We start from the raw sequence: 72,089 nt of genomic DNA, 5'->3' as shown, positions 1-72,089 counted from the left end.
TGATATTATAGATCTTTTGTTCTTCTAGCTAAATTATTTTATTATTTTTTCTAGCCCTATAATTTTTTTTTGGTAATTTGATAGAGTAAATTCATTTTGGTGAAATTATCATTTTTATATTAGCTCAGCCTACCCATGAGCAACTGATATTTTCCAAGATATTTAGATATGACTTTATTCATGTGAAAAATGTTTTGTAATTATGTTCATATAGTTCCTGGGTTCATCTTCTCAGGTAGACTCCCACATATTTTATAATATCTACAGTAACTTGAAATGAAATTTCTCTGTTTCTTGTGATTGAACTTTGTTAGTAGTATGTAGAAATGCTAATGATTTATGTGGTTTTATTTTATATCCTGCAACTTTGCTAAACTTATTATTTCATATTGTTTTGTACTTGATTCTCTAGGATTCTCTAAGTTTATCAACATATCATTTGCAAAGAATGATAGCTTTGCCTGTTCTAATTCCTTCAATTTATTTTTCTTCTCTTATTAATAAAGCTAATGTTTTTAATACTGTATCAAATAACAGTGGTAATATTGGAAATCCTTGTTTCACTCCTCAACTTATTGAACTTCTAGCTTATCCTGATGACATATAATACTTGCTGGTTATTTTAGGTAGATGGTACTTATCATTTTAAGGAAGATTTCATTTTTCCTGTGCTCTTCAGTGTTTTTTAGTAGGCAGGGGTGCTGTAGTTTGTCAAAAGCTTTTTCCATATCTGTCGCGATAGTCATATGGTTTTTGTTAGTTTTGTTATTGATATGGTCAATTATGCTGATAGTTTTCCTAATATTGAACCAGATCTACATTCCTGGTGTAAATTCTACCTGGATATAGTGTCTTACTCTCATAATAAATTGCTGTAATCTTTATGCTAATATTTTGCTTAAAATATTTGCATCTATATTGATTATAGAAATTGGTCTATAATTTTCTTTCTCTGTTTTGGCTCTTTTTGCTTTAGGAAGCAATACCATATTTGTATCATGAAAAGAATTCAATAGGACTCCTTCTTTGCCTATTTTTCAAAATAGCCCATGTAATAATGGAGTTAACTGCTTTTTAAATATTTGATAGAATTCATTTGTAATTCCCTCTGGCTCTAGAGATTTTTTCCTAGGGAATTCATTGATGAATTGTTCAATTTCTTTTTCTGAAATGGAGTTATTTATGTTTATTATTTCCTCTTTTGTTAATTTAGGCAATTTATATTTTTGTAAATATTCATCCATTTCACTCAGACTGTCAGATTTATTGGCATACATTTGGGCAAAATAGCTCCTAGTTATTAATTTAATTTCCTCTTCTTTGGGAATGAATTCACCCTTTTCATTTTTGATACTGGTAATTTTGTTTTCTTCTTTCTTTTTTTAAATCAAATTAAGCCAAGGTTTGTCTATTTTTTCCACAAAACCAGCTCTTAGTTTTATTTATTAGTTCAAGAGTTTTCTTAATTTCAATTTTATTAATCTCTCCTTTGGTTTTCAGTATTTCTAATTCAGTATTTAATTGGGGATTTTCAGTTTGTTCTTTTTCTAGCTTTTCCAATTGCATGCCTAATTTACTAATTACCTCTTTCTCTATTTTATTCATGTCAACATTCAAAGATATAAAACTTCCCCTAAGAACCATTTTCACTGCAACCCATAATTTTTAATATGGTATTTCATTATTGTCGTTCTTTTTATGAAGTTATTGATTGTTTCTACAATTTGTTGTTTGACCCACTCATTCTTCAGAATTAGATTTTATAGTTTCCAATTAGTTTTAGTTTATCTGTTGATGTTTACTGCATGTAATTTTTATTGTATTATGATCTGTATAGGATGAATTTAATATTTCTACCTTTCTGCATTGGATTGTGAGGTCTTCATGCCCTAATAACTGGTCAGTTTTTTGTGTGGGTGCCATGTACTGTAGAGAAAAAGGTATATTCCTATCTATCCACATTCTATTATTTCCAGAGGTCTGCTATGTCTACCTTTTCTAATATTCTATTCACTTCTTTAACTTCTTCCTTGTCTTTTGTAGTAAGATTTATCTAGTTCTGAGAGGGGGAGGATGAGGTTCCTCACTACTATAGTTTTGCAGGCTATTTCATCCTGTAACTCCCTTAATTTCAATTCTAAGAATTTTGATTATACTACTTAGTGCATATATGTTTAGTAATGATATTACTTCATTGTCTATATTATCTTTAAGCAGGATAGTTTCTTTCCTTATCTCTTTTTATTTTTTTTATTAGATCTATGTTTGCTTTTGCTTTGTCTGAGCTCAGGATTGCTCCTTCTGATTTTTTTTTTTTTAATTTCAGTTGAAAGATAATATATTTTACTCCAGGCTTTTACCTTCAGTATGTGTATCCTACATTTCAAATATGCTTCTTATACACAATATATTGTAGGATTATGGTTTTTAATCCATTCTGCTATCTGCCTCCATGTTATGGGAGAGTTCATTCCATTCAGATTCACAGTCATGATTACTATCTTTGTCTTTCTTTCCATTCTATCTCCCCCTGCCCCATTTTTTGTTTTTTTTCTCCTTTCTCCCTTTTCCTTCTCACTACAGTTTTCCTTTTGACCACTGTCTCCCTCAGTCTGCCCTACCTTCTATCAGTCCCCTCTCTTTTCTTTCCATTTCCCTTACTACTTCTTCCCTCCCTTCTAACCACCCCTCCTGTATATGGATAGAGGAGAGGAAAGGAGAAGAGAGAAGAAGAAAGAAGAGGAGACATAATAAAATGACAGTTGTAAAGCATATTTATTTAGTTTGGAGAATGTTAGCCAAGAAAAGTTTCAGTTCTCAACAAAATAATAAACGGGTCACACTCTGTATAGCATATTTCCATCAAGCAAATATATATATCATTGTTTAATATCTCTGTCAAACAGAGAAAAATTTGAATGTCGTAATCATATTGGTTATAAATCTATACAGAATTCTATTTTTGATAGCTTATCTAGTTCAACAGATAAAAAACATTAATGAAGGTTTTATTTCTGTTTAGATGTTGAAAATATGCCCTTACTGTTTCAACGAAATTACTGAGTATTTTTTTTTCTGTTTTAAAGGATAATTAAATCCAGATAACTTAATTATTTCCCTATTCCTGTAGAACAGGAATGATCAATCTAATTCAGATCATATCGAATTTAGAATGAGTGAATATGAAATCACTACCCCCAACCTCCTCTAATTATTTCCAAATGGTTATTGAAACTTTCTTTGTATGTACATTGATTCAGATGTCACATATTTGTGTCATAAGTACTCCAAGTGTGACCAGTTTAGGAATAAAAAACCAGAAGGTCTTAGTGGTTACCTTACTAGTTCTTATCCTTATGACCTTTTCTTACTCATTCAATCAGAGGTAAGAGTAACAATTATGCTAATTTGGATAAAATTTAATGAGTAACTTTAAGCATTTGCTATATGCTGCACAATTGTCCCTAGCTGCTTCCTTGCTGCCTACAAATATTGACATATCTTGTTTATCATTAAAACGAACAAACAAGCAAACCAAAACAAAAAACAAAATCTGCACTTGATCCAACCATCCCTGCTAGCTAACGTCCTATAACTCCTAACCTTTTCATGGCTAAACTTCTTGAGAAATCATGCTTTTAACTTTCTTCTGACTTTATTTTAAATTCTTTGCAGTCTGACTTTCTACCTTTTAATTCAAATAAAATTATTTCTCCAAAGTGAAGTGGTTTCTTAATAGCAAGGTCATGGTCTTCTCTCAGTCCTAATCCTTTATTTGTTTTCATTCAGTCTTTGTGTTCAATAATCACTCTGTGCTCCTGGATGCTCTCTCTTATCTAAATTCCATGAGATGTTTCATTTCTGGTTCCTATTGGACCTGTTTGACTGTTACTTCTCAGCCTGCTTTGTTTGATTTTCCTATAGGTGTTCAATTTTCTCTTTTCCCTCTATAATATAACGTGGTAATCTTATCAGCCTCCTATGGTTCCACATATCATCTTTATGCAGAGAAATTTCCAATTTATTTTTCCATACTTGTTATCTGAACTTCAGCCTTAGATGATTAGCTGCCTATTGAACATCATAAAGTGAATTCTGATAGTTTGACCTCAGTATTTTTTTTAAAGATTCATTATCTTTTCTCCCAAACTCTTCTCTCTTCCCAGCTTTCATTCTATTGTCTAGAACACTACCATCCTCCAAGTCATGGAGGCATGTAACTTTCGTATTATCCTAATGAGCTTACTTTCATTCATCTCATATATCAAATCAACAATTCTCGTAATTTCTACATTCGTTCAATTGGCAATTTTGTAGCAGTTTAAAAAAATTCTATATACTAGGAATTTGAATTGTAGTTAAATATTTGAACTTTTGTTGATGGACAATGAATTCACTTGTTTTGCTTCTCTCCAGAGGTTCAAGGAAACAACGAGTAGAATTTACAGAATAGATATTTCTCCCTAAAACACAAATAAAATCAAGCATATCTTAATCTTAGATCTATTCCAAAGTGAAATTGACTGTCCCAAGAGGTAATGGAATCATCTTCTACTAGAGGATTTAGTAAATGATCACTTGTTGGGTATGGCATAGAATGAACTATTGTTGGGACTACATGGCATCTTTAGTTCCCTGTAGTTCTGCATTCTGTGATGCTCTGGACATGATCAAGTTCTTGGTTTGATTCCTTGATAGAAAGGAGAATATAAAATATGAGAGCAGTAAATGCCTCAGGAAATAGAATTAGAAAGTTTATTACATAAAGACTTTCTTCTTTCTCTAGAATTCTATTTTCAAGAAAATGATAGGCAATGGGAGTTTTTCAGAGGAGATTAAATAACTGATAACACCAATAAAATGGTCAAGAATGATGAGAGGCACACAAAAGCACATTATAGCCTTACCTACTAATTATTGTATAGCTTCTAACAGTAACTATATAATAATAATAACAATGTATATACACACAAAAATATACAGTATGGCATATTGTATAACAATTATATGAAAATAGAAAATATTTCAGTTAGTAGAAGTATTTATCTATCAAGCACTTCAAGAAGACTTTATTAAGCATGCCTAGTACAGAGACTGTGCTAAGCAAGTGCTAGAGATTCAAAGAAATGAAAAAGACAGTCTCTTCTCTCAAATCACTCACAATATAATGGAGTAGACAACATGCAAACAACTGTGCACAAATAAGATATAAACCAGAAGGTTAGCGATAATTAATAGAGGAAAGATACTAGTCACAATATTTACTGTAGTTTGGAAATATTAGGGGAAAAATTAATATGGTCCTGGTTCCTAAGGAGCCTGTGATAAAACTTTAAGGAAGCACAGCCTATGGATAAAGTGTAGTATCATATGAGAAGACTATAGCCAAAGTAATTTAAAAATATAGTGTAGATAAGAAGAAATTCAGAGAGGCCATGTATATTAAAAATGTTTTAAAAATTTTTCTCATGATATATCTCTTATATTCAGAGAGGGGAGTAAACCAGTTGCTTTATTAATTCATAAATACAACTGAGACTGTTGTGATTTTTATCTGTGAATTAAATCAAAAGCAATTTATTAAGTGCCTACTATGTTTCAGTCAATAGAGTAAGTCCTGGAGGTACAAAGACAAAAGCAAAGTAATCCCCTGCCTTCAAGTAGCTATATTTTAATGGAGAAAGCAAAATATACTTTCTATCTATCTATCTGTCTATCTATCTATCTTATCTATCTATGTATTTATCTATCTATCTATTTATCTGTCTGTCTGTCTATCTCTCTATTTGCATATGTGTATATATATAGGTATGCATGTATATATATATATATGCATATATATTTGTGTATATGTATATATGCATGCATACATATATGCAAATGTGTGTATACATTCAAGAAATCTATATATCATATAAAAGGTAAACTTGAGCTACTACATTTTATAAGCCTTTGGCATGATTATGCATCTTCCATATGCTACCAAAAAGTCTAATTGATGACATGGAACATTTTCATTCCATTTCATTGTAACATTCATTAAATTTATAGGATGCATGTGAAAAATAATGTAGGGGTACTGGGGCCATATAAAGTTTTTAAAAAAGAGTTCTTTTCCTCAAGGCATTTGTTTTTATTAGGAGTAATTTCTATCAAAGTAAACTTAGAAAGCTGAATGTTTTCCTTTTACTATTTTCTGGTTAGTATTGTTAACATTCATTGGTCTTGTTAATTGACCTAGTTTCCTTGGAGAGGTCATGGAAAAATAATTTAATATAATGAAAAATATCTGCAGTTTCCCTGCAATATTACTGGCATTTGATTTTGTTACTTATTATCTTCTCTTATAATTTGGTCAATCCTATTAAAAAGATTACTCATAAATCCTTGAACCAAACTACTGTCTGGAGCAGTGGACCTCAAGTTATTTTTAAGTATGTTTTCTCTTCTTGATTCCTTCTTTGTGACAAATATTACTAAGAACCATCTTGAACATAATTCACAGAAGTAGTTCCCAGAGAGATCTGAAGTTTAAAATGTTGAATGCATTTTCCCCTTTTCCTCTGAATGAAACATAGTGAAAGAGACACCTTTGGATGATGGCAATGATATTTAAAACTTTTTCTCTAAGGGAAATCAAAAAGTGCTTTTCCTAGTATATTCTGGTAATTTTTGAATAAGTCACTTGCATGTTTGTGTGTAAGAGGGGGAAAGAGGAGGAAGGGATGAAGCTGGAGAGAGAGACAGAGACAAAGAAACAGAGACAGAGAGAGAATCTGTGGTAGATGCCAATATTTCTAGAAATTCAGTGGAATATTTGATATTTCACCAGATACTTAGAAGTTTAATGTATACTCTCCATAGTGTGAGATATTTCCTAACTTAACAATACATTTTGAGAGAAGTGTTGAAATTTTCATCAGACCTTTTCTTTTAATGTAATTCAGTGAGAAGCATTAGATTTACATATCTTCTGAGAACAACGTTTTACTCAAAAAAACTGCATGAAACATCCCCACCTTAAAATACAGGTGCTCTTCACTGTTATTCATCCTTTAAGGCAAGAAACCTTACAGGTAAAAATGAAACTAAGAGTAACTTCCTTCTTTGATAGGAGTGTGAATGAGATTTAAGAACATCAAAAGAGTATAGTGATTGCTCAATTACAGTGAACTCATATAGAAAAGCTATATATACCTTTGGCAATTAAATCAAATAGTTTCAGGTGAAGAGAAATGTCCTTATTTATTCTTTTCCTGTCTATGGATGTTTATTAATGAATGTTGTTTTAGAGTCTTACAACCTAATAGTAGTACATAATCACAAAATAGTACTTCTATTAGTATTTTCATCCACATACAAAAAGTAGGGGACTTGAGGTGTGAAAAATCCTTCTTCTGATACAGAACAGCTAGTTAACACATTATAATTTTATAAAGTAACATGGAAGCACTGAAGGGTTGAGCGATTGTTCTCTGAGTTTATTGGAGAGAATTGAACCCATGTCTTCCTTGTTCTAAAACCTTAACTAAGACCTTTACATTGTATGCCAAGAGAGATAGCCTAAGACCCAGAGTCCATGAGCTCCAGAAATTTCAATACCTTTAAAACCATCAGACTGACTCCCAGTCTGGTACCCAAAGATACCATCAAGGGGAATAGTCCTCATAAAGAGGAGCTTTTTTTGCGATTCCCAAAAGCTACCACTGACCAACTTCTACAGATGGGCTGATTCTATTGATTTTCAATATCTATGAGAGTAGTAGGTTTCCAGGATTGCTCCATTTCCTACCAGGTTAGCTACTACTACCATCATAAAATATTTTGGAATAAATGAGAAGATATAGACATTTCAATCTACAAAAAATAAAAAGGAATATTGATCAAGACTTTAAAAAAATCTTTCATTTTTAAACCAGCAATTTTGAGTAACCAATATGGTTTGATTATAAAATGCATTTGCAACTCGTAAAACAATTATTTTCAGAATATTGGAAGCAGAGGACATTTCTGCTTTTGGCTACTAAGTCAGTATATTCTTACTGAAGTGATGGAGACATCAGATTATATAGCTGCAACATAGAATTCTTGATATAGTTACTATAATATTGCAGAGAAAGCAAAGTGCAATTCTATCAGATGATTAGCGTAACCTATTGTTCAAATAGGCTATAATTTAATACATATCAGCTAAACCATAACTTTAAGGTTCAGGGAAGGGAAGAAGCACTATATACTACCTACCATATGCCAGTTCTAAGAACTTTATAAATATTATCTCATTTGAATTGAAAGTAAGCATTATAACAGCCTATAAGGGAGTATTTTTATTAACAACATGAGTTTATTATCACTTTGTTGACTCTTCTCTTTTCAACTTAATGATCCAGATAGTTTTATATTATGGAATCATAGAATATCCAAAGATTCTTAGCAAATAAATACACAAGCCTCCATGAATGAATGGATGAATGACTAAATGAATGAAAGTATCAGTTTACAACTAATGACTTTTTTAATGTCATCCAAGATGTCAAAATCTCTTATGGCACAAAGCATTGTAATAGGGTGGTGCTTTCCTCTCCTTTAATATTTGGCTGCAGAACACTACAACTTATCATATATCTAGAGTACTCTATGCACATGTGGGTCTCACATATAAGGAGAGATATCAACAAAGAAGTAAAAAGGAGCACTTCAAGACAATGATGTGCCTAAGTGCAAGATTTTACACTCTTTCCTATTGTATTTTGACTTAGATTTGACTCATTGTTACAGCCTATTAAGCTAATTTTTCATCTTGATTCCACCACGCCTTCTATTAGCTATGCTCACTAGTTTTATGTTATTATTATATTTGGCAAACATAGCTTCATTATGTTCATCTTAGTCACTGATAAAAGTTTTCCTATAGGACAAGATAAAGAATAGATACAGTATGTCTCTCTGTGTAACATGAAATCATTAAATAACATTTGAATTGATTCCATAATCCTCTCTGATGCCATTTATCTACACTAGCATTTCACCTATATTTTCCTTTTTTCCGTTGAGGATGCCATGAGAGCCTATGTCAAACCCCTTGCTAAAATTCAAATGCACTATTCATTTCTATTCAGATCTTATCTTAGAATACCTCTAAATGGATTTTTTCTACCTCTGAATGTTCAAACATTTAGTTAGTGGTCATCTGATTATTTACTTAAATCTTTTCATCAAACTAGATTTGGACAGCAAGGCTGCAACTAAGATGATGGCATTGCAAATAATTATCCCTGATTCTTTGGGGTAATATTCAGGCACATTCCAATTTTGTTTGCAGTGAGTAGTTAATAGAGAAAATAAGCTCTCATGTTGACAACTGTGGGAAAATAAGCAGGAAAAGTAAAATCTTGAGGCATAAAAGACTATACTGCATTAAATTGACCAGTAAAAAGATTTAGGTTTTATTATGAAAACATCTACTGCTGCCTCAGCTAAGCACACAGGTACAATGAAAGAGGCTATGAAGATGTTGATTTGTTGTAGTGCTCATAAAGTATAATACAAACCAGAGGGAGAGATTTTTCATGAGTTACTGAAGCACTATATTATAACTCAAAGAACAGTAAAACAAGAGAAAATGGTACAATTATGGGTATTATGTGGACATGGTCCATTATTGAAAGTCAGCCAATTTGCATGAGCATATCAGACTTTTGATTAAATACAAATGATTAAAGATGACCTGTAACTACTAATTTCTCAACACATCTGAAAATAATGTCCCTTCACAAGTAAAAATGACTGAGAAGTTTTATGTGGTCAATTGCAAAGGATATAAACATTCTTTCAAACTTTTTGTGGGTTGTGGATATTAACAATGATAAGAAGTCGGTGTCTCTAGAGGATTCTCTCTCCACTACCGTTTTCATGCTTAGCTGTTACAGCTGTGAATTCAAAGTTGCTGGAATTGCCTCTCCATAAGGAATACAACACAAATAGAATAATATTGCCAGAAAAAAGCTTTACATATGCTTTTAACTCAATCTATCTATTCTGGAAAGATAAAGATTGCAAGAGGAGATAAAGATGAAACAAAAATGACAGAAGGATTAGCCATGGACTTGGTCACAAAAACCCAGAAAATTCTTATTTAATTGAGAGGGAATTTCTTAAAGGTTGAAAGAAGTCAACTTAGATAATATACAATGAAGTTTAATTTAAATAGAAAAGAAAAATATAGAGAAGCACTCTAAGAGGTGTTCAAGCATGAAACACAGGGATTTAATTAATTATATAGACATGAAATTAGATAAAATAGATTTAGATGAAACTCCCAGCATCCAGGTTACTAATGGGACTTATGGAAATTGACTGCATGAGTTCAGTTTCAATGAACCAATTGGGCCTTTCACAACACAGAACTTAGTGACAATATCAAAAAGCCAGTTAGAAAAGTGTTGATGCCTGACTTCCTTTTGGGCTTCTTTATCATTCTTTTTATTCCTTGCTAATCTTTAGATATTTTTAAATACAATAGAGTCTATAGGTACCAAGACTCTATTCCATCTATTACTGATAGCAAATTATTGTGTTTATTTTATCCAAGATAAAATAGATATTTTATCTATTACACTAGATGGTAATGGTGGGTATATAACTCTCATTAAAATGGTTCTTTATTGATATTTCTATTTAGGTGATTTTATCTTTGAACCAGCTGGTTCTCTAATGATCAGATCTTTAAGTAGTGGATTAGTTCTCTGAAAACTTGTAACCAAATTTCTACTATAAAACAATGAACCCTCTCTAATGATGACTTATATAGTCACCAGTTAGGACAAAAACAAATAAAGTTAAACAAAACAAAATGAAATGTCAGTTAGAGTTGGCTTTTGGTAATTATTGAAAAGTAATGTTTCTTCTATATAATTCATATTCCTAATGTAGTACTTAACCCTGCAACCTCAGTGGTCATAAATGTCCTAACTGGAGATTTGCTTGTATGAAGAACCTGTTCTATACTAAAGATAATAATTATAAAAATAATATTTTTTATTTAATAGCATGTTTAATTGATGTATACTTTTCACATTCTACTTTTTATTGGGATGGTAGCATATGGAAATTTTGCATACATACTCATATATGTATATCTAATCAATAAACATTTATTAAGCACCTATTTTATGTCAGGCATCATACTAGGTGCTAAAGATACAATAAAAAGAAAAAAAATTCAGACTCACAAAGAGCTTGCATTCTAATGGAGAAAACAAGCATATAAAGGAGCATATATAGAAAAAATGAAATAAACCCACATAATTAAGTAAATGTTTGGAAAGAAAACCACTGGCCTAGTTTTGCTCTACCACAGAGAACAGGAGAGGAGTCATGTTAAATGAGGTTGGAAAGATATATTGGGAAGTAAGTTTAAAGGAATTTGCAACACCATACAGAGTTTGTATAATATCCTAGAATCAATAGATACTGTAATTATGTGTTTCCAAATGTGTACATATATGTGTGTGTTCACATAAATGTAAATAATTATATTTCATGTACATGGACATATACATACATACATATTGACAAATAGCAAAATAATGTAGTAGACAAATGGCTGGCTTTGGAGTCACAAATACCTAGGTTCAAATCCTGCAGGATTTGAAGCAAAAGCTATCTACTTCATGCCTAAAAACACATTCCAGCTATGGAAAAGTCTCTCAACGTTCTTAGGTAATTCCCCAAGACTATACATTAAAGATTAGTTGGTGGAGAGAGTGTTCATACTGGGATTTCCCCATAGGGGAAAGGACAGAGGTCTGACTCCTTCCTCCCTTCACTCCCATTGTATTCTATCCACTGAGCTATTTGATTGCCTCAACTGGATAAAGCCAATCAGATGTCTACACTAATTTTGGCAACAGTAAAATCAGTCCTTGGGAGTGGAGGGCCATCAAACTGCATAAGGAAAAGCAAACCAATCCAGGTTGGAAAAAATGGAGTTGGTAAAAGCTCCCATGTCAATTAATGTTGGAATTAGACCCATGAGTGGTCATTGAATTTCTATCTTTGGCAAAATAGAGAGACATAGTCTCAAGAAATAAATGAATGAATAATTGGAGTAAGAGAGTGATACGGACATAGATAATGAAGCTGAGAGTCACAGAGAGACAGAAATAAATGGAGCAAAAGACAGAAATAAACACAGAGATAGAGGAAGATACACAGAGAAAATGATTTTTCAGGATTGATGCCCATTTTATACTCTGAAAATAATACTATTCTTATCTAACAAAATGAATAGAAAAGATAGGGGGGTGGAGCCAAGATGGCGAAGTAGAGAGATGAACATACACATAGCTCCGAACCCACAAAACACAGAATGGCTAGAGGGGACCAACCCAGGGAGAGGTGGAGGAAAGACTGGGAAGGGAAATGAGAGGGATGAGGGAGAAGCATGAAAAGCAGAACAGCTTCCTGCTAAAGGAGAACCAAAAAAATCTTGAAGAAATTGGCACCTTGAGAACTAGCCTAACTCAGTTGGCAAGGGAGGTGCAAGGGGCCAATGAGGAGAAGAATGCTTTCAAAAGCAGAATCAACCAAATGGAAAAGGAGATTCAAAAGCTCACTGAAGAAAATAGATTTTTCAAAACTGGAATGGTACAGATGGACGCTAAGGACTTTATGAGAAAGACAGATATCTCAGAACATACCGCGCAGATTCAAAAAATGGAAGATAATGTGAAATATCTTATTGGAAAAACAACTGACCTGGAAAATAGAATCAGGAGAGACAATGTAAAAATTCTGGGACTACCTGAAAACCATGATCAAGAGAAGAGCCTAGACATCATCTTCCATGAAATTATCAAGGAAAACTGCCCTGAGATTCTAGAACCAGAAGGCAAAATATATATTCAAGGAATCCGCAGAACACCACATGAAAGAGATCCAAAAAGAGAAACTCCTAGGAGCATTGTGGCCAAATTCCAGAATTCCCAGGTGAAAGAGAAAATATTGCAAGCAGCTACAAAGAAACAATTCAAGTATTGTGGAAATACAATCAGGATAGCACAAGATCGGGCACCCTCTACATTGAGGGATAGAAGGGAATGGAATAGGATATTCCAGAAGTCAAAGGAACTAGGACTGAAGCCAAGAATCACCTACCCAGCAAAACTGAGTATAATACTTCAGGAGAAAAAATGGTCTTTCAATGAAATAGAGGACTTTCAAATTTTCCTGATGAAAAGACCAGAGCTGGAAAGAAAATTTGACTTTCTAACACAAGAATGAAGAGAACCATGAAAAGGTGAACAGCAAAGAGAAGTCATAAGGGACTTACTAAAGTTGAACTGTTTACATTCCTACATGGAAAGACAATATTTGTAACTCTTGAAACATTTCAGTATCTGGGTACTGGGTGGGAGTACACACACACACACATGCACACACGCACACATACATAGAGACAGAGTGCACAGAGTGAATTGAAGAGGATGGGATCATATCTTAAAAAAAAATTAAATCAAGCATTGAGAGAGAAATATTGGGAGGAGAAAGGGAGAAGTTATATGGGGCAAATTATCTCTCATAAAAGAGGCAAGCAAAAGACTTATCAGTGGTTGGATAAAGAGGGGAGGCAAGAGAAAAACATGAGGTCTACTCTCATCACATTCCACTAAAGGAAAAATATAATGCACACTCATTTTGATAGGAAAACCTATCTCATAATACAGGAGAGTGGGGGACAGGGGCACAAGCAGGGTGGGGGGGAGGATAGAAGGGAGGGCATGGGGAGGAGAATGCAATATGAGGTCGACACTCATGGCGAGGGAAAGGACCATAAGAAAATAGAAGTAATGGGGGACAGGATAGGATGGAGGGAAATATAGTTAGTTCTATACAACACAACTAGTATGGAAATCATTTGCAAAACTAAACAGATATGGCCTATATTGAATTGCCTGTCTTCCAAGGGGAAGGGGTGGAGAGGGAGGGAGCTAAAGAAGTTGGAACTCAAAGTGTTAGGATCAAATGTAATGTTCTTACCACTGGGAAATAAGAAATACAGGTTAAGGGGTCAAGAAAGCTATCTGGCCCTACAGGACAAAAGAGAAGACGGAGACAAGGGCAGGGAGGGAGGATAGAGGAGAGAGCAGATAGGTCACAGGGGCAATTAGAAAGCTTGGGTCTGGGGAGGGGAGGGGATAAAAGGGGAGAAAATTTGTAACCCAAAATTGTGTGAAAATAAATGTTAAAAGTTAAATTAAAAAAAAAAAGAAAAGATAGTTATTCAGAATTATGAAAGTAGCTTCTCTTCAGATTATTAGCTACGGGTCTGCGATCCACCTGTATATTTTTCTTTTCTGCTAGAAAATTAAAGGAAGCCAGAGGTGTATTTACTCCACACCTGAAAATGTAAACTCGTGTCATGCTATGAAGTATTTTACTTAATGGACAGTTTTATTTTGTGTATGTTTTTTTTTAAATATTCTAAATGCTAATATTTGGCAACAACAAATCCTTAAATTCATCATGAAGTGCTAATTAAGTGGAATTTTTCTCATCGTTTTTCATTATTGTTGGAGTCTTAATTGCCACAATAGTAATTGACATAGTGTTTTTAAGTACTTTTAATATAGCAATAGTATTGTGCTTTACAGTTTCCAAAGTGTTTGTATCAAAACAATTCTATGAAATATTTATTATTAGAAAAAAAGCTTTTTTTCCTTTAGATGGATTACAAGATTCATGAGAGAAAATGATGAGATATGATATCCAAAAGAGGTAACATAAATTTAGACTGAATTAAGATACACATAACATCTAGGACATTGCAGATAAAGGTCTTACTGTATTCCACTCAGGGTGCAGTATGTTGTGGTTAAGTCATTTCAGTGGTGTCCAACTATTTGTGATCCCATTTGGAGTTTTCTAGGCAAAGATGGTTTGCCATTTCCTTCTCCATCTCATTTTACAGATAAGGAAACTGAGGTAAATAGAGTTAAATAACAGCGAAGGATGACACAGCTTGATTTGGACTCAAGAAGATGAGTCTGACTCCAGGCCTGGTGCTCTATCCACTGTGCCACCTACCTGCAGTATGTTAGAATTCAGCTATAGTATTAGAGTTTAGGAAGGACATTGATGAAACAGAGACCATCCAGTGAAAGGCAATCAGGAAGATGAAGGACCTTGAAATGATTACTTCTGAAGTTCTGCTGAAAGAGGACTTATTTGATCCAAAGGAAAAAAATACACAGAGAGGCATTCAAGAAGTTGAGGACCTCTAAGAAGGGTTAGAATTGTCCTACTTTTTCCTAACAGGCAAAACAGAGCAAAAGTGGAAGTAACAAAAAGGGCAAATTTAGAAGAAAAAAAAGAAAACAAAACACCAACACCCCCCCCCCATTTTTCATAAGTCTCTGGAAGTAAGATTAACTCCCTCAGGTGGTGTGTAGTAGCAATAAGTTCTCCTTTGTTACAGATCTTCAAGCCAAAACTCTATGATCATTTTTCATTCTTTCCCGAATAAATTTGAGACTAGTTTCCTTCTGAGGTAACTTCCAGTTCTGGCTTTCTTGTTCCATTATTATATAAATTTTTAGAGATGAAGATCTTGAGCCTTGGAAAGGTTAAGTTTATATGGTCCCAAAGCTAGTAATGTGGGAGTGATTTTTTTTTATTTTCTTTCCAGTTGTGAGGCACTATGAATATTGTGTGCCTATAAATTGTTTCAGGAAGAATGTGCTGAGTAAAAATATACTAATTGAACTCAGTAGTAAATGGCAGTAGTAGAAAATGGCATAAACTAATGGAATTGGCTACTGCCTTGCAGCATTTGGAAATCACTTATAGACTTATTTAAAGTAATGATCAAGATCATTTTCCTATAAAGATTTCTGACCATTGGGATCATTTCCTCGCATATGTATGTCCCTATTTAGAGTACTCCATTTCCTGAAGTTGAGTGTAAAAACTGATGATGATAAAAAGAAAGGAATGATTTCTTCTATTTTTTTTTTTTTTTTACTTTACATGGAATGGTCTTTTTGAAGAACTAGATATTTCTGGTCTCTTTCTCCTCTCAGTGACACTTCTTTTACAAATGTGAATTGATTTTAACATCACTAATTATCCATTTGCAAGGCATGGATTGGCCACTGAAAAAGGATGCAGAACACTAAAGCAAACTTTTTTTAGGCATGCAAAAAAGTAGAAATCTTTAAAAGATATTGGCTGTTCTGAGAGAAATGTTAATCAATTATACTTGAACAGTTGCCTACTTTTAAGGGCAAAAGCAAGAGCAGAAAAATAGAGATGTTAAAAAAACATTTCTTTTTTTTAGAGAGAAAAATGGCTGAAGAAGGATGAGCAACAAGAACTCATTTTTGGAATATTGAAACATTGCTGAGATATGCCACTTATTTTTCTATTGTTCAGTGAAGTGTTTCTTACCTTCCTACTGAGAACATTGTGTTCAACCCGTAATGCAAATAGATTCAGTTCCAATTCATTTCATCCCCATGTTTTACTTATTTGTATCCCACTGAGTCATTTTTAATGCCAGCTATCTATTCACTTTCTTTCATACTTTATTTTAGGATTTTTCCACTTATTCTTCCCCCATTGCAGTTGTATTAGATATTATATCTGTGAATACAGTATATGGAAAACAATATCATTTTAAAAAAAAATCTTATGGGCAGTAATCATAAAGCCTGTAAGATGAATATCTTTCAAGATTTCCATGACAGAATTATGGAAAAGGCTAATTAATTCTGACCTTTTAATGGGGCCAGCTATATCAAATCTGGTTTTCTAATTAAAAAACAATCCCTCTTAAAACTCTGTATGCAGATTTCCATCCATAAGCAAATGCAGGACTGTTTATGAACACTTCAATATAATTGTCAGTAATTAACATAATATCTGGCTTTATTCACAGAGGGATGAGATAATTTTCAAGGATCTTTGTATCACTTTAATTGTTGAATTTGTTTCATGCAACAATTAAAGGGATACAAATATTTTATCTCACCAAGTGTACAATAATGGACGTTTGCCACATGAGTTTAGTAAGTCTGTATCTGTTATTTCTCACTACTATGATACTATGTCCTAAATAAAGAGCTGTCAGACAGGCATCTATTGTCCCAGTTGGAATCTCTTAGAAAGTAGAAAGGAGAAAGAACTGTAGTGAAAGCAAAATGACACTGAAACACAAAACAAAACAGGAAAAGAAACTGCAAGAGTTTTAATGAAGACAGGATATTATGTTTCATATAATGGGAAAAATAAGTTCATGATTTGTTCAATAGAGACAAAAGAAATTCATTTTATATTTCATTATTATTCATTAGAAGTGACTGGGAGCATTTGATGCAAAATGGTATTTGGCCACTTAGTCCTGCCAATTTCTTTACCCAGAGTCAATACATTATGCCCTTTTCATCTCATTTATTCTATTCTTCAGAGTAGACTCATAGATTTATAAAATATTAGAGGTCAGCTAATGTTATGTCTTCATTTAACACATGAAGAAATTGTGGTTAAAGAGATCAAATGATTTGCCCAAACTTCCAAAATGTGTACGTGGCAGAATTAGAATTAAAGTCAAGACCTCCTAACTGTAAGTTAAAATGGTCTTTTCCCAATGTTTTGCCATCTTTGAGTACTTGGCCCTTCTACTTTTGGCCTATTTTCTTTTAGATATAGGGCTGGAAGAGACCTGAAAAGGTCAATAAGTAAGATCACTCCATTATCATTCCAGGGTAGATAACAATCCATAACTATTTATCTTCCTTATTTTTTTATCCATATAAAACTTTAAGAGAATATTTATCCTAATTCTGGAGAACTTTCTCTACGTCTTTCAACATTCCAAAGGCATTTGGGTACCACTTTGGACAGCTATTTAACAGCTCTTATTCTTATTACATAGATGCTAACCCCATTATCCATTTATCCATTTCCTAGACTGTTTTCTATGCAACTTTTAGTATGCATATTTTCGTGACTGGTGATATGCTTCAACATAAATATTTCCACCATACTTCCGATGCACACAGAGGTGGTGGGTTGCCCAGTGTCACTCAGTTACTAGGAGACTGTGGGAGGGATTTGTTTCCAGTCCTTTTGATTCCAAGTGCACTTCCCTTTGCCCTATCCAATATATTATGATGTCAAATAATGAAAAATAGAATATACATCAAATAAATCCTAGAGTTTTTCAAAGGAGTATTCAGAAAATACATCTACTAAAATAAAAAAGCTTTAATATATTTTCAGATTCTAATGGTAATAAAATGTTCCTCCTTGTCAAATGATAAGGTTTCATGCTAATGTTTATATCTGTAGAGCTCAAATATTTGCTCTGCTGCCATTTCTGGTCTTGATCTTTAGGTAAGATGAATTATTTAAATATTAAGATTTATTTATTTACATTATGTGAGGATTTTATCATTTATTTAAATAGTTCTAAGAAAAATTAGTCAGAACCAGAGAATATTGTACACAGTAACAACCATATTTTGTGATGATGAACTATGAATGAAAGCCCTTCTCAGCAATACAATGATCCAAAACAATTACAAAGAGCTTATCATAGAAAAAGCTATTCACATCCAGAGAAAGAATTAATGGATTCTGAATGCAGATCTAATCATACTATTTTCACTTTATTTTTTCATATTATTTTCCTTTTGGTCTGTTTTTGTTTCACAAAATGACTAATATGGAAATATGTTTTGCATGATTGCACATGTGTAACCTACATCAAATTGCTTGCCATTTTAGGAAGGGGGAAAGAAAAATTTGGATCACAAAATTTTGTAAAAATTACTGTTAAGATTGTCTTTACATATATAATTGGGAAAAATAAAATAGTATAAAAATTTGATATATTACTGTCATAGTCTAGATTTATTTAATTCCTTTATTCCATTTTTATCTCTTTTTTATTGGAGGTAGAATAGAGCTCAGATCTCTGATTACTCTTGTTTAGAAAATTAGCAATGAAACAAATCCTCTACATGAATCAGAATATATCTGTAATTTATAACTGATGTTCAATGACTTGCCTATAATCGCACAGTCAGTATATGTCAGAGGTAGAACTTATGCCCAGATGTTTCTGAATGTAAGACTGGTTCCCTGATCACAATGTGATTCTACTTCTCACTAAGATGGTTAGAATCAAGATTAATTATAGGTGATATATTTACTTAAGCCAATACCATCTTCAATGATACGTTTTTCTCTAGATTCACATTCTAGTCAAGACATTAGGTCTATTACTGGGTCAATGCTGGCATAGCTTTCAAGAACCTAAGATCATACCAATTTTGATAAGAATAAACATTGGACATGTGATTTCCTTGGTGTGGGAAATTCTTAGATGAAGAAATTGTCTCTACCAAATCATATCAATCCATAGTCTTAAAGAGGTAGTTAGAATACTGTGAGGACCAAGTGATTGCACAAAGTCATGCAGCCAGAATGTGTCAGAGATTAGTTCTGAATCAAGTTCCCAGGCTCCACAGTCACCAATCCTTGGATATCCTTGGATGGTACACTGCCTCTCATTATTCTTTAAGTTTTAATAAGTGAGATTCATGTGTGTGAAACACATAGTAAACTATATACTTAGAAGACTCTGATTTAGTAAATTTAGACCTCCCATCTAAACAATAAAGCATCATTTATATTCAAGCTATGGGAAAACCTGTTCGGTTTAGTGGTACGGAAAGAGCATGGGTTTGGAGTTAGATGAGATGAATCCAAATCTAGACTCTGCTATGAATGTACTGTGTGACCTCAGCCAGGCCGTTTAGCATTGGAGTTTCCGTATAGAGATTAGTAATACTTCACATACTAGCTACATCAGAAGGAGTGGGAAATGTGTTTTGTAAATTGCAAAATGCTATCATAATTTATTACACTTATTAGTGTTTTTGATACTTATTTTAGAACAAATTCCTGAAGAGGTACCCCGTAAATATTTATTGTCTTTAAAATGTAAGAGCTTTGTTGGCCCATTTGACTCCTGGTAATTACTCCTTTTCAAATTTCTCTTCCTGACTTTTACCTTTTTAATCAGGGCAAAGAACTGAAAATAGAATTTTATGTTTTTAAAAATATTTTTAGCATTTTCAATAAGTTTGTTCAAGAATTTTATTTAAGATAATCTCCTGCTTAATCTAAGAAGTTGATATGCAATATGATTTGAAGCAAAACTTCTGGTCAAGTCAACAAAACGTTGTCTGCTCAGTTGTTTTCAGTCCGGTCTGAATCTTTGTGACTGCTTTTGGGATTTTCTTGGCAAAGATACTGGAGTGGTTTGTCATTTACTTCTTCAGCTCATTTTAGAGATGAAGAAGCTGAGACAAAATGGTTAGTTTACTCACCCAGGATCACACAGCTAATATGTTTCCAAAGCTAGATTTGTGCTCATGAAGATGAGTCATTCCGATTCAAAGTCCATTACTCTGTCCAACTCAGCACCAACTTACCTCGATATTCTGTTTCCCTATTTGTAAGAGGTTGTTTAGTTGGTTCAGTCATATTTGACTCCTCAGGACCTCATGGGGTTGGACACAGTTGAAAAAAAGTTAAATACCAAAAACTGGCTGAAATGCTAGAATGGTTTGCCATTTCCTTCTCCAGCTTATTTTACAGATGAGAAAACTGAGGTAAACAGGGTAAAATGACTTACCGTGGTCGCACAGCTAATAAGTGTTGGAAGCCAGATTTGAACTCCGGAAAATAACTCCAGTCCTTGCATGCTTTCCACTACACCACCCAACTGTTCTACAAAATATTGTAGCTTCCTATTCTTCTTTGAAAATATCAAAATGCCAGTGACTCTATGATTTCACAGACAGAGGAATATTCCTTTCAATAATGATGTAGCACCTAGTCCTTGCTTATTTATCTTCCACGACTTTTGTCCATGTTCTCTCATAAATTCATGCAGGATTGAAGTCCTTCCTTTCCTTCTCTTAACATTGAAGTGGTATCAGTGGAACACACAGGCTTTCCATCTGTTGTTTCTTGATTTTACTGTTTGATACTTTAAGCTTTTTAATTTTGGTTTGTTTGCTATTTATACTATTCCCCATTGATGTGTTTTGAACTTGTTTATTGAATAAGAATATTTAATTAGCAGATAGCATTATTGTTGATGTATTGTATACTTTCATGTGGTTCCTATGTTAGTATCTGATTTCTCTAGGATGTTGCACTATAGATCCTCACTGGCTACCCTCTCACCAAGGTAGAGAGTTCAAAATTTTATAAACATATGCTGGAGATTTGCTAGTATATTGGACTTTGCTAAAAGAACACACAGAAGTCTACGTTCAGATGAAAACCAATAGTAAATAAAAAATATTTTATATTTATTGAAACTGGAATGAGGAAATTAAAATGGAAGGAAGCAATTTTTCACATTGAGATTCAATTGTCATATTTTAACAAACCTTTATCTTTGATAAAAAGCACTACAGTACCTTTAAAAATCCAGAGTAATTGAGATTTTGGCATTTTCTTTCATCAAAGGTTAGTTTCCCATAAATGGAACTCAACAAAGTTAGAAGGAAAGGAAATGCTCCGAACTGTTTGCACATCATGTTGATGTATCCCTGGTAAGCTTTAGATTCATTATCTCATAAGAGCTGGGGGTGATCCAATGCTGCTGTGTTATGGCACTGAGAACTACAGTGGAAAGGACAGCTCACTCTACATTTAAAATACTTTTGTGGTACAAACAAGTAGAGATCAAAAAAGAGGCTTCTCAAAAAAGATACGTAAGCAACGTCCCCATAAAAATCAATGTTTATTTTCCACAATAAATGTCATATAGAGTTAATCTCTGCATCTTTTTCTAAGTGATTATTTGAAAAGTTTTCCTTCTTTTTAAGTGAAGACTTCTTTGCCTTAGGAATTCTTTCCTTCCTCCTTTATACTTTGGATGGGAAATATGATTTAACTTAACCCTTTATTCTCTTCTATTTTTTCCTCAATTACATTTTAAAAATTGACATTTCTTTTTTAAAGTTTTGAATCCCAAATTTTCTTTCTCTCTTTCCTCCCTCCTGCTTCCTTGAGAAAGTAAGACAATGAATACAGATTATACATATACAATCAGGCAAAACATATTTCCTGCTTAGATGTATTGTTAAAGAAAATAAAAACAAAACCCCCCAAAATCAATAAAATTAAAAAAATAAACTACTCCAATCAGAATTCATCAGATCTTTCTCAGGAGGTGGATAGCATTTTTCATCATAAATCTTTTGGAATTGTCTTGAAATATTTTATTGCTGAGAATGGCTGTCGTTCACAGTTCATGATCATACAATGTTGCTGTTACCATATACAATGTTCTCCTAGTCCTGCTCACTTCACTTTCCATCAGTACTCAATCTGTTTCGAAATGGAGTTCATTTCTTTAGCTAGCTTTCTATTTTGAAAGTTTGTAATTCCACTTAACTTGAAGATTAATAGTATCTTGCACCATCAAATAATCTTTCCTGATCAGTAAGTACTGCATTCTCAATGATAACCTTTTGTTGACCATACCTTTCTACTCTCTGAAATCTCTGAGAGAAAAAGAAGAGAGAGAGAGAGAGAGAGAGAGAGAGAGAGAGAGAGAGAGAGAGAGAGAGAGAGAGAGAGAGAGAGAGAGAGAGAGAGAGAGAGAAGAAAAGAAGGAAAGGAAGAAATGAAGGAAAAAACCCTCCATGCCTCAGTGTGGTGCTTCTTGGGCAATGCATTGTTTCTACATAAGTTTTTTTCTGTTTTTCTTTATGCATAGATTAGGCTGTTTATGCTTAAAAGGGCTCTTTGATTCTCTCTTTGACTTTTTTGCTTCATCTCTAAGTAAACCACTTCCTGCTACATTTAACCTTTAATATGCCTGTTAACATTTTAATATCACTTAGTTAAATAATGTATCTTTTTGAAGATTAAAGTATCTCAGTAGTATAGTGGATTGAACAGTGGGTCTGGAAGCAGGAAGACCTGAGTTCAAATCTTGTCTCAGACACTTACTAGATATGTGACCCGGGTCAATATGCTTAACCTCTGTCTGCCTCATTTTCCTCAACTATAAAATGAGCACAATAACAGCACCTATCCCAGAGGTGTAGTAAGTTTCAGAGGCACTATATGTAAAATGCTTCTCCCAGTACCTGGCACAATAGTAGGTGTGTGATAAATGTTTCTTTACTTTCCTTCAAAATTATGTGTATTGGCATGTTATTTGAAACTGTTGATCAATCTGTTTTTCTCCTTTTTGGTGAGGAAATGTTGATATTTCAAAAGATGCCTTTTGTTTTGTTAACTTTATGGAAGGTTTTGATTGTTAATATCGTTTTCATTTGTTTTTGTTAGACTTCTGCAGTAATCATTTTTTCATTCATAAAATGTGCAATAAGACGTGTATCACTCATTTTTAATTGATGTAAATGTGTTTTCCCATTAAAATTTGATTTTCATACTCCAAGAAGTTTGTTTTCTTTTTTTTAACACATTTGGTTGTATCTTTCTTCTTGACATCTTCACATGTAGTTTGTTCTGCTTGGAGGAATCCAAGATTTTTTTTAGGTGTAACTTTAATCCAATGGTTAATTTAACTTAAGAATTAAACATTGAAATCTTCCCTTTATATCTTTATTTGGCATATATGAAGAATCTGACATTTATCAAGTCCAAATTACACATTAATATCATTGGAGAAAATTTCAAAAGACAATGGAACTATTTAATGTGTTTTTAGAGGAGCCATACAGCTTGATGTCATCTGTGTTCATTAAGTGATTAAAATGCATTTTGAGTTGACTCTATTTTAAAAATGACATTTCATTCAATTAGAAAAATGAAAATTATTTTAATAGTAAGCATCAACTTAATTAACTCAAATGTGTCCATGAAAAAGTTTTTCAGTTATAAGTATTGTTTTTCACATTATTATGGTTTCAGTAGAAATTATTCATATGGGGAATACTTCAGCATTCTCGCTATATTTTGGTCTACTTAACCTATTTGTCACAAATAGGCCATGAGTGAGGAACATTGTTATAGTCTTTGCAATAATCAATGAAAGTGGTTTAAGATAGATTGATCAGAAATTAATCAGTAAAACATTGGACTTAATACTCCTGAGATTTTTTAGCAAATACTTTTTTTTTTTACTCTCTCAACGATGTATTTTTACCTGTGTTTATTCTTTTAGTGATATTCTTTGTTGAAATTATATAAATATATGCACTCATCTGTTGGCAGTAGATATGCAATGGTTTCTCTAAAGTAAAATGCATTCAGATTTAGGCCTGAGGAGAAACTGGTAAACTTTTATTATCATTTCATGGGTCATTGTGAAGTATTTGGACCTGTTATTGTGTATCTAAATCAAAAACCATGACTTCTTCTTTTGTTGAAAAGACTGGAGTTTAGGTCACCTACCTCACCATAATTGTTCAGTTTCTGTTTCATGTTTTTCAAATCTTTTCATTATATTTTATATTCATTATATTATATTTTCATTATATTCAAATAACCAGAAAATCTCCAAATTGTCTTTCTTTGGGGCTTCCTAATCTTCTCTCATTTCTTTTCTTCTCAGGTCTCTGTAGTAACATTTATTTTTTTATTGTTGCTTATTTACATCCCTTGACTTTTTTCTATCACCTTAATTTCATGCCTTTTGCTTTTAATTATTAAATAAAATTTGAATCAATGCATACTTTTATTTTCCATATTCCATTCCATATATTTCTTTTATGTTATTTTTAATAGCACAATATAGTGCTCATGTTTTCTACAATATATAAAACTTATGAATTATTGCAATCTTCTGGTGCCATTCTAAATTTTTAGTGGCTCTCTCAACTCCGTTCTGTCATTGAGGGCCTTTACTGTTGTTCAAAGAGGTATTCTGTAATCATCCTGTGGTTCTTAACATGAAAATGCTTGTTTCATATATTGCTATAAGAAGACCCGTAAATGTTCTTACAATTTCTATTCAATGTTGCTGGAGAATGCATTAATTCATGATGGTTATATCCAATGACAGCTTTTTGAATAATTGTCTTTTCATATAATTCTTAGATCTATGTCAATATACATTTTTCATTCAGAATTCCAACTCATTTTTCCATCTTTTTAAAAATCATTTTAGATACTGATATTTTCATCATATTTAGATTTTTTGGTATAAATTTCATAATTCATGTTAAATGAAAATATTCAATGATCTCTGGTTTCTCTACTTTTTCCTCATCAAATTCTGGGAATTTTTTTTTATTCTATCTATTTTATGCTGTATAGGTTTAGAGATAAAACTATTGCTTATGATTTCTACATACATTGACAATAGCATGGAGGGGAGAATGGGAATGGGTGGAGTCTTACTACAAGGATAGTAAGTAGATAGCCATTATAATAATCCATTTAAGTCATAATGAAGGTCTGAACTAAGTTGGTGGCTATGCGATGAGAGAGAAGGTCAAATGTGAGATAAGTTGTTGAGACAGAAGGGTTAAGATTTAACAAATAATTTTATATGCAGGGTGAAGGAGAGTGACGATTGGAAGAGAATACTGAGCAAACAAATTCAGGAGACTAGAATAGTGGTAGTGTCTTCAACAGAGATAAGGGATTTTAGAATAGGGTTCGGTTTGGGGGAAAATCTGATGAATTCAGTTTTAGATTTTTTGCATTTCAACTAACTCTGGAGGATTCATTCTTTTGTTTTCTGCTGTGCACCTTAAAAGATTTTTCACTCTCCCTCCCTACCTTGCCCTGGTAAAGGAGAAGGCTACATTACACATAAATATGTGTATATATGTTTATGTGTGTATGTATGTGTGGTGTATATATTCAATTTGGGTATTTATAATACTCAGTATGACTTAGTTGTTCAAAGCTGTTCTTAGAACAATATTCCTGTTACTGTGTACAATGTTCTTTAGGTTCTGCTCATTTCACTATTCATTGTTTCTTTTCATATTGTTTTTTTCTTAATCAATTAATCAATGTATTTAAGCATCTTTTATGTCAGATACTGTGTTAAGTAAGTGCTGGAAATACAAAGAAAGACAAAAGTCAATCCCTGCTCTCAAGGAGCTTCTCGTGTAATATGGGAGACAAGAAGCAAACAGATATGTACAAACAATTGAATTCAATAAGCATTTATTAAGTACCTAACATGTCCTAGGCATTTCTAGGGATCCAAGTAGACAGATCTCCAGTCTTGGAATCAGGAAGACTCATCTTCTTGAGTTCAAATCTGGCTTCAGACACTCACTAGCCACGTGACCCTGGGCAAGTCACTTAATGCTGTTTGCCCCAATTTTCTTATCTGTAAAATGATCAGGAGAAGAAAATGGCCAATTGCCCTAGTATCCTTGCCAAGAAAGCCCCAAATGGGAATATAAAAGGTTGAATAAGATTGAAGAACAACAGATGTGACCAGCACTTTGCAAAATGTGCAAAAAGATGCAAAAGAGAGGGCCTGCCCTTAAGGAACTTGCAATCAGATTCAGATCGGCTAAATTGGAAATAATCAACAGAGGGAAATTACTAGAATTATGAGGGATCAGGTAAGTCTTGTGAAAGATAAGGTTTTTGCTGGGACTTGAAGGAATTCAGGGAGGATGTGAAGAGACAAGGAATTCCAGGTTAAGCATGGCATTAGTTGCTAGGAACACAAATTCAATGCATTTATCTTCTAATAAAGAGACCCTACTGATCTTGGGAAGCTGTGGCCAGAGGAAGTCTTTTTGTTTTAGGAAGTCACAGAAATGATGAGCTACAAAATACCTCCAAATTGTGCCACATAAATCATTGATAGTAGCTTAGCACAGGCCAGGATGTGGTGCAGAGAGTGGGTTGTGGAGTCAGAGGGTCTAGGTTCCTATCAAGGCTCATTCACTGAGCCACTGAACTCAGACAACTCTGGGAGAGAAAGTGAGGCTGGTGACTTTGCGTAGCTGTGTCTCACTTAAATCCAATTCACTTGTGTGGTAAGAGAGCACCTCCCTGATGACACAGTCCTCTTCCAGAAGGACAAATAGCAGCCCTTGGGAAAGCACATTCTGTCTTTGTGCTTTAGTGGCCACCCACACAAATCCTGGGATTAAGGACAATTCCAACAAGAGTGAGTGTCCCAAGTTTTCCATATCCCCTCCAAAATTTTTGCTTTCCCTGTCAAACATTTTATTCAATTTAATACATGTAACAAAATGTCTTTAATTCACATTTCTGTCACCATTACTGATTTAGAGTATTTTTTCATGTAATTAATAAATAGTTATGGTTTCTTCATCAAAAGAAAAATACTGCCTTTTTCTTTCCTGTGACCATTCATCAATTGGGGAATGACTCATAGTCTAATAAATTAGACAACTTTATTTATATATTTATGAGATCTTTACTTGAGAAATTGTTTACAATTTTTTCTCTCAATTTTGTTTTCTTTCTAATCTTGACTATATTTTTGTATAAAACATTTTTAAATTAATGAAAGTGAAATGATTCATTTTATACCTCATAATGCTCTCTTTTTTACTCATAAATTGTTTCCCTATCAATAAGTCAGATATGTCCCATATTCTTCTAGCTTTCATATGCTATCTCCTTTGTTGTCTAAGGTATATATTTATTTTGACTTTTCTTGCTAAATGGTGTAAGGTGTTGTTCTATGCCCATTTTCTACCAGAATGCTTTCCAGTTTTCCTGACTTTTTTAATGAAATGATGAATACTTATCCCAAAAGTTTTCAACTTTACATTTGTCAAACACAAGTTTACTGTAATAATTTGCTACTGTATATTGTATGTCTGCTCTGTTCCATTGATCTTCCTTTCTGTTTCTTAGCTAGTATCACAAAGTTTTGATAATTACTGCCTTATTATATAGATACAGATCTGATACTGCTAAACCTCTTTCCTTTATTATCTTTTTTATTAATTCCTTTCATATTCTAGACTTTTTATTGTTCGAAATGAATTTTATTTTTTTCTAGTTCAGTAAAAGTTGTTTTATGTTTGTTTTTGTAATTTTATTTGGCATGACATTAAATAAGTAGATTAGTTTGAATAAAACTGCCATTGGTATTTTATTGGCTCCACTTGACCATGAACAATTAATATTTCTAAAATTATTTAAATTTGACTTTTTTGTATAAAAAATATTTTATAATCATATTCATGTAGTTCCTGGGTTTGTTTTGGTAAGTATACTTCATGATATTTTATATTGTCTACTACTATTTTAAATTTGCCATCTCTTACCATCTTTTCATGCATGGTTTTACTGTTGATATATGTGGCTTTATTTTATATCCTAATACTTTGCTAAAATTATTAAAAGTGTCAACTAACTTTTTGGTTAAATTTTCAGAATTATCCAAGTATATCATCTTAGTGTCTTCAAAAAGAGGTAGTTTTAATATCTCATTGACATTCTGATTTCATCAATTTATTTTTCTCCTCTTACTGCTAGCATTTCTAACGCACTATTGAATAACATTAGTGTCAGTAACCATCTTTGTTTTATTCCTGGTCTTACTGGGAAAGCTTTTAGTTTATCCCCATTTCAAATAATGCTTGCTTATTGCTTTAGAGAGATGTTTTGCATTGTTTTAAGGAAAAATCCATTTATACCTATGATTTCAAATGTTTTATTTTAATAAAAATAAGTGTTGTATTTAATCTAAAACTGTTTCAGCATCTATTGGTATATGTTGGTTTTTTTTTTTTGTTACTTTTGGTTTTGATATAATCAATTATGTTATTAGTTTTTATTATGCTAAACTCTTCCTGCATTCCTGGTATAAATTTCAGTTGGTCACAATGTATCATCTTTGTAATACATTACTGTAGTCTCCTAGCTAGTGTTTTATTTAGGAGTTTTGCATTTATATTCATTAATGAAATTAGTGTATAATTTTCTTTCTCTGATTTTTCTCTTTCTGGTATAAGTACCATATGTGTTTCATAAAAGGAGTTTAGTAGGATTTCTTCTTTGTCTATTATTCCAAATAATTTATTTAATATCAGAATTAATTCATCTTAAGTGTTTGATAGAATTTAAATTGTAAATCTATCTGCTCTAGATGTTTTTTTTTTCTTCCTTAGGAGCTCATATATGACCTGTTAATTTCTTTTTCTGAAATAGATTCATCTGGTTATTTTATTTCCTCTTATCTTAATCTAGGCAGTTTTTTTAATATTCTTTCATTTCACTTAAGCTGTAAAATGTATTGACATATAATTGGAAAAAATAAGTCCTTTAATTGCTTTAATTTCATCTTCTTTAGTGGTATATTTATCCATTTTCATTTTTAATACTAGTGATTTTTCTTCTCTATTTCCAAAGAAATAATATTAACCAATAGTTCATTTATTTTACTTTTTTTTCATAAAGCCAACTCAAAGTTTTATTTATTAATTTAATATTTTTCTTACACTCAATTTTAATAATTAATAAAATTTAATAATTTAACAATAAATTTTAATTTAATAATAATACATTTTGACCACTACCTACTTAATCTGAACCTTTTAAACAATCCCTCTCTTATCTTCACCCTTGTGAGGATTCCTCCCTTATCCTCTGCTCCCACCCTGCTGCTTTTTGGTGTACATCCCATTTTAAAAATCCCTCCCTTATCCTGTCTCCTTGATGTATTTAGAAGACTTTTATATCCTTCTAGATATATGTTCTTTAAACCTAGTTTTGATGAGGAGAAAGTTCCAGCACTACTAGCTTTTTCCCCACACTGGAATAAAGTGTAACAGTTCTTCCACTCATGTCTTACTTTTAGGAGATAATTGCTCCATTTTTACTCTCCATATCCAATTTTATTTTTTAAATCATCCCATCATGCTCATCCCAATCCCAAGCTTCCTATATATGTGTGCTCTTTCAAACTAAGTAAAGATAACATTATTAAGAGTATAGATAGCATTTTCCCATATAAGAAGTCATCAGTTTGACCTTATTGAGTTCCTTATCATTCATTTTTAATATTTACATTTTTTCTCTTGGATCTTACATGACAAATTTTCCATTGAGTTCTGGTCTTTTTAACACAAATGCCTGGAAGTCTTTCAATTCATTTAATGTCCTTTTTCTTTTCATTCAGAATGATACTCACCTTTACTGTGTAAGTTATTTTTGGTTGCAAACCCAAAGTCTTTCTTTTTTTTAAATAAAATGTTCCAAGCCATGCAAGCTTTTAATGTACAATCTGCTACATCAAGTATTTTCCTGACTATAGCTCCACATTATTTAAATTGTTTTTATATACTGGTTATTTGTAGTATATTTTCTTTAACCTGGGAGTTTTGAAACTTATCTGTGATGTTTCTATGAGTTTTCTTCTTGGCATTCCTTTTAGGTGATGATTGATGGATTTTTTTCTCTTTCTATTTTACACTCTTATTCTAGAACTTCAAGGCAATTCTCTTTAATTATTTCTTTGAATACCATACCTAGACCTTTTAAAAATCATAACTTACAGATAATCAGACAATTCTTATATTATTTCTCCTCAGGCTGTTCTCTAGAAGTTTTTCTGATAGGATGATTATTTGAAAAGAAATATAGGTATATTTCTTATTTGTAAAAAAAAATGTTTATCTCTTGTTCAAGTTTGCTAATTTATTGATTCACTCTTTTCTTTCAATTTGCATGTTCAGTTCCATAGGCTTCCCTTTTTCTGTTGTGTTGATGCATTCTTTTTAAATATTCAAACACGTATGTATGTGCATATGTGTGTATGGACTGCTTCATCTCTGTTTTACAAATGTTGATATTTCTTCATCTTGTGCATTTTATTTCAGTTATTGTTCCTGTGATTTGCTATTTGACCCACTTACCTTTATCTTTGTCATCTTTCTATTTTTTGTCTCCCTCTTTGGATTTATCAGTTTTCCCACTGAGATAATTGTTAGATTCACTTTTGTCTCAGGGTTATGAAAGATAATGTGGCAATAGAAAAGGCAAGAGGTGGAAATTCATTAAATATGTGGTGAGAGGAAGAATGAGGAGACTAGACACTGTTAAAAAGCTGGCTGACTAAAAAATGGAAGTGAACTTGAAAGAAACATTTTTTTAAAGTGTGGGTTTGAGAGAAAGACAGTGGTTTCTTTTAGACATGAAAATTTTATATGTCTATGTATCATCCTAGTTTATAATGTCTAATAGACAATTGGTGATAGAAGACTAAAATTCACTGGAAAGATTAGAGATGGAACTCTTAGTCCTCTACACAGGGATGATAATAAAGCTTATAATTGTTAATAATCTTTATTTAAGAAAATATACAGAGAAATGAGAAGGCCAAGAGTAGTGCCTCAGTGTACACCCACAGTTAAGGAAAAGAAAATAGGAGACAGAAAATAAGATATGCATGTTTTTACTTATTTTTGGTCAGTATTCATTGAGGAAGACCATCAGTACTGAACAATAGAATTAAAATTTTCATGCTTGCTATTTCTAGTTTTGTACAAATGACTGGTAATGATATCATGGTATTATAGATTTACATAAAGAAGGAAACTTGAGATCATTTTGTTCAACCCCCTAATTTTATAGATAAGGAAACTGATGTTGAGAGGAGGTCAGTGACTTACCGATGTTTACAAACTGTAAATGGCAGAGATGACAATTGTACCCAGGTGTTCTTGACTCAGTGTCCAACTTTCTCTCTTATTTCATTACATATCTCTAGACCATTGGATCTTTCTAAGGATTTTGGACTGCCTGGCTAGATGTTTGTGATTCCATGGGATTCAGTTTGTTAGAGGTCTGCACTGGGAAATGCATGTTTGCTATGTTCTCCTATCTATATTATCTGGATACCATTTTTTGAAGTTTGGTTGACTCTACACATATCACACATATACATGACTACCTTCTGTGGAATTCCTCATTTTGCATTTGTCTTTATTGGAAGATTTTGCAAATTGTTCTTTCCTTTGTGTGTTTTGCCTATCCAAGCTATGCTTCTTTGTCTATCACAGACTTTTCAATATGTATTTCATTATGGATAGATGTATTTCATCCTTTGGATGTTTCTGCCCTCATTTGTATAAACTTTTTTCACCAGAATTGTACATGTGCACTAAAATCACTCTGATTGACTTTGTGTCTTCTGCATTTATGTATGTTTTATTTTAAATGTTATTTTGCCCACAAGAATATGAAAGATTCTTTCCCCAGAAATTGCAGATATATAGAATGATACATGTCCTTTTAAGTGCCCATTTATTTGAAAAGTTTAGTAGTTACCACAGGCAGATTATTTAGAGTAGAGTTATATCAGTAAAAAAAGGAAAAAAAATTATCTTATTTGGTTAAAAAATGGTTGCAATTTTAATATATACAAGGACTAAATTTGGATAAACAAATCCAAATCTAAGAGAAAAAATATATAGCTATTTACTCTCTAATCATGAAAGGTGAATTTTCTATGATGAAAATTTTAGAATTTTATGTGTCAATCTCATGTTAAGATTTCCTTCAATATGTCTTTCTATATTGAATTGTCTTCTATAGCTTTGATTGTGAAAAGTTACCTTTAGAGAAAGGCTGAGAAAATGAGTTTAGAAACTTATAAAATTGCATATTTTCTCATATTATACTATGATTTCTGATGGGCTTAAGGAGCCTGGTGAATCTGGCACCCCATGTGCTTCAACTTGAAAGGGCAAGTCCAGAGAGGGAGCTTAAGGACTAAAACAATACGAATGTTTCCATGAATCTTATGTAATTTATCTTTTCATTTTTTAAAACTCTATAAAAAGAGGTTACAGTAGTAGAACAAACTTTCAGTAAGCTAAAACAAAGCTGGTACCAATCCATAGAAATATATTCCAACATGAATGATAACACTTCCATAATGGGAATGGTACCATCTTTGAAGTCAAGACATTGTTGGTTTCAATGTTAGCTATGTTATTTGCTAGTTATGTTGCTTACACTCTTACTTCACTGAGAAAGAGAAGTGAACGTGGATTCAGAGGATTTAGGAATCAAAACACACTTAGAACTTTTACCTACTGCATGACCTTGGGCAAGTAGTTTAAATTCCTTAGACTTCAGTTTCCTTATTTGTAAAACAATTGAGATTGACTACATCAACACCAAAATACCTTTCATGCTTCAATATATGACCTTATACTCCTGTGAGCTCTCTATATCAGTTTCTTCATATTTAAAAAGGACTAACTAATCTCCAAATTCCAATTCCTAAGGTCCTTTGGTAATAGGAATTCTATAGTTTGGGATGTGCCTAAGTCCTTTTGTTCACACACTTAAACTATTGTCATTAGGAGTCATTTCAACCTCTTCTTCATTGACATTGATGAGGATTGTTGCTCATCTCCTGCAAAGTTGCATGACTTTTAAATCATTTTGCTTTTCTTTCAGGGAAAATTGGTTTTCTTTCCCCCACACAATTCAGAACTACGGATGTCTGTGGTCAAGAATTGAAATCAGGGGGCCATAGCAGCTTGAACTTTCTCCATAGTGTATTGCTCAATCAGGGTTGCCACGGGAAAAAACTGACATCATCCTAAAGTAATCTACATAGTGAAAAAAACATCATGCTGTTATACTACAATTGAATTTTCAAAATAAATGGTGAATAGAAAATGGAATTGTGATGCTACAAAACAGTAAATTACTGAGATTACTCCTTCCCCTTTCCCAGAAAAGCCTTCTACTGGGGCAATAGAATTACTGAAAGTTACTAACTTTATTCATCATTGATGAAGGTTCATGTTCAAAATGTAATAAAATGAGTATCTTGTCAGATCAGTTCTTAAATACAGAAGCAGATGCTGGCAGGGACAATAACAGGAAAAACCTGGTTTGGGGTTTGGAAAGTATCTTTTGTTTTCTTTTCATGGTAAAAAATTCAAGTGTAGAACCAAGCTATTTTATCTTCAGCATAATTTACATTGTATTTTTAAATGCATTTTACCTCTCTCTTTTCTGTTTAAGCTCTGCCAGCCTGGCACTCATGTAGGCATGCTAGCATCCCCAGAAGGAGCATACCATATTCCTTCAGTTAGATGATTGACCAAAGACAGATGTGCTTTTATCTGTGCTTCCATTTCTCAAACCAGCCCTTGACACTTATTAAAAACCAACCTTCCATTAATAACAGCTTCAGGTTCATGCCACTGAACATTTCTGGGATGTGCTGGCACTGAACTGAGTATTAGGTTTTCTGGGGATTCTTTAAGGCATTCATAAAACCTGTCTGAAACATGTGCCATTTTGGGAAGGCAGACTCTTCCTTCCAAAAAGGGAGTGTTACAAACAGAAAGTTGAACTATTCCCCTGAATTTCTAATCAAAGTCAGGTGCAGGATTGCAGTAGATGAGGGAAGAGAATGAAGCCAAGAGCTCTGCAAGCTCAATCAGCTCTTTGGAACTGGTGGTTTTAAAGTTGAAACAAGACAGAGAGTATGAAGAAATGCCAGTGAGTTCAGGTGAAGGAAGTTTGGCTGGGAATAGGGGTCTGCTGGATATGCCATGCTTCAGAAGTAAGCGTTTATGTGGATGGAGAAGGTAATACAAAATGAGATGCAGGATTTGGGGGTATCTAGAGAATCCCACTGTGGTAGGTAGAATGGTTTTAGTGTTTTGGTACTTATCAGTACAACTATAATACAACTTAATTGCTGAGATGCTGGCACTAGAGCAAGAAGATGCAAAGAGAAGAATGCAAATTTAGGAAATGACTTTATTTAAAAAAAATGAAGGATGGAGTGACAACAGAAGTAACTATTGTGGAAAGTCAAGCTCGGTCAGTGTGCCTATGGAGAGTCACTACACTGACTCCATCAAAAACAGTATGATTCAAAGCAGACCATGCCTGAAGGACTCTCAGTATCTTAGATAGTGAACAAAAACAGTAGAAACAAGAATTCAAGAACACAAAGGACAAGATCATCCATCCCATAGGGAACTGAATTGAAAATCTATAGTCCTTCACAAAACCAAAAACATTAAAGTGACTCCCTTGGAACGTTTTCTAAAAAATATTATGGGTGATTTTTTGATTCATCTCTCTTTTTGCTATGGTGAAGCCAACCTCCCCTCTCTGGCCAATAAGACACTCCTCCTATGAAATATAAATGGAAAGGTAGATGATAATGGGAAACACTGAGTATTTCCTTCACTAAACAACTGCTTAACAAATTTAATGGGTAAGTGATTGTGGGTGGAAGTTTGATTTAATAAATGAATTTCTATCTTTTTTGTGACATCAAGTGGGCATAAATAAAAGCCAAAATACCATGAGTATAAAACAGTTTGACATGGCAGAGAGAGGCCTGTCCCAGGGGTCAGGAGGCCCTATGTCCAATTACTGCCTCTCATATATTCTAGGTGTGCCACACAAACTAGCACCACTCCAGATAACACTCTAAACCTGGAAGTTTATATACATATGTGGAAGAAGTTTCTGTAGTTCCCTACATTTATGAAATCAGCTGGAATATTACATATTAGAAACTCTGCTGAACTTAAAGACAGGATGATCTGAAGTCAAATCTTTTCCCTGACATTTACTAGTTGTATGAGTAAGAGCAAATCAGTTAACCTGAATCTTAGTTCCCCCATCTGTCAAATGAAGATGTGTTATCATTAGATGGCCCTGAAGGTCACCTCAAGCTCTACATCAGCGATCCTAAGTAAGAAATCCATATCTTTTTCTCCTTACCTTAAAAAAAAAATGAGTTTATAAACTCAATATGCTTACTGATTTAGGGGCCTTTTATTATCTTGAAATACAATGATAATCACATTTGCCATAGCAACCCAAAGGTAAAAATATGTGCTCATTGTTAAACAGAACAAAACAACAGTAAGTCTAGAGTACAATGACTCTTTAAGTAACATTATCTTTGATGCCCTTGATGCCAATCATTGGGGTGGCCAAGACTTTGGCCATTACTATTATAATTTTAGAATTAAGAAAATAAAATCTTGGGATCTATTCATTACCTATTCACTCTATTGAAAATTGAATAAATTAAGTGAAATGACAAAAATAATTTAAAAGACTTTATAGCGAATTTACTATATTAAGATAGTAAGATAAGAATAATAGAATAATAAGAATAAAAGAGAATGAAAGTTAATTGTCATGAAAAAGGAATTTACTTGAAGTTCAAAAGTAAAGAGTTTCTTTTTTGAGGAAATTTGGTGAGTTAATAGTCATTTTTCAAGGAGACATTTTTAAGAGAATTTCACATGTTTTAGAGAATTAAGTTTAATTCTGTGTAGAAGATATTTCATGGTGAAGATATCCTAAAGATAATTTTGGGGGGAGATTTTAACTTTCATCCTGAGAGATTGACTGGTAGTACTAGCAACTATAGTAGGATTAGTTTTGTTTTTGTTTTTTCCTATATTTTGGAGGAGTAAGTAACTGTTGAGACATGATTCCATTACCCTTCTTCAGAGCTGACATTTTATTATAGTATTAGTTTATAACTTTGCGTAGCTTGTTACTCCTAATATGATACATAGCCAATCCTACTGGGACTTTTTCTAAACCTGTGAGATTTGAGTTTTTAGTTTTATGGAGAGAAATCTTATGGCAAACAATGTTTCTTTCATTTTATTTTTTGTGTAATAATATTGGTATGTTCTTGTAAATGAATTTAAGTCATATTTTGAAGTTTAATAATTTGGAAGAAAATATCAGAATATATCTTTTGAATTGTTTTGAACCTCAAATAAGAAAAAAATTAAAATGTACCAAGTCAAGTAGTAGCCTGAAAGTCGGAGTTCTGGTGTTTGTGCCTGAGAGCACTTAAGAGTTGCTGTTCTTATCCTGGAATTTTGATTCTATCCTGGAACACATAACTTCAACAAAGAATTTGTTACCTGAAAAAATCTTGTCTCCTCTAGGAAGCACAGAGGTCTCCTTCAGGAAATTACACACCCTGGGTGGAACTGGGAACTCCAGTTCATATCTAGCCCAAATTATTGCATCATTGGAATTCCTTCAATTCCAGTGCCTAGATGTGGTCTGCTTAAAAAGCAGAGAAATGATTGTACAGATAAAATTATTAAGAAAATCATGCTGTAATTATTGAAACTTTCTTGCTAAGATATTTAATAAGTGGAATTGATGGGAATTCCCCAGGACTTATTTTGATTCTTTGGATTCAATGCGTTGCAACAACTAGAGACTGTGGAGCTTTCTGCAGTTGGTGAAGTTAAGACTTTTCTTTTTCCCTGAATTTACAAAATGGATTGGCTTTGGTCAAACCTTGAGTGAAAGGGAAAATCACATTTGAATGGAGACTTAGTTCTCCCTTCTGGGGTCAAGAATATTAAATTAATTCTTCTTCTATATTGCATATCTTCATGCACTTGAAGGCAGCTATTTCACCTCCTCTTAATCTTCACTTTTGTAGACCAAACATTCCCAGGGCCTTTGTATGAGCCCCATGTGCTATAAATTAGTCTTCTACTGTGATTATCATACGTGGGAATGGTCCCATCTAGTCAATACTCTTCTAAAAGTACCCTGATCATTGGAATAAACAAAACAGTCCAATGTGTCTTAATCAGGGCCAGAATATAGTGAGAATATTACCTCCCCAGGTTATGGTATTTGTCTATGAAAAAAAATCTAAGCTCAAATTTGAGAAAAAATTGAAAATTCAGCAAGTATTTTATTTTTATTTTTTCCACATAATAATATTTTATTTTTTCAATTACATGTAAATATAATTTTCAACATATATATTTATAAGATTTTGAGCTCCAAACTTTTCTCCCTCCCTCCCTCCCACCTCAAGCCAGCAAACCATCTGATATAGGTTATACATGTACAATCATGTCAAACATATTTCTGCCTCAGTCATGCTGTGAACAAAGAATCAGAACAAAAGGAAAAACCAAAGAAATTTACAAAAAACACAAAAAAATAAGAAATTTGAAGAATAGCACACTTGATGTGCATTCAGATTCCATGTTGTTGTTGTTGTTTTCTGGATATGGATAGCATTTTCCATCACAAATCTTTGCAACTGTCGTGGATCATTGCATTGCTGAAAAGAGATGAGACTGTCATAGTTGATCATTGCACAGTGTTGCTGTTACTATAAAGAATGTCCTCCTGTTTCTGCTCACAGTATCAGTTCATGTAAGTCTTTCCAGGTTTTCCTGAAATCTGCCTACTCACTATTTTTTATAGTACAATAGCATTCCACTACATTTATATAACACAACTTGTTCAGCCATTCCCCAATTGATGGACATCCCCTCAATTTCTAATTCTTTGACTCCACAAGAAAAGCTGCTGTAAATATGTTTTGTACCTGTAGGCCTTTTCCCCCTTTTTATGATCTCTTTGGGATATAGACCTAGTAGAGGTATTTCAGTAAGTATTTTACCGGTGTCTTGTAGCATCCAACACTCCTACCCCAGTGAAAATAATATCTGCTGTCAGATTATCTCCAAGATATCAGTCTCTAAAGAGAAGTATATGTCTTTTCATAAGCATAGATAGTAATCTGTAAAATTTTATTAAAAAATAAAGATGATAGAAGCAGTTTTTTGAATTCAGTATTCTCAAGAGATATTTCCAAGTAGATAATAACTCTGAAGAATTAAACATTAAGATGAGTCTCTTCTTCTTCTTTTCCTTCTGAGAGAGAGAGAGAGAGAGAGAGAGAGACAGAGAGAGAGAGAGAGAGAGAGAGAGAGAGAGAGAGAGAGAGAGAGAGAGAGAGAGAGAGAGAATTGAATTTGATACTAGGAACAAAAATGGCTGAAGAGAGCAACTTTTTTTTATCAATTCGAGAAATGACACAGAACTGCTATCTGATTTGTCAGGCTTGATGAAGCCAAGATTAAGAGAAAAAACAGAAAATTTATTTGACTTGTAACTTCCTCTTTCAACTAAGGACCTAACATATTTAGTTTGGGCAGGACAAATTAAATGGATGACTAGAATTCAGTGAATTTGTGTGAATTGCCTGCAAAATCCAAAGTGTTCCTCCTTTCTTATGTGCAAATGAATCAGGGAACCCAAAACAAATGGATTTCGAAGAGCTCTGAAAAGCTAGACCAGATCACTGAAGGATTTTTAAAGCAGCCAAAGAAACTCTGTTAAATGAAGTCCCATAGGTCAGGCTTCAGTGTTACATTGCATGTACTATGACAGTGTCATATCTCATGAGCTCTGTCTGGAATGGAAAGAAAAAAAGAGGAGACTGAAATCAGTACAATCAGCTTAAGATAATACCTGTTATATAGAAGTCATTTATCTTTACTATACAAGACCCAGATCTAGCTGGAAACTACATCTACCTCCCTGTTTTTCCATTCCCATTGCTCATGCCTTAGCTCAGCCCTTTATTATTTATTCACTAGGTTATCAGAATAGCCTCTTAATTGCTTCTAGATCCTCTTCTTTCCAACTCATTCTGTATAAAATGCAGGATTATGATATGAAATTATGACATAGTTCAAATTATGTTGCTGTAATGTTACAACACCTTCAAGGGAACATATACTCTTCCTCTGCCATATGGCTTATCTGTTTTCTCATCATTTCTATGAAAATCATACTTGTTTAGATCATTATTTCTTCTCATCTAATGTATCATGCTAGCTTTCAGGCTGAGCTTCCTGAACCAAGTCTCTCCATCCCTCACACCAATATTCAACATTCCTAATGTACCATTCTGATTACTCCTTGACTTGAAAATATTACATTAGTGCAAGTTTAATCCATTTTAATGCAAATCATGTCACTCATTTCAAGGAACAGACTGTGGAAACCCCTGGGCTAAGATCATAAGCATCACAGATACATGTGAAATCAACATGTAGATTAAATGAAAATATATTTTATCTCTGCATGTTGATCCTAACTTGAGAAACTTCCTAATCCTCCAGAGATCTCATGGCATTTTAATTACATCATTTTCACCTATTTCCTTAATATCTGTAAGTGGATTCTAGACAAAAGTCTGTAATATTTTTCTCCTTCAAAATATAAGCATAAATTCTTTCTAAGGTACACATTATCAACTATTTAATGAGTGCAATAGAAAGACTATGGAAGGAGAGTATCTTTCTACTGAGACCCTAGGTTTCTATATTAAATAAAGGGTAAGATGATTTCCCTTCTGAAAATTTTGCATGTCAGGTAGAATTTACATTTGTCAAATTTGTAAGTTGAGAATATAGATGTACAAACATTGTATATCTTACAAATGCAGATTTTAATGGTTTTGACCTTATATACTCATGAGTTCACTTGGAAATTGTTTAGGGGGCACTAGAAATGTGATGTTTTGAATGAATAAAATTATGTAGTTATAGATTAGAATATATAGATATTTATGGATATATATACACACACATATATACACATATAGCTACATAAACACACACACATATATGTTAGGCTAAATAAAATGTATACATCTCATATTGACTTACGTGTGTTTATGTATAGATAGGTGTAGAGGAGTATATACATACATATATACATATACTATTTATTTATATATGCACATATATATGCAGATATATTTGATTGTTGGTAAATTAAAAAGAAAATTTACATATATTATACTTACTTAATGTATATGTAGATATAGAAGTACATGTATACACAAATACATACAAATATACACATGGAGTTTGTGTATATACACATGTATGTATGTGTATGTACACATATACACGTGCAAACATGTAAGCACATATGTATATGTGTGTATATACATACATACACATATATATTTCAGCATTATCAAGTAAGGCTAAACAAAATTAACATCTGTTTACTTAATATGTCTTAAAAAAGACAATGTGAACAGTAGACAGAGAATATCTTTGTAGTCAGAGATATCTGGCTTCAAATTCTGTCTCCTATACATGCCATTTATGTCTCTCTGGACAAGTTAGTTAACTTTTTAGTGTTCTGAGTGATGTTCTGAAATCCTAAATTGCAGAGTAAATAGAAACCTCATTTTTAAAGAAATTTTACTTTCCTGGGAATTCCCCAAGTCAATAAAATCAAAGATCCAGCCAATATCCACATTCTTAACCTTTTTGTGTATATAGAAACAAGTTCATAAACTAACTACAAAATAATTAGATTAAGAGTAATTAGGAAAATAAAATTATGCTCTATTATTTAATTTGCTCTATAATTTGTTTTACTCTAAAATTTCTCATTCTATTAAATCACATTTCTCAGCTTAGCTCAAAAATTTGATCTCTCCCATCCCAGTCATCTTTGAACAATGTGATCCCTCCTACCCCCTAGACATTTGTTTGCTAAACAGTTTAAAGTGGGACCCCTGTTTTGTTCACTGTAAGTAGGAACTGAGGGTTAGGTCTTCCCCAAGGAATAATCCTTCTGATCTTGTTTCTCAGTATGCAAAAAAAAAAAAAATAGTAGTGGGTTGGTATTCCTAAGGAGATGGCTAATTGAATTATCCCAGCTCAGATGGTCCTGATTTTTTTAGTGAAGATTTTTAGACAGTTAAGGCCTATAAAACAATCAGCATTCCTTAATTTCCAGAGGGCTATGATCACCAAAATCTTAAGGTCAACTTTTTTCACCAGGCTGCAGTCGATTAGAAGGCTTCCCAAAATCACCCTCTGGTTCTGTGTCTCAAAAATATTTTTATTTTTCTGTACCATCTTGGTCCCTGACTTTGAAGGGGTGACTGGAGTAACCCAGTTTTTTAATAGCTATATGTATCACTTTTAATGTACTGTCTTCTTTACCTCAGAAAAACATTCCCCAGCTTGTCTATTTCATTTTACTCACCACAAAAGAAATGACCTTGAAAATGTGCTCACCCATACCATTAGGATGATAACATTTAAAGTTCAAAGGGGAATGACATATCATCTTATTCAAATGTTTCACTGAAAAAAAATTGTGGAGACTAGGGGTGGAGCCAAGATGGCAGAATAGAACCAGAGAATTATAAGAACTCTTCCCCCAAGTCCAGCCAAATACTTGTAAAAAATGACTCTAAACAAATTCTGTAACTGAAAAACCCACAGAACAATGGAATGAAGCAAATCTGTAGCCTAAGACAGCCTGGAAAGTCAACGAGAAGCATCTATTGCTGATCTGGAAGCAGAGTGCAGTCCAGTGTGGGCTGCACCTGCATAAATGGAACATGAGCAGGTCTGGGGGTGAGGGTAGGGGACTGAATCTGTGCCACTTGTGGTGGTTTCTATAATTCACAATCCCAAAATAGAGAGGACAAATTGGAAGATCAGTGGAAAAAAAAAAACAAAACAAAACTATAAGTACTTGTGAGAGAATAGATAGGTCCAGCCCCATCCCCAGGGCAGCAAATGGGTTAGAGGAGCCCTTGGCAGCAGAGGCTGAGGCTTTTTCTAGAGCAATAGGCCCATGGATTGTGGGAGAATCAAGCAGCTAACAACACAACTCATCACCTCCACTGGAAGAAGAGAACTTCCTAGACAAAGAGGTCAAAAGTCAAGTAAATGGCTGGGGAAGTGAATAAAATCCAGAAAAAGAATCAGAGTAGAGAATCTTACTTTGTTGAGAAGAAAGACCAAAATATACAAACAAAAGAAGACAACAAAGTCAAAGCTCCTACATCCAAAGCCTCTAAAAAAATGTGAATTGGTCTCATATGAATTGATCTCAAGCCATGGAAGAGCTCAAAAAGGATTTTGAAAATCAAGTAAGTGAAGTAGAGCAAAAAAATGGAAGAAGAAATGAGAGTGATGAAAACTGTGTCAACTGCTTGCTAAAGGGGCCTCAAAAAATGCTGGAGAAAATACCTTAAAAATAGACTAACGCAAATGGCAACGAGATCCCAAAAGTCAGAGAGGAGAACAATACCTCAAAAAAGCACAATTGGCCAGATAGGAAAGGAGGTCCAAAAGCTCACTAAAGAAAACAATTCCTTAAAGATTACAATGGAGCAGATGGAAACTCATAACTTTATAAAATATCAAGAAGTTATAAAACAAAACCAAAGGAATGAAAGAAACAGCAAATGATGTGAAATATATAATTGGAAAAACAACTGACCTGGAAATTAGATCCAGGAGAGACAATTTAAAAATTATTGGACTATTATCTGAAAACCATGATAAAGAAAAGAGCCTGGACATCATCTTTCAAGAAATTATCAAGGAAAATGGCCCTGATATTCTAGAACCAGAGGGCAAAATAGAAATGAAAAGAATCCACCAATTTCCTCCTGAAAGAGATGCCAAAAGAAAAACTCCTAAGAATATTATATCCAAATTCCAGAGCTCCCAGGTGAAAGAGAAAATATTGCAAATAGCTAGAAAGAAACAATTTGAGTATTGTGGAAACACAATCAGGATAACACAAGATCTAGCAGGTTCTACATTAAGGGATCAGAGGGCTTTGAATATAATATTCTAGAGGTCAAAAGAGTTCAGATTAAAACCAAGAATCACCTACCCAGCAAAACTGAGTATAATACTTCAGGGGAAAATATTGTCTTTCAATTAAATAGGTGACTTTCAAGCATTCTTGATGAAAAGACCAGAACTGAATAGAAAATCTGACTTTCACATACAAGAATCAAGAGAAGCATGAAAAGGTAAGCAGGAAAGAAAAATCATAAAGGACTTACTAAAGTTGAACTGTTTACATTACTACATGGAAAGATAATATTTGTAATTCTTGAGACTTTTCTCAGTATTAAGGTCGTTGGAGGCATTACGTACACATAGACAGAGTGCACAGGGTGAGTTGAATATGAAGGGATGATATCTAAAAATAATAAAATTAAGTGCCAAGAGAGGAACATACTAGAAGAAGGAGATATAGAATGGGCTAAATTATCTCTCCCATAAAAGAAGCAAGAAAAAGCTTCTTCAATGGAGGGGAAGATGGGGGAGATGAAAGGGGAAGAGTGAACCTTACTCTCATCAGATTTGGCTTAAGGAGGAAATAACATGCATACTCAATTTACATTACAAGAAAGCAGCAGGGAAGAAAATAAGCTGGGGGGGGGGAATGATAAAAGGGAGAGCAAATGAGAGGGAGGAATTAGAAGTGAATACTTCTGACAGATCGAAAGAGAGAATAGAATAAATGGGGAGCAGGATTGGATGGAGGGAACTACAGTTAGTCTTTCACATCATGACTGTTATGGAAGTGTTTTGAATGACTACTTATGTATAACCTGTATTAAATTGCATGCCTTCTCCATGGAGATGGGTGGGAGGGAGGAAGAGAGAGAAGTTGGAACTCAAAGTTTTAAAAGTGAATGTTGAAAATTGATTTTACATTTCTTGTACAGTAGGCAACATTTTTGTATATACTCTTTGCCTTAACTTCTATCAAACAATTTTTCAACTCAAATCAGTCATTTCCCTCCCCCTTTCTCCCTTCATTCATGAATTGCATTTGGTTATTTGATTGTCTTTAAGATTACTATTGTTTTATATACTCTTATTTCATTGTGAAAGTAGGACCTGTTTCTGAGAAATAGTAGTTTTTTGTGTGGGTTTTCACAGGAAAAAAAATAGTACACAATGGTTGTGAGATGTGATTTGAAATAAAATGTATTGTACTCATAGGCCTATTAAATACACAGACCTCTAATTGTAATTAACATGCAATTTACACAAGTGCTCCAGCATTACCAGCAGTAATTTTAAAATGCTTTTTATTTATTGATTTTTGTGATTCAGAGGGATTCTACATTATAGATAGGGGAGAGGGTGTAATGGTGCCTTTCCTTGTACTAATCTCAAATCATCTCCAAACTTCATTTACAGACTGTGATTATACATCTTTCCTAATATTCAGAGATCTTTGACTTTATTCTAAAACAAGGATACTTAATCTTTTGAATGTCTTTGGATCCCTTTGGCAGTCTGGTGGTGGAACACTTCTCAGAATGATGTTTTTAACTGTATAAAAATAGGACTGTAAACAAAACAAATTACTTTTTCAATACAGCTATAATATATATTTTTTAAAATGTTCAGGACCTCAGGTCAAAAATCTCTGTTTTAAGGCATCTTCAGTAATTCATTTTTTTGCTAGAATAATAACTGTAGCTATTGTTTATTAAAGTAAGTACTTAAATAAATCATCTCACTTAATCTTCCAAGAACTTGAGGTATGTTTTATTATCTATTCCCATTTTCCAGATGAGACAAATGAAGTATGAAGAAATTAGGCAAAGACAGTTAATAAGTGTGCTTTGATTTCAAGTGGAAGGAAAAAGGGAAGGGGGAGTGGAGAGAGAGGGACAGAAAGGAGGGGGATTGGTAGTATTGCTGAAACATTGTATTTCATTCATCTTACTCCATTTTGACTTACGTAAAAAGAGCACTCTTCTAAATTTAGAAAAGTAGTCTCTTTAATGAGATTCTACTCAGGTCTCTAAGCCAAATCCAAATCACAGGGCCTAAAAAACAAAACATTTGTCATAAAGACTACCCTAAGGGCATTGATGACCAGTCAAACTGGAATGATTATTTTTTAAAGTCATTTGATGTCCAAATTCTCTAATCTACAAATCAAGATAAGGGACTTTGAGGACTGTGATGTGAAAAACCAGAACAAGTTTTGTTGAAACTGTTAGAACAAGGTGTTTGCACTTCTTGGTGAGGAGGGATAGTTAGAATGAGTAAGCTATTAGTTGTCTGCAGTGACTTGGAAAGCAATGAAAATCATGGGTGTTAGCCATTTCTTTCTGCATAATTGATGTATAAACTCAACTGCCCCCATATATCTGTTAAAAGCCAAACGTTCTTTCATTGGAAGGATATTTGACAATTCCTTTTCAAGTTCTAGCCTTTAGCTTCTTGCTATTCACAGACATGGAAATAATAGTCTATAAAACACAGGGGATTATTTTATTCTACTTTTTTAGTTTAAGGACAGTCCCAGTTTTATTTGGTGCTTCCTAACTTTGAGCTACTAAGATGACATTTGACATTCTCCACGTAGAATATAATTTAAACCCCTGCATTATGGTAGAAGATGGTAATTAAAAAAGCTCTACTGAAAGTTCCCTTATAAAATTTGATTATCTGATATTCACATTTACACAACACAATTACATTATACTCTATTCTGACTAACCCTAAGGCTCCCTACACATGATTTTTTTGTTTGTTTGTTTCAACCACTATAAGTTAAAAGAGAAGGAAGGGCATTATCCCTTTTGAAAGATTTTTGAATGATATTTTTATTTCAACTGCCACTAAAGGATTTAATGTGAAATTCTCAGCTAGCATTTTTAGCTCTCCACAGTGTAGCTGTCACTTAACTTTCCAGTTATTTAATATCACTTACCTTTACTCCCTCTCCACTCTGGTGAGAAAAAGATTGTGTTTAGTGGAAAGAATAGTGAGTTGTAAGTCAGGTACCTGGGTTCTAGTCCCAGTTTAGGCACTAGCTGTCAGTGATTTGGGTCAATCCCTTAATCAGTTTAAAAGTCAGGTTCATTTTCTTAATAGCTTTATTTATTTATTTTTAGATTTTGACATTCATTTCCATTAAATTTTGAGTTCCAATTTTTCTCTCCATCTCTACCTTCCCCCCACCTCATAATACCTTGCATTCTGATTACCCCTTCCCTCAATGTGCCCTCCCATCTATCATATCCAACCATTCCCTTTTCTCTATCTTCTCTCTTTTCTTGTAGGGAAAGATACATTTCTATACCCCATTATCTGTATTTCTTATTTCCCAGTTATATGCAATAACAATTCTCAACATTTGTTTCTAATACTTTGAATTCCAACTTCTCTCCCTCCCTCCCTCCCTCCCCACCCATCCCCACTGAGAAGGTAAGCAATTCATTACAGGCTATATATGTGTCATTTTGAAAAAGACTTCCATAATAGTCATGTTGTGGAAGACAAACTGTATTGCCCTCCATCCTACACTATCCTGCCCTTTTTTTCTATTCTCTCATTTCATCTTGTGTCTTTTCAAAAGTATTTGCTTCTAATTATTCCCTTCTCCCATTTGCCTTCCCTTCTATCATCCTCCTTACACCACTTCCTTCTCCCCTACTTTCCTGTAGTGTAAGATAGATTTTCATACCAAATTTGGTGAGCATGTTATTCTGTCCTTAAGTCATATGTGAAGAGAGTTATCTTCACTTTTCCCCTCTCACCTCCTCCCTTTTCTTCTCCATTGAAAAAGATTTTTCTTATCTCTTTTATGATAGTCTTCTCCATTCCAGTTCTCCCTTTCTTTTCCCAATATTTTCCTCTCTCACTTCTTCATATTATTTTATTTTTTATAGATATCATCTCTTCTGATTCAACTCAATCTGTACCCTCTGTCTATATGTGTGTATGTGTATGTGTGTGTATATGTGTGTAATCCCTCCACCTACCCAAATATTGAGAACAGTCTAAAAAGTTACAAATATCTTTCCATGTAAGAATGTAAACAGTCCAGCTTTAGAAAATCCTTTATGATTTCTGTTTCCTGTTTACCTTTTCATGCTTCTCTTGATTCTAGTGTTTGAAAGTCAAATTTTCTATCCAGTTCTGGTCTTCTCATCACGAATGCTTGAAAGTCCTCTATATCATTGAATGACCATTTTCCCTCCTGAAGTATTACATTCAGTTTTTCTGGGTAGGTGATTCTTGGTTTTAATCCCAGTTCTATTGATTTCTGGAATATCCTGTTCCAAGCCCTTTGATCCCTTAATACAGAAGCTGCCAGATCCTGTGTTATCCTGATTGTATTTTCACAATACTCAAATTGTTTATTTCTAGCTCCTTGCAATATTTTCTCCTTAACCTGGGAACTCTGAAATTTGGCCACAATATTCCTAGGAGTTTCTCTTTTCAGGTCTCTTTCAGGAGGTGATCAGTAGATTCTTTCAATATTTATTTTGCCCTCTCGTTCTAGAATATTTAGGGAAGTTTTCCTTGATAATTTCATGAAAGATAATGTCTAGGCTTTTTTTTTGATCATGGCTTCCAGGTAGTCCCATAATTTTTAAATTGTCTCTCCTGGATCTATTTTCCACTTCAGTTGTTTTTCCAATGAGATGTTTCACATTATCTTCTATTTTTTCATTCTTTTGATTTTGTTTTGTAACTTCTTAGTTTGTTGCACTCATTAGCTTCTCTGAAATCCACTCTCATTTTTAAAAAACTATTTTGTCCAATGAGCTTTTGAACCTCCTTTTCCATTTGGCTAATTGTGTTTCTTAAAGCCTCCTTCTCCTCATTGGCTTTTTGGATGTCTTTTTCCAATTGAGTTAGCCTATTTTTAAAAGTATTATTTTCCTCAACAGTTTTTTGGTTGTCCTTTAACAAGCTGCTGACTAGCTTTTCAAGCTCTTCTATGTCCTTAGCCCACTTCATATCGGAGGTACTGGAGGTAGAAGTCTTGATTTCCTCTGACAGTATGCATTTCTAAGACTACTAGAGTATAAAAAGTGACTACATTCATCCTTCAGTCCTCCCCAAATTAAGTCATGGAAGAGCAAACATTGTCTTCTTTCTCCTGAGACAAATTAATGTTGGGTTGTATTATTTATTGCCAGTATTTCTATGTGGATTCATCTGTTTCCTAAGGCCTTTAATTTCTGAAACTCAGTGTAATGACAAGTAAAATAGGCTCTTAATGCCTCTGTTTGTATGTGACTGGGGAGAATCTTTCCCATCCCTTGATGGGCCTGCCCATTTTGGGAAGCTTGATTAGGGGAGTTGTTTTGTAGAAGGGTCCCAAGTAACTTTGTTTTTTAATACAGTTTATAACAGATAAAGCAATTCAAACTTTTGGTCAGGTGATACATCTTTTTAAAGCATTTACAATATGGACCACAAAAGAAGTTTTTTTTTAAACATCAGCCAACTGAGACATAGATAAAATTTATGTTGCTAACTTCACAATCTCCTCATCTAATTGTCTCCTCAGTATAACTAAGAATAAAAAGACCCTAACTTCATGTTGTTGGTCTAAGGTCCTATGCCTAATAGCTTAATTTTAGGCAGCCTCGGATGTTCCTCTACCCATAATCTATAATTGAATAGATCTGGTATTGAGCTTACAAACCTTTTGACTATAGGGAATTGCCACCAAGAGTAGCGACATTGGAGGGAAACAATATCTCCCCAACTTCATATCTATTTGAGGCAGGAGTAGATTGCCCACTTGAATTCAGTCAGACTTAAAGTCTGCTAGGTGTCATTGGGGAAATTGAGTCTGGAGAATCCCACCTCAACCCATGATGAACAGCTGCTCGCCCACTCTTCTCTTGAGATCACCTATGCAGTTCATACCAGCATCTCATGAGCATACTGGCATCATGTAATGGAGGCTCAGATCGCCTTTCTTGCTTCCCATACCTGGAGTTAGACTCAGAACAGTCACTTAGTAGTCCCACATCATCTAAAAATGGCAAGTTCCTATAACCAGGTTTAAAATATGATTATAGTTTCACTTAGGCTAAGGAACATCTTTTAGGCAAGTCTTAAGTGGCTTACATGTCTTTCTATACATGTTCTAGTTCCTGATTAAATGACAATCATAAAATCAAATTTACCATTAAAACCTTGACTTTTCCATCAATGCCAAATTTTATCAGAGGTTACCTTCCTCTTGGAAAGTTAGACTGACATCCTTTTCACCAAACTAAAGATGTCATTGATTTATTCTCAGTAATTAATTCAGTCTGTTATTTTAATACTAATTGCTTTTTCCTTACTTTGTAACATGACCAGTTTTTCTCCCCATCACCCCCCTCCACCCACTTCCTAATACCTTGCATTCTGGTTGTTCCTTCCCTCAATGTATCTTCCCCTCCATCACACTGCACCCCTGTCCTATCCCCCTCTTCCTTCTTTTCTTGCAGGGCAAGATAAATTTCCATACCCCTATCCTGTAATTCTTATTTCCCGATTATATGCAGTAAAAATTCTCAACATTCTACTACTACTTTGAATTCCAACTTCTCTTCCTCCACCCCCTCCTCCCCAGCCCTGCTAAGAAGGGAAGCAATTCAATACAGACTAAACATGTGTTGTTTTGCAAAAGACTTCCATAGTAATCATGTTGTGTAATACTAGTTACATTGCCCTCTGACCTATGCTATCCCCCTTATTTTTCCCCCTAAAATTGACCTTGTCTCTTCTCGAAAGTGTTTATTTCTAGTGACTCTCTTCTCCCATTTGCCCTCCCTTCTAACATTCCCTTCGTTCCACTTGTTGCCTCCTCTCCTACTTTCCTGTGCTGTGATATAAATTTTCATATCAAATTTAGTGACCATGTTATTCCTTCCTTCAGCCACATGTGGGGAGAGTAGCTCTATTCCCCCCCACCTTCTCCCTTATCTCCTCTATTGAATAAGATTTTTCTTATCTCTTTTATGAGTTATAGCCTGCCGCATTTCCTTACTCCCTTTCTCACCCCTTGAGTTTTATTTTATTTCATTTTATTTATTTGTGTGTGTGTGTCTGTATGTGGATATCATCTCATTTGATATAACACACCTTGAACTCTCTATCTATCTATGCATATGTATGTGAGTGTGTTTGTAGAATCTCTCCAACTACCCAAATACTGAGAAAAGATTCAAGTTAAAAATATTTTCTTTCCATATATTAATGTAAACAGTTCAGCTTTGGAGAGTCTTTTATGATTTTTCTTTTTCTTTTTTCTTTGTTCCTGTTTACCTTTTCATGCTTCTCTTGATTCTTGTCTTGGGAAGTAAAAATTCTAAATACAGATCTGGTCTTTTCCTCACCATGAAATCTTCAAATTTGTCTCTATCATTGAATGTCAAATTTTTCCCTTGAAGTGTTATATTCAGATATGCTGGGTAGGTGATTCTTGGTTTCAATCCCAGTTCCTTTGACTTCTGAAGTATCTTACTCCAAGTCCTTTCAATCCCTTAATATTGAGGCTGCCAGATCCTGTGTTATCCTGATTGTATTTCCACAGCACTCAAATTGTTTCTTTCTAGCTGCTTGCAGTATTTTCTCCTTCTTCTGGGAACTCTGAAATTTGGCCACAATATTCCTAGGAGTTTCTCTGATTGGGTTTCTTTCAGGGGGAGATCGATGAATTTTTTTCAATATCTATTTTGCCCTCTGATTCTATAACATCAAGGCAATTTTCCTTGATAATTTCATGGAAGATAGTGTCTAGGCTCTTTTTTTGATCATGCCTTTCAGGTAGCCCAATAATTTTTAAATTATTTCTCCTGGATCTATTTTCCAGGTCAGCTGTTTTTCCAATGAGTTCTTTCACATCATCTTTTATTTTTTTTTATTTTTTGGTTTTGTTTACTAACTTCTTGGTTTAACTCATAGTCATTCTTTTCCCTGGACTCAATTCTATCTTTCAACGAATTATTTTGTTCAGTGAGTTTTTCAACCTTCTCCTCCATTTAAAATCTCCTTCTCCTCGTTGGCTTTTTGGACCTCTTTTTCCAACTGAGTTAGCCTCTTTTTAAAGCTGCTATTTTCCTCAGTGCTTTTTTGGTTCTCCTTTAGTATGCTGCTAGCTTGTTTTTTAAGGTCTTCTATTTCCTGAGCCAAGTTTAATTCCACTTTGGAGGGAGGGCCCTTGACTTCCTCTGGCAGTATGCCTTATTCTTCCTCATCTGAAGGGATGGGGGGGAGACACCTGTTCCCCAAGGAAGCAACCTTCTATGGTCCTATTTTTTTTCTCCCTTTTCTGGGCATTTTTCCAGCCAGTTACTTGACTTTTGAGTTTCCTCTCCACACCACCTGGCTTCTGGTTCAGCCCAGCTAGTGCTTAGGGGCTGAGATTCAAATGCTGCTTTCCAGCCTCAGGGCTTTTGTTGGGGGTGGGGCTCCTATTCAGTGTGAGATTAAGTTCAGCTGCTCAGGTGGGGGCAGGGCCACCACACTGGGTTCAGTTCCCTCCAGGGGTTTACGCAGAGACCTTCAACAATGGATCTGAACTCCTGCCTGCTTTGGGAGCCCTTGTCTGCTGCTGCCTCCGCTGCTGCCTCCCGAGGGGGCCTGAGTTATGGGGACACCCCTTTCCCCTCTCGGCCAGCCAAAAAGACAGTCTCACTGACCTTTGGCACCTGTGGGTTGAGGGACCTGCTCTGCAGCTGGAGATTCCCTCCCTGAAGCCTGCTCAGATCTGCTCCCCAGGGCTGGGTTGTGCTCCAGGTCTGGTGCATGACAGACCTTTGGTGCTGGTTTTTCAGGTCTCTCTGGAACAGAAATCTCCTCCACTCTGTTGTTCTGTGGCTTCTGCTGCTCCAGAATTTGTTGGGAGTTCTTCTTTACAGGTATTTTATGGTCTGTGGGGTAGGAGCTAATTGTCTGTGTATCTTTCTACTTTGCCATCTTGGCTCCTCCCCCCTCCCCCCCTCCCCAAGTAACTTTTATTATTCCATTTAGGCACTGCATCAAAGCATTTAAAAAAGTGTATTAGTACTCTGAGGGTGAGGTTTTACTTTGGGGCTTAGTTTTTGTAATAAGGTTTGTGTGCCAGATGAAGACTCTGGGAAGCCACTAAGGAGTTCCCTGGATTTGAGAACCCAGATGTTGGTGCTTCCATCTCTGGTAGCCATGGTCAGGCAGTTGGGGTCCCACTGTCTGTTGAATTCAGGCAGAGGAAGCCATGTCTATTGACTTTCAATTTCTCTGTATTTTCTTTGAAGTTCAAGGTGTTGACTCCCCTGAAACAGGTGAATGATATATGTACTTGGTTAAAGGATTGATACATGTGGTTGATTAAAGTGATTGCTAACCCCTCAAAAGTTGCCCTTCCTTTTATGAAAGCAGATCTAAGAATCTGTAATAGCAGTCGCCCCTGTGTATGTTGAGGTACTTACTGATACAGTCAGGCAGTTTTGGAAGGTTGTAACTAATGTAATCTACTTCCAGCCCCCATAAGTATCTACCAGGGTAGGGATCTTTACTTTTGTTTACTCTATAAACAAAACCCTCCTTCAGGAACAGCTAGGTCCCTTTGTCCTTGCTAATGTCCTCATCAAGATGTGGGCTAACTTGGTCTAGAAAAGCAAGACCACGCAGGTAAAAGCCTGGTTGAAATGGCTTATGTGTTTTCTGGCCAAGTTAACTAGAAACAAGTTGGTTTTCTTAAACCAACTAATGTTATATTCCTTACATGCCAGAGATGACCAGATCAACCACATTTGAACTACATCTGAATCACATTTTGCCTAGTTGTAGATTGACCTACCCAAAGTCCTCCTCTTTCAAATAATGGTGTAATGGGAAAGAGCCTAGGACTCTTGACCCACCTCCTCATTAATACCAATCAGGATTGCCAAAAGAGGTCCCAGTGATATACATCATGGGTTAACTGGAATATTGGGTCAATTAGAAGGAAGACATATGTATAAGACATGGGAAGACTTGATATAAAAGGAATGGGTGGCCTCTTACTCTGGGTATTTTGGCACAAAATGGTAAGTTAATAAAACTCCTGTGTTACCAGGATGTATACCCCTGGTAATAAAGGATATCTCACTCAAATAATTGCTTCTGCTTAGTCTTTGTTAAATTCTGGGTCGCACACTACTGACTGCCCTCATTCTGAGACCTTCTACCTGCATGACCTAATTCTTGCATTAGAATTCATCAGCATCTTGGATATCCTCTTCTTATTGATTCAACTTGACTTATGTCTTGGTATCCATTACGGCCTGATAGTGTAGATGATTCAAGGTTTAACCCAGGGTCTTGCACATCATAGACATTCAATAGGTGTTTGTTAAATGAATTCAGTTATAATCATAGGATTCCGTTGTTCCTTTTTCCTTTTCAGCTTTCTAAATCCATGACTACAAAAGCCAGTTTTGTGGCATTGTCATGATTCAAATAATGACTGTAATGTAATGGTAATAAAAAAATCTAATATTTAAATACCATATTAGGTTTTATAAAGTAATGTACATATACCATGTGGAATAGGCATATCCTAGCATATGCTTTAATATGCTGCTACCTTGAGTATTAAATACTTTTTGAATGAAAACCTTACTGCATAAAGAAATATTTTGGGGGTGGATGGGGTTACATGTTGCCTTCTAGTACATCTCAGATATGGGCATAGAAACAATTTAGACCCTCAGATAATTATTGAGATATAAATTTGCATTCTATATTTGACACTAAGTTACTTATGTGGCTTTGAATGCCATTTAGCTGCCTTGGGTCTCAGTTTTCTCATTTGTAAAATGAGGAGTTTAAATTAAATAACCTCTCTCTAAAGTTCTTTCTCTATGATAGACTTTGGCTCACAATGTTTGTTTTTTCCTATAAAATAACAAATCTTAGAACTAGAAGGGGTCTTAAGAGATTAACTGGTTTGTTTTCTGTGTTCTAGCATGTAGTATTACTCCACTTTTATTTTTAAAAAAACTGAGATAATGAGAGATCAAATGTTTCTTCTGAAATCATAGGGCTACTAAATGGATGAGTATTGACCATCTATTTCTTAACCAAGAAACTCGAGGATTCTAAAATGCTAGATTATGAGTCAACAGAAGTCTGAGAGTGGTGTTCTACTGCCATTCCTAGAAGCTTTCGGTTACTCAGAAAAGTATGAAAGGTCAGGAATATAATTTATTGATCCTGTGCAACTGTTTGTCATTTCTGATGAATCAGTTATATTAGTGGAGCCCAGGAGGTTAAAACTCATGCTATGTATGCTTTTTCTTTTTTTGTCCCTTCTTTACCAAATTCTACCCCTTGGAACTGGAGGCATACATATACACATGCATACACATATTAGCACAAATCATGAATAATATTTGCCATCTATCTTTGTAGTTTAGTTCTAGGCTGAAACTCATAGAACTGGGACTCATGAATCTCTAAAGGTCACAGTTTATGTTTCCTAGGAGCATTTCGAGGGCTGATGGTCTGAATCTCTCTAGAACTAGGCTCATTTGAATGCATTTATTTTTGTTGATGGCTAGCCTCCATCTCAAAGCTTTGACTCACTTCATTTTCATCATGACTTCTGTGGCCCCACACTTGGTGTTTATTACAAAGTCCTAGAGAATTGCTCCCTTCCTCCCTCCAGCCGAATGAGTGATGAACTGGCCAGCAGTCCTCTGAAGCAGGCTCACCACAATGCTGACATGATAAAGTGGAAAATTGCCAATAAAGTGGATATATATTAATGCAGCAGTTTTTCACAGCTGTCGGCAAGTGATCTTCATAAATTACCACGCCCGTCCTAAACACACAACAAAAGAAAAAGCTAAACCTTGTAAAACACGGACTATTCATTACTGAAAGGTTTTATGGAATAATATTGGTGTGGATTTGAAAATATTTTTTAAGCATAAAGGGGAAGTGCCTTCCTTGTGAAACAACAGAAAGAGTTATTAATGGAGGCCCAAGAATGAAGAAAACAGCTGCTGAAGGAAGGCACCACAAATGCCATAAGCTAATTTTATCTGCAGCCTTAAACACAAGTCCTGTGAGACTAAAATGCTGCTATTGCAGTTTGTTAAATACCCTGCTTCCTCTACCAGATGCACCAACTTGAGTGCCTTTTACAAAGGGAACAAATCAAAATCAATCATGTTATTAAAGCCAAATGGAGAATGAGGCATGTATAATTACATTACTACCACTATTGATATCTTACTAGCAATTAACAGGAAAATCATCTGAGAGACAGAAGATATAAACTGAGGAAGGAATATCATGGTTTTTGATAAGCAGCATAGAAAAAAACATTTTTGTTGTTGGTGAGTCATTCTGTCATGTCTGACTCTCCATGACCCCATTTGGGGTTTGGTTTGCTATTTTTTTTTTCTCCAGCCCATTTTACAGATAAAGAACTGAGGCAAACAAGATAAAGGGACTTTCCCAGGATCACAGTAAGTGTCTGATGGCCCATTTTATCTTAGAGAGATGAGTCTTCCTTATTCTGTCCACTGCTATTTAGCTGCCCTCAGAAGCATATAAAATTAAAGTTAATAAATAAATAAATACTGAAAAGAAAATAAGTACTGAATCTTAAAACCAAAAAAAGATAGAAATAATACTATTAACTCATGAAATAAAGAAGAGCAAAATGAGCAGAGCCAAGATAACATTCTATAGATTAACAGCAATATTGTTTTAAGAACAATCATAGATGAATGTTATTTTGTTTATTAATAAATACCCAAATTCACTATCAAGGACATATGAAAAAAGATACTATTTGCATCCTGAGAAAGAAATGATGAATGGAAATATTAATATAGTTTATACACATGCATTTGCACATACACACATACATACACACATGCATATATACATATGTACATATATACATATGTACATATTTGCATACATATATGCATGCATATATGTATCTCTATCTATCTATCTATCTATCTATCTATCTATCTATCTATCTATCTCTCTATGTACTTATTTGAGCCTAATGGTAGCCATCTCTAGAGTTGGGAGGGAGGAAGAAAAAAATACATTTTCAATGACAACTGTTATTTAATTTGTAGTTTCATGTATAATCTTCTTTTTATTGTATTATGTTATGGAGATGTTTGTTTTATTCCATAAATTTAAAATAAAATAAAATCTTTGTTCCAGTTTAAGTTTTAATATCATTTTTCTCATCATTTAGAATGTGTATTATTTGAAAATATCCCCATCTCTTTCAGCTCATATAGTATAAATAAAGATGCCTAGGATGAAGGGTTTCTGACACATCATATTTTAATCACATTCAAATCTTGGAGTGGCAGGTTTGGTTGAGTGGTTAGCTAGAGATAGCTTCATTATGCCTTCTCCATGAACTTTCCTGATATCAATCAGAATTCTTAATGTGCTGAAGAATTTCATTGCTCTGTTGTATTTCTGTAGTCATAATGAGGTGCTTGGGTTTTATTACTCCAGATATTGTAGGCTGCTTTTTTGATTGCAAGTGATTCAAAGTGTCACCTTCTTTCATTGCTTTGAAGTTCAGGCATTTTCAAGAAAATAAAATATAATTGATTTTATTAATATGTTATCGTGGACAACAAATAAAACTATAAGGGCTCTTATTGATCACTGTTTCCCTTTCTATATGTTCATAAACCTTCCCTTTAGGATATATTCTAGAATTTTTCCATACATCAAAAAAAGTTCACTAACCTGTATACAGAAGAATGAGCTCTCTCCCTTCACCCAAATCAGTTCAGCATTAGCTCTTCATTGCTGATACTGTTCTCCATGCCTTTTTTTAAAAGGTAATTCAGATTTTCAATAATGATTTATTAAGCACCTGTTCCACATTCAGTAGAAGGTATAAAACATCATTTAAGAACCCTTTCTGCATGAGGTTCAGAGGGTTTAAAGACTAAAATACAAATCAATTTTAGGCTCCTACTCTGTGTTATGTACAGGGGATAAGAAAATAAAAACAAAAATGGAAAATGTTTTTTAGGAGTTACATTAGTAAATTAGGTTAGCTATTGTTAGTAGTTGTACTACCTACTATGTAGGGTTATTTCTGAGAAAAGCATTTTGAACCAACAAATGATTTTAAAATTAATGGAATATCTCCATTTGACTATGAAGTCCTTACAGACAGGAACTTTTTTCCCCTTTCTTTGTATCCCCAGGAGTTAGCAGAGTACCTGGCTCATAGTAGGGCCTTTACTAAATATTTATTGACCAACTGACTAACTGAAGAGAAATGGCAGCAGCAGCTATTGTCGTCATCATTATTGTGATTGGAACTTATTCCCAAGGTCTTCAGGAACTCAGTGAAAAAATTGTAAAAGTCATCAGACAGGGGATTTATTTTAATCATCTCTACATAGCAGAGATGCATTATACATTGGACTGATAAAGCTTGGATTCAAATCCCACCTCCAACATACTTTTAGCATGGACAAGTAGAATAATCTTTCAAGACTCAGTTTCCTTCATATTTAAAATGAAGTTTATGATAATTTTAGTGTTTAGTTCATAAGCCCATTGTGAGGCTCAAAGGAGATAATCTATGTAAAGTGCTTAGTAAGTTTAAAGGTTTTCATAAATGTCAAATATCCTTAATATCATCGTTTGAAGGTTGGACCAAGAAATATAAGAAATTCTGATATCAGCTTTGGTTTCATTGTTAAAAAATTGTAGGCATTTAGTCTGAGGCACTCTGTTCTTAGGATCATAGAATTTAGCGCTGGAAGTAAGTTTGGAGATCATCTAGTTCAGACCTTTCTTTTGATAGATAAGCAATTCTTCCATCAATCAAAAAGTATGTTAATAATCTTGTATGTTCTAGACATTATTCTAAGTACTATTAAAGGGAAAGAAACATTTTTGCTGTCAAGAAAACTGAGGCCCAGAGATGTTAAATGTCTTCAGGATTCAATAGTAGTGAGTAGCAGAGAGCTAGTGAAGGCTTGCATTTTAAGCTTTACCTTTCACATCCCTTTCTCCATGCCTCTGAAACTGCTAGTTCTTCTTTAGATAAAAATAAGTGACAATTCTTGATTATTTTTAATTTTAATTTCTACCTTAAAATAGCCTCTTTTGTTCTGATCAATGTGTTCAAGTGATACAGAGAAGCACTGAGATAAGAAAGAACTCCAAATCATTTTTTAATATTTCATCAAAGGTATCTTTCAGTCTTGTGAAGATCTCCCCTATTGCTGGCCAGGTTAGGGGTAGGTCTTCAGTATTTCTAATTCAAGAGTTGAGAGAACCTGACCATTTGGGGTTGCAGGTATTTTTTTCCCATCTTGGCTTGAAAAATGTTGGCAAATTTTAGCTCTGGTTATAAAATCCCAAAGAACATACTCCTTAAAAGGGAAAATAATCCATTCAGAGAACAAGGAATCAGATATGAGTAAACACAATGATACTTGACTGGAATGCTAACATAAAAATTCTCTATGATACTGAGTATGTAAATATTATAAGAAGAGTAAGAATCACCACGTCTCAAATGTCATAGATAAGAAAAAAGGCTAATAGTCCTTAATAACTATCAAGACAGGACAAATTCCAACCAAAATAGATTTTTTTTTTACAACAATTACCCACTCATTTCAAGAGTCATTTAGCAAACAAGAAGACAAGCAAAAGAAAAGTTTACTGAAAAAGGACTTGACTGAAACTTCATTATTGCATTAATCTTTGCCCCATTGTGGACATTGTTTGGAACAGGTAAGTTTCTTAACTTCTTTTCTCATGGATTCCTTTGGCAGCATGGGACCCCTCCTCAGAATAGTGTTTTTATATGCATAAAATAAGATACATTAGATTAAAGAGGAAATCAAGGACTAGTGAAAATAAAGATGCTTTTTCCCCATCCACATCCTTGAATCCCCTTAAATCTCCTGCAGAATAGGAACCTCTAGAATAAAAGATAAATTTTGCTCTTATAACTAGGAAGAGCTAAGTTTTAAATCCCACATCTGACAGCTACCTACTGTGACCTTACATAACCTTTCCTCATTTGTAAAATAGCCAGGCCTCTTCGTCAGTGTAGTTCTTGACATATAATAAGCTCTTAATGCTTGGGCTTGCTTGACAGACTGTGATAAGTGTAACATGTCTCAGTTCTTACCTAGCCCTTAGTTATAGAATGGGCATTGCCTCAGTCAAACTGAGACCTGGGAAAGGCCAAGGTCACCCAATGCATCCTGGACGATTGCCAGTTTTTTTGACTATTTGTCCTGCCACTGGAATTTGATCACTGTAAGAGAGACTGGTAAGAATGCCAATCACCTGAGACTACTACTTTACTTAGGCTATAAGAACAACTAGGGGCTGCAGTGGATAGAACACTATGCCTGAGATCAGGAAGACCTAAGTTTAAATCTGGCTTCTAGCTGTGTGACTCTGGGGAAGTCCCTTAATCCTCTTTGCCTCAGTTTCCTCATCTTTAAAATGAAGTGGAGAAGGAAATAGCAAACCACTACAATATCTTTGTCATGAAAACCCAAAATGCTTTTCTCATTTTGTCCCTTCTTTACCAAATTCTGCGCCTTGGAACCAGAGGTATATATACACACATACATATACATATTAAGACACATGAATAATTTTTGCCATCTTTCCCTGTGAGCTTAGTACCAGGTTGAAGCTCATAGAATGGGGACTCATTCTTCTCAACAGTTTATGTTTCCTAGGAGCATTTCAAGAGCCAATGGTCTGAGTCTGTCTAGGACTTGCCTCACGTTGGGTAGTCGTAATACATAGTTTGCTCTCCTTGAAAGCAATATGAAGACAAGTCTTCAAAGCTAAGACTGAGTTATAGTGCCACTCATGTTTATTCCAATTCATGTCATTTAGAATATCATAGTCCACTTATACAGGCTTGCAATCCAGAAATTTACTTTTATGTCAGTCATAGAGAACTATGAGAAGCAGATTCCATACCTACCAAGGCTCTATTTTCTTTTTAAATTGTTAATAAATTTATTTTTCAAAAAAGATTTTTACTTTTTTCTCATTTACATGCAAAAAATTTAACATTTTTAAAAGAATAATTGTTAAGTATCAAATTCCCTCTCTCCCTCTCTTTCACCTTCCTTAAGAAGGCAAGAACTTATAGGCTATACATGTACAGTCATACAGAACACGTTTCCATATTAGTCATGTTGCAAGAGAGAACACAGAAAACAGACTACAAAAAACAAGAAAAAATAAAATAATAAAAATAAAGTTTTTTTTTTTTTAAAGTCCCAATCTGCATACAGACTCCATCAGTTCTTTTTTAGGAAGTAGACAGCATTTTTCATCTATAAATCCTTTGGAGTTATCTTGGATCATTTTATTGATCAGAACAGATAAGTTACTAGCAATTGATCATTATACAATATTGTTGTTACTATGCACAGTGGTCTCTTGGCTCTGCTCATTTCCCTTTGTATCAGTTTATATAAATCTTCCTAGTTTTTCTGGTCATTTCTTATGGTGTAATAACCTCTGCTATGAGGGCTACTCGACCCTTTTGAGGGCTTCTGTCTACCTTTAGTAAAACAGTGTCCCACCCAACTCTCATCTGTGGCTCCAAGAAGATGTAACATGAACAGCAGCCACACCCTGGCAAACCATTTTGGCAGAGAGGCTAAACCAGGTTAAGGGTAACTGGGGGTCTCAAGTCCTTTGATGTGTTTGGGGGAGTCTAATCCAAGGATGGGGTAGACTTCCCCCAGTGGGTGAAGGAAACATTGGAGTGAGTAGGGATGGTTAGACATTGAAGACACCAAGGTTATCCACTACATCCAGAACCATCACCAATTGTCTTAGATTTGCCTTGCTACTGGGCTTTCATGACTCTGGAAGAGAGAATGAACTCTAGACTCTGGCAACTCTGTCTCACTTAAATCCCATTTATGTGCAAATCAGAAGATTTGCTTACCATTTTACCATTTTAATCTACCTTAAAGTCTTGTGGTGACAGGCAAATGACAAAACAGACTTGATGAATAAACTGGGAGCTATAGTCTCAGCCTTGCATTCAAGAGGCCAAAACCATAGGGAAGTCTTTTCCCTGGAAGCAGTAGTAGGATTCAGCAACCTTTTGGGTGTCTGAGCAGCCTTTTATAAGGACTATTCTCTCCTCTCCTCTCCTCTCCTCTCCTCTCCTCTCCTCTCCTCTCCTCTCCTCTCCTCTCCTCTCCTCTCCTCTCCTATTCCTATTTCCACAGAAATATGTAAATTTTTTGTACGTATATGGTTTTATTTTCCTTTTTTAATTTGTCTCTTTGAGATACACATCTAGTAATGGTATTACTGGAACAAAGTGTATGTATAGTTTTATTGCCCTTTGGAAGTAGTTACAAATTGTTTTCCAGGGGCGCGGAGCCAAGATGGCGTAGTAGAAAGACGCACATACACATAGCTCCGAACCCACAACCCATAGAACAACTACAAAGAAGTAACTCATGGCGAATTCTGCACCCAGAGGCCACAGAACATTGGAGCGAGGGAGATTTCTGTTCCGGAGAGACCTGCAAACCTCTTGTAAAAGGTCCTTCGTGCTGCGGACTGGGCGCCGGGACTGGGAGCTGAGTACAGCCCTGCCGTGGCCGCGGCACCAAGAGGAACAGATCCGAGCGGGCTTCAGGGACGGGATCTCCAGCGGCCGCACAAGTACCTCCACCCACAGGTGACGGGGGTCGGTGAGAGAGTCTCTTTGGCGGGTCGAGGGGGGAGTGGGGTGCCCCCATGGCTCGGGCGCCCTCGGGAGACAGAAGCTGAGGGGCAGCAGCAGACCAGGGCTCTCCAAGCAGGCAGGAGCCTGGATCCATTGTTGAAAGTCTGTGCATAAACTCCCTGAGGGAACTGAGCCTGAGAGGCAGCCCTGCCCTCACCTGAGCATCTGAATTTAATCTCACACTGAATAGCAGCCCTGCCCCCGCCCAAAACCCTGAGGCTGGAAGCAGCATTTGAATCTCAGACCCCAAACACTGGCTGGGAGGATCAGGAGGTGAGGTGGGTGTGAGGAAAATATTCAGAGGTCAAGTCACTGGCTGGGAAAATGCCCAGAAAAGGGAAAAGAAATAAGACTATAGAAGGTTACTTTCTTGGTGAACAGGCATTTCCTCCCTTCCTTTCTGATGAGGAAGAAGAATGCTTACCATCAGGCAAAGACACAGAAATCAAGGCTTCTGTGTCCCAGCCCACTCAATGGGCTCAGGCCATGGAAGAGCTCAAAAAGAATTTTGAAAATCAAGTTAGAGAGGTGGAGGAAAAGCTGGGAAGAGAAATGAGAGACATGAAGTCAAAGCATGAACAGCAAATCAGCTCCCTGCCAAAGGAGACCCAAAAAAATGTTGAAGAAAATAACACCTTGAAAACTAGCCTAACTCAATTGGCAAAAGAGGTTCAAAAAGCCAATGAGGAGAAGAATGCTTTCAAAAGCAGAATTAGCCAAATGGAAAAGGAGATTCAAAAGCTCACTGAAGAAAATAGTTCATTCAAAATTAGAATGGCACAGATGGAGGCTAAGGACTTTATGAGAAAGCAAGAAATCACAGAACAAAGCCAGAGGAATGGAAAAATGGAAGATAATGTGAAATATCTCATTGGAAAAACAACTGACCTTGAAAATAGATCCAGGAGAGACAATTTAAAAATTATGGGACTACCTGAAAGCCATGATCAAAAGAAGAGCCTAGACATCATCTTTCATGAAATTATCAATGAAAACTGCCCTGAGATTCTAGAACCAGAGGGCAAAATAAATATTCAAGGAATCCACAGAACACCGCATGAAAGAGATCCAAAAAGAGAAACTCCTAGGAACATTGTGGCCAAATTCCAGAACTCCCAGGTGAAAGAGAAAATATTGCAAGGAGCTAGAAAGAAACAATTCAAGTATTGTGGAAATACAGTCAGGATAACACAAGATCTAGCAGCTTCTACATTAAGGGATCGAAGGGCATGGAATAGGATATTCCAGAAGTCAAAGGAACTAGGGCTAAAACCAAGAATCACCTACCCAGCAAAACTGAGTATAATACTTCAGGGGAAAAATTGGTCTTTCAATGAAATAGAGGCGTTTCAAGCATTCCTGATGAAAAGACCAGAGCTGAAAAGAAAATTTGACTTCCAAACACAAGAATGAAGAGAACCATGAAAAGGTGAACAGCAAAGAGAAGTCATAAGGGACTTACTAAAGTTGAACTGTTTACATTCCTACATGGAAAGACAATATTTGTAACTCTTGAAACATTTCAGTATCTGGGTACTGGGTGGGATTACACACACACACATGCACACACGCACACATACATAGAGACAGAGTACACAGAGTGAATTTAAGAGGATGGGATCATATCTTAAAAAAAAATGAAATCAAGCAGTGAGAGAGAAAGATATTGGGAGGAGAAAGGGAGAAATTGAATAGGGCAAATTATCTCTCATAAAAGAGGCAAGCAAAAGACTCATTAGTGGAGGGATAAAGAGGGGAGGTGAGAGAAAAACATGAAGTCTACTCTCATCACATTCCACTAAAGGAAAGAATAAAATGCCTACTCATTTTGGTATGAAAACCTATCTTACAATACAGGAAAGTGGAGGATAAGGGTATAAGCAGAGTGGGGGGGGGGATGATAGAAGGGAGGGCATGGGGAGGAGAGTGCAATTTGAGGTCAACACTCATGGGGAGGGATAGGATCAAAAGAGAATAGAAGTAATGGGGGACAGGATAGGATGGAGGGAAATATAGTTAATCCTATGCAACACAACTATTATGGAAGTCATTTGCAAAACTACACAGATTTGGCCTATATTGAATTGCTTGCCTTCCAAAGGGAAGGGGTGGAGAGGGAGGGAGCTAAAGAAGTTGGAACTCAAAGTGTTAGGATCAACTGTAATGTTCTTACCACTAGGAAATAAGAAATACAGGTAAAGGGGTATAGAAAGCTATCTGGCCCTACAGGACAAAAGAGAAGACAGAGACAAGGGCAGAGAGGAATGATAGAAGAGAGAGCAGATTGGTCATAGGGGCAATTAGAATGCTTGGTGTTTGGGGGGGGAGGGGAGAAAAGGGGAGAAAATTTGTAACCCAAAATTTTGTGAAAATGAATGTTAAAAGCTAAATAAAAAAAAAAAATTGTTTTCCAGAATGTTTGGACTAGTTCAGAACTCTTAACAGCAATGCATTATTGTCCCAGATATGAAATGCTCTCCAGCATTTGTCATTTCCCCTTTTTTTCATGCTGGGCAATCTGATAAGTATGAAGTGATACCTAAGAGTTATTTTAATTAATATTTCTCTAATTAATAGTAATTTAGAACATTTTTCATAATATGATAGCTTTGATTTCTACTTCTGTATACTTCCTATTCATATCCTTTGACCATTTATCAACTCTGGAATGACTTGTGTTGTTTAAAATTTAACTCAGTTCTCCATATACTTCAGAAATGAGGCTTTTTCTAGAGAAACAAGTTGTAAATTTTCCCCATTTTCTTATTTTACTTCTAATCTTAACTGCCTTGGTTTTGTTTGTATATATATATATATATATATATATATATATATATATATTTTTAATTTAAAGCAATCAAAATTATCCATTTTATATTTCATAATATTCTCTATCTCTTGTTTGGTCATAGATTCTTCCCTTCATAGATTTGACACTTAAACTATTTCGTGATTACCTAATTTGCTAATTATATCACCATTTATTTATGGATCATGTGCCTACTTTGACCTTGTGCTATAAGGTGTGAGATGTTGTTCTGTACCTAGGTTCTGCCAAACTGCATTCTGATTTTCCCAGCAATTTTTGTCAGATAGAGAATTCTTTCCCTAAAGTTTAAATCTTTGGTCTTATCAAATACAAGATTATGGTTATTCACTACTATTTATTGTGTACCTAATATATTTCACATATCTGCCACTCTATTTTTTAGTGAATACCATATTATTTGGGTAACTACCACTTTGTAATACAGTTTGAGGTCTGGTACTGCTAGGCCACTTTCCTTCATTTTTTTTCCCACTGATTCCATCAATATTTTTGGCCTTTTGCTCTTCCAGATGAATTTTGTTATTATGGTTTTTCCATATTCTGTATGTATAATTTTCTATATTCTACATAATAATTGTCAGTAGTTTGTTTGGCATGGCAATAAATAACGAACTAATTTGGGTAGAATTGTAATTTTTATTATATTGGCTCAGCCTACACAGGTGCAATTACTATTTTTACAGTTTCTTAAATCTGACTTCATTTGTGTGAAAAATGTTTTGTAATTGTACTTATAAAGTTCCTGGGTCTGTCTTGGCAGTTAGAATATCAACTATTATATATTTTCTTCAGTTATATGACGTGGATTTCTCTTTCTATTGCATCCTGCTGCATTTTGTTGGTAAGAATTAGAAATTCTGATGAGTTGTGTGGGTTTTATTTTATGTCCTACAACTTTGATGAAATTAGAACTGTATTCTTTGATGCTATTTCTGCCTATGAAGCCACCAAAACCAAGAGCTGTTCTCTTTGTCAGGACTTAAAGCACCAACATAACAAGATAACTTTTGTCCAGCACTTATACTCACCCTTTTCATGTTTTCACACTCAAAGCTCCCTCTAAATGTCAGCTCACCTCTGATAGATCTACACCTGGACCATGTGGACATCACTTACAGTCAGTTTCTCTTAGTTTCCACGTAATACTATATGTTCAAATTTTCCCCAATATATAAGCCATGAACTGTAATAACTTTCCCCTGCAATGCCCTACTCTTAATCGCTGTTCACATTATAACTATACTTTTTGTCATCACAAATACCAAGGGTCTAATTGGAAACTTTCATGTCAAATATTGATAAACAGTGCTTAAAGTTTCAAAGCTCTTTTACAGGTCAAAGAGTAATTCCTAATTGTAGGCAATTATGAGATGTCATTTTTATGACACAACTGTCTTCTCTTTAAGGTGGGAGTATCCCCAGTCTAACAAGTTGGTTCTCTCACAGTAGACATATTGTTCAACAGCATACCCACACTAAAACCTTTCCAACATGGTAGCATCTAGTAGGGCTTAAGTTTCAATGGCATAGCCTTTAGAACCCTAGCCTTTTTTTTTCATATCAGGTATCTCAGTAGATTTCTAGTGAAGAATCCTCCAAATACGTTTGAGCACTTTAACTCTTGATCTTGTATGTATATATTTCTTGTATATATATGTTTTATGTTTTGGTATCTTTTCTTCTGATTGATTTTTATTTCCTTGAGGCATAATTTAGCTCTTCATTGTGTTTTCGATTTCTATCCCTGAAAGCTGGGCATAGGGCCACATCTTATTGAAGCACAGTAAAGAGGAATCAAAAAGACACAAATGAACTAAATTAGTTTCAGAAAATATTGTATCTGAATTTGAATTAAAATTTAGATCATAGTGTATTTATGTATATATAATTACATATGTCTAGATATACAACATATATGACACTATATATATGTGTATATACATACAGTATATATGCATGTATGTGTATATGTGTGTATATGCACAGTACATATATACACAAATACACACACACACACATATATATATATAAATATATATATACATATACATATTTGAATAATGCACAGTTGTTTGGGGGAAAATTAGGAGCTTCATGGAATCATTGAAATGTATTGAAAATAAAGTATTCAAGTGCTTGCCTTCATTATGTTCTCAGTATGCTTGATGTATAGGATTGTGGAGATGTACAGGTAGCTTTTGAAGAAACCAGTCATGTAAATTAGAATGGGTCTACATGCCTATAGTCTCAAAATATGATGTTAACTAAAATGAATATTTGAGTTAGCTGCAATACAGTATTTCTTTAGGCCATTGTGATGTCTTGTGCTACGTGGTCTGCTTCTCTGAGACTGGCGTGCCCGAGATGGGTTAGTAGCATTTTTGCTCATTAGCAAAAAGTGTGGTCTGGGTAGTTTTGTTGTAATGTTCCCCTAAGCCTGCATTTGCGGTTGCTGATGCCTTTGGGATAAATAAGGCTTCTAGACAAATATTCATTTTTTTGTGCTGACAATGAATTCTTTTTTTAAAATAATGTTTTTCTTATAAAAAAAGAAATAACCAAATACCTAAGCACTCTGGAGAATCTCATGTCCCTATATGTCAATTTAACTACCATGTCAAACAGTAAATAACAAGCATGTTTTGGTGGAAAATATCAGTGAATATAACCATGGCAGACTATCTCCTAATTGTTGGTGTCTGCCATTGTAACTATTTTGGAATGTATCAATGTAAGTACGTGAATTATTGAACAGTAGTTAAAAAATAAGTCACTACTGCTTAAAAGCATTGAAGTTTCTACTAACAATTTTTTTTTCCGGAGGCACATATAATAAAAACAGTATTCCATTTCAACCCAATCTTTCCGTGGATGCTCATGATGATTAAAATAGGGATCCACTGAATGTGGGAATTAAAAATTTAGGAATCAAGTACTTTCTAATAGTTGATTCAAGGGTTTTTCAAATAGAACATTATTAACAAAATGTTAATATGTTGTCAATATTTTTAAATATTTTATAGTTTCTCAGGAATTATAATTAATTAAAGAAGCAAACATTAATTGAGTAACCATTTTTATCCATTATGGTGCAAGGAACTGGAGATACAGAGATGTAAATGAAATGCAATCTGTCCTTAAGGAGCATAAGTCTTATGAACGTACGGTAAGGAAAACAGGTACATGTATATAACTTTATACAAAAGTACACAACTATTTTAATAATTTTAGGTGATGATACTTAAATGCTAATATTATTAATTAATAGTTTTCAGCAGAACATGCAGGTGGTAGATCTTTATTCTGTGGGGTCTAAAATTATTTCACTTATCTCAGTCATGGACCATTGCACTTGTTTTCCCTGATTTTTGGAATTAATGCATCACATGTGAGAAACGCTAGACTTCCTGCTACATAAGTTTCTCCTGACTCAAGAGCTATCATTAATCATGCCTTACTAGATAAGAGGACACATTGTTGATATAAATATGAAGCAAAGACTTCAGCTTACTAAGGAAGTTAAAAGACATGTTATATTCAATGTATTGGTAAGCTCAGATAACCAGGAACTAGAGTTGTGTTGGTAAATCTTTTATAGGAAGGAAAGCCATAGAGCAGGACATACTTTAGATTTAGATTTCTGCATTATTAGCATTTTCTCATCAATCTTTAAAATCCAGATAACCAAAAAGCAATAAGCTAAGCTTTGTAGTTTATGACTTGTAGTTTAATGATTTCCAAGGTGTAAATGCTCACACTGAAAATTTTACAATTAACTTTCATGATCCAGCTTAAGCTGGCTCCAGCACACCCCTGTAAGTAATCTATCAGCTTAAATTTCAAAGTTCTAACCATAGAGTAACACATATACATATATATTCTTGTTCAGATGTTTCAGTCATGTGTGACTCTTCATAACCCCAAGTTGGGATATGAAGATACTGGTTGACAAAGATATTGGAATGATTCTGTCATTTCCTTCTCTAGCTAGTTTTGCAGATGATGAAACTGAGGCAAAAGTGACTTGCCAGACTCACACAGCTTTTAAGTGAAGTCTGTGAGTGAAGATTTGAAATCAGGAAGATGAGTTCTTCCAGGCCTAGCACTTTATCCCCTGAACTATCTAGCTGCCACTACATATTCTGTTATTCCCTCTAGTATAGAGGTAGGTAGAAAAATTTTCATAGAGTAATTAATGACTGAAAACAACCTCTTTCCCATCCCCAACAAAGGAAAGATCATAGTCTCCTTGCTTCCTGATCTTCAAACAAATTTTCCAGATATTTTATGCTTAAGTTAGATAGCTTAAATTATATATATGTTCATATACATACAAACACATATGTGCATATATGTACACATATGTGCACATACATACACATTACAATACACATATACACCTATACATGCATATATACATATGTACACTCATAATACATATACATACACATATATACATACACACATATATACATATACATATATATACACACACAAACACACATGCTTCATCTGAGCTTGACAATAACCCTGTAAGGTAGGTACAAATGAGTAAGCAGAATCTCACCTAAAGAAAGTTGAATCTACACAAGGCAGTGGGAGAATGATGGGCCTGGAGTCAGGAAGACCAGAGTTCAAATTTGTCTTCTTACATAAACTAGCAATATGACCTTACAGAAGCTACTTAACCTCTGTTTGCCTCAGTTTCCTCATCTGTAAGATGGGTGCAGTAGTAGTACCTACCTGCCACTGCTGTGAGAATGAAATGAGATAATATTTGTAAAGCACTTATGACAATTTTGGCATATAGTAGATGTATTATTAGGATGATGATGATGATGATGATGATGATGATGATGATGATGATGATGATGGTAGGATATGAGCCTAAGTCTTTTGATTCCAAAGTCAGCATTCTCTCTCTCATATCTTCTTTATAATACAACTTCCTTTCTCAAGTCCATCTGATTATGATTCACTTAGAACACAAGTATTTGTGTTGGGGCTTACAACATGATCAAAAGCATTGCTTGAATTCTGTAAAACATTCCAAGTCTAAGTAAGAATGGTTCTCTAGACTTGTGCCAGGTACTCATCATAAGTCCTGAATTGGCCACTACCCTAATGTAGAGAAAATCAAAACAGCTTTTTCTTCTATTGTGAAAAACAGCTGGTTGTTATCAGATCTGATTGGGGAGTGATTTAGCTCTCTATTTAAACAGTTGCATAGATTCTTTGAGTCATCTGTGACATCTGTTGTAGAAAGTAGTGGCATCTGATTGGAAGAGTAGAGGTCTAGTACAATTAAGGAAAAATTGTTATTTCCTTTCTAGTATATGCTATATTTAGTATTGGTGAGTTGTGATGGATATTATTACCAAAACCTCCTTTTCTCCTCTCTACATATATTTAAAAAAAGTAAAATCAATTGATTTCTAAATATTGACTTAAGATTATGATTAAATGTTCATTTTTATTTATAGATTTATCTTTCACTTAAGCTAGCATATGGACCAGAACATATTAAAAGGGAAGTTGAGAATACCTAAAATTCATTCCTAAAATCACACTTTTCTGAGAAATATATTGCTTTGCTTTCTCTTCTTCCATCTTCCCACCCAAAACCAATATCAGCATTGCTCAAAATTCTGTTTGAGCCTCTTCTTTCTGTGTACTCTTTTTCTTGGCTTACATCACTCATTTCCCCAATTTTCCTTCACTTGATAGTTTTGGAATTTGGCAATGATATTCCTTGATGTTTTTAGTTTGGGGTTCCTTTCAGGAGGTTAATGGTAGATTCTTTCAATGACTATTTTGCCCTCTGGGTCTAGGACCTCTGGACAATTTTCCTTGATGATTTCTTGGATGATATTGTCCAGGCTCTTTTTTTCATCATGGCTTTCTGGTAGACCAATAATCTTTAGATTTTTCTCTCCTGGATCTATTTTCCAGGTCAGTTGTTTTTCCAGTTAGATATTTTACATTTTCTTTTATCATTTCATTCTTAGATTCTGTTTGACTGATTCTTAATGTCTCATACATTCATTAGCTTCTACTTGCCCGATTCCATGTTTTTTGAAATTGTTTTCTTCAGTTAACTTTTGCATCTCCTTTTCCAACTGTCCAATTGTTCCTTTTAAGGAGTTATTTTCCCCAGTTAGGATTTGTACTTCCTTTTCCATTTGTCCAACTTTCCTTTTTATGGAGTTTTTTCCCTTTGGCAAATTATTTTTTTCATATTTTTAAACTCATTAGCAAGTTTTTCTTCTATTTCCCTAATCTGAGTTTCAAAATCCTTCCAGAGCTCTTCCAAGAAGGCTCTTTGTGCTTCTGACCAGTTCATATTCCCTTCTGAAGTTTCATATGGGACTACAGTCTCAATGTTGACCTCTTTGGTATTTGTGTTTTGGTCCTTGTCCCCATGGAAAGATTCTACGGTCTTTTTCTGCTTTGCTTTTTACTCATGATAATAACTCTTTTCTGGTTTTTAAGGTAGATCTCTGCATTTGTGGCACAGAGAGTTCTATCCCACAGTTCTTGTGCCTAAAACTTGAGGCTTTATATGTTGTGGCTTCTGGTTCTTTCAGTTAGAAATCAAATACTGCAGCTTACCTGTTGCTGAGCTGGCTGGTGTTTGAAAGAAGAGACTGGTTAGGTCTTTTGGGGTTTTCTCCCAGTTCAAGTGCAAGTCATGTCATTATTTCTCTGATGTCATGGTCTTCTTTGGCAACAAAGGATGAACACACACACAGTTACCCTGGAGGTAACTTGTTAAGTGTGGGGGAGGGATGGTCTGGACTCAAGAGGCTCCTTTGCTGAGCTAGAGCATAGGCAAGCTCAGCTTTCTGAGCTATTGGCTTCCCTATTCCACTGGGATGCTGAGGCACACCTGGGTTCCTTGTGTTGGCATTTGCTGGCTTCATCCCCCTGGGATTCATGATCTTCTCCCAGTTTGTTGTGGTAGGACTGTCTGGGATAGCTCTGATCCTGCACTGGTTGCCTTTGGCCACAGAAAGAGGAACCCTCCTTAGCCATCTTTCTAGCCTTCCAGGCTGAGAGTCTGTTTACCCCTTTTGCTGCTCCCACTCTTCCAGGGTTT

The sequence above is a fragment of the Notamacropus eugenii genome, chromosome 1, assembly GCF_028372415.1.
Source record: "Notamacropus eugenii isolate mMacEug1 chromosome 1, mMacEug1.pri_v2, whole genome shotgun sequence".
Lineage (NCBI taxonomy): Eukaryota > Metazoa > Chordata > Mammalia > Diprotodontia > Macropodidae > Notamacropus > Notamacropus eugenii.
The sequence above is the reverse complement of the archived record's forward strand: the minus strand, read 5'-3'. Positions refer to the sequence as shown.